The 72,089-nt window shown below is 38.7% G+C and overlaps 3 pseudogenes; 1 reads left to right on the top strand and 2 right to left on the bottom strand.

Moving 5' to 3' along the window:
* Positions 1–27,214: 27,214 nt before the first annotated feature.
* Positions 27,215–30,654, top strand: LOC136833110 (uncharacterized; annotated as a pseudogene).
* Positions 30,655–35,275: 4,621 nt separating this feature from the next.
* Positions 35,276–37,772, bottom strand: LOC136833111 (uncharacterized; annotated as a pseudogene).
* Positions 37,773–37,846: 74 nt separating this feature from the next.
* LOC136833112 (uncharacterized) lies at positions 37,847–39,770 on the bottom strand (annotated as a pseudogene).
* Between the last annotated feature and the right edge of the window lie 32,319 nt (positions 39,771–72,089).

Genomic DNA, 72,089 nt, shown 5'->3' on the forward strand with positions numbered 1-72,089 from the left:
CGAGCATTGTTCTAATAATTTAGATAAACGAGAAAATTGACTATGTTTACATCTTGAAACAAAAACATAGGTGGAACAAAATTTCACGTCCTCGCTCTCGTTAAACTTGAAACGCTTCCTCTCACACCTCCCAACCAACCGCCATTAAGATAGGAATAGTGTAAACATTTGGCTGATATAGTCTTTCTTTCTGCGCAATTAATCGCTAGTGTTGTTTTTGTCGCTGAATGCCAAGGTCGGATAACATCTTAATTCTTCTTATGTGATGAAGATGTTTAGTAGTAGAAATTATACGGCCTCCTTAATATGATGACAAAGATCACCGACAATAGGTACAGCTTGTAAGTTGTTACAACTTATATTGTTGCAACTTTTATTGTGACAGTATAAGTTGTTATATTCAGCCCTTTATTTAGGTATTATGAATGAAGGGCCTACTTTACTTATTTGTTTGATTGACTGTCATCTTCTTGGGATATATTTTATGAATTAAAAATTGATTTGTTTGGTAACTGTATGATATCAGGGTGTGACGAAAGTATGATAGAGGATACTTCCTGGTATTTCATTCGATTATCTCATAACAACCGTAACCAATGTAACTTATTTGTATCCTCGAAAGAAAAGCAGAAACGAAGCAGAAAGAGAGGGCAGTCTGGAGCGGAATCAGCACAAAGCAGAAGCAGGAGCAAGAGCCTTCTGGTGGCTGCTACAGTATATGCCGACTGGGCGGTCGGGCCAGAAACTCTGTCGCAGTTGTCGGCTATTTGTCAGGAACAGGAGGTTGTGGTAGAGGCTGTTGTGACTGTTTCATCAGTACCGCACATTCTCTCTCTCTCTCTCTCTCTCTCTCTCTCTCTCTCTCTCTCTCATTTTCTTCCTTCTCTTAAGTGGCGTGTTGTCTTTCCTTATTGCTTCTTGTACTCTGATGTTTTGGATAAATTTTGTGCCTGTTTTTCGTAGTCGAATTGTTCAACTTCAAAAGTAAACTATTAAAGCTACCTGATCAAAATTATTATATTATCATAGTCCTTCAAGAAATAATAAAAGAAAGCATTAGTACTTCATTGCTTATTGAATGACTGTAAGCCCTAATGAAAAAATTTAGGCTCTTAAATTTCTCAGTAACTGTTTTATTATTGATGATACAGGAAAATATGATCGTGCGTATGAATATACAAAAATAGATACATTCTATAGATATATATATATATATATATATATATATATATATATATATATATATATATATATATATATATATGTGTGTGTGTGTGTGTGTGTGTGTGTGTGTGTGTGTGTGTGTGTGTGTGTGTGTGTGTGTGTGTGTGTGTGTGTTTATTTACGAATGTATTTACTTGCCTGTGGCAGTGTCAAATATCTCCGGTTTGATAATCAAACGTGATTATATGTGATTGGTATTTTCAGTCAAGATGTTATTTGTGATATCTTTAAGCCTCTTCCACGATTTTCTTTTATTACTTATTCAGATCAAAATGCTTTAAGGAAGTATGACAAAAAGCATAAAATGGATACCTTTTCCCTTTGCGAACAGAAATACAATTAAACTGTTGGCGATTCCTACCTTTTCATAGCAATGAATCAGTTGTTGATTATATCTGTTACTGCAGTGTGCTTATATTTTTTTTTCTAGTTCAACGTTCATTCTAAATAAACAATGTGCTGTAAACAAAAAGGAGAGAAAATTAATATGAAGTTAGTTTTTTCCCGTTTCTCGAGCTGCTTCTCAGCACGTTGTTCATTTGCGCAGCATGACAAGCTTATCTCTACTGATGTTCTCTCGTTGCTTTAGAATTGACTCGTTGGAGGTTTTGCCCGATTATTCAAGCTTGGAAATAAGACAGTCTGAAGTGACGATTTCTCGCTTTCTTCATTGGCAGTCTAGCGATAATTAAATTTCAGTAGCATGTTTTTTACCTAAGAAATATACCAAAATCTCTCTCTCTCTCTCTCTCTCTCTCTCTCTCTCTCTCTCTCTCTCTCTCTCTCTCTCTCTCTCTGAAAATGGATCATCCCATTTTTGTTTTGCAGAGAGCAAAAAAAAAAAAAAAGTATTCATCATGGTCTTGGCAAGTGATCTTGCTTATCATTTTTATAAAATTTGTCATCTGATTTTAAGTCTGCCCTCGGCTTTTATTTATATGAATATTTATTAACATAGATATTATCTATCCGTTTTCTGAGAGAAAAAAAGTACCACTTGTTTAGTAGAGTTTTTATCCTCTCTCTCTCTCTCTCTCTCTCTCTCTCTCTCTCTCTCTCTCTCTCTCTCTCTCTCTCTCTCTCATCTGTAAACATGTGACTCTTAAGTACGTTTATCGCTGGAACATTGTGTTGTTAGCTACATATGCTGATGCTTGACTTGATGCTTCGTTACATTAATTTTTTGCTTCGTTGAAGACTGGTATAATATATCACTGTACTTGTTTGTCAGTTTAGACAGTGGTAGTTCTTGACAATCTCGTCTCATAATATCAGTATGGTCCCGTTAGTGACATACTGAAGTCGAAATCATAAGCCACTTTTTTTCTTTTCAATGGAAGGGATTGCACATGGTGAATGATGTCCTTTATGAGACAGAGCTCCTATTTCTAAATGGTTAAGTCCTACCTCCTTAGGTTCGATGACAACCCGTTTCGCCGTGACAGTCTCTTGGTGAAGCACCAGTCCGTTACTGGCGTAATGTGGAACTCGTTACCCAGCGTATTTTGTAATTGGAGCCCTGCAAAGGATCATAAAAAACGAGCGAATTAAAACGACTCCTGCTGGCGACATTTAAGGACGGGAGCGGAGGGGAGGGAAGGGGAGGGAGGTGGGCAAAACCTGTGTACGCTGGCGCTGAGGTGTGTAATGAGACGAGGCCCTTTTGATGTTTACTAATGTTTATTGTCGGTGAGTTATGACAGGAGCGATGGAGGGCGCCGCCCCGCGGACAAGAATGCAAATCTCCCTCCTGTCGTATTCATCCATCAAGTCTCTCTTCCCCAATCCCCTCCTCCTCCTCCTCCTCCTCCTCCTCCTCCTCCTCCGGTCCTCTGCCCTCCGTCTACCCTCCCCACCCACTCTCTCTTATTTTCTCTCAATGTCAAACTGGTTTTAATTATTTGCCATAGGACTTTGTGTATGTATGTATGTATGTATGTATGTATGTATGTATGTATGTATGTATGTTTGTATGTATGTATGTATGTATGTATAGTTTATTCACTATTTTTAGCCAAATGTGTTTTAAGGACTTTTTATTTACATTGAATGGCTATCAAGTTAATTACATGCCTTTTGTCACCTGTCCCTGTAATTAGACGTGCATGTTCTCCAAGTTGAGGTTGTTTGCTACTGAAATAACGAATACATTAGTATCACATGACATAATGGGGACTGTACTCTCACTTTATGCTGCAATGATTCCATGTGTGATAAGAATAGCTTCAGCTTCTTCCTGTATTTGCCTCCCAGGTATGAACTCAGTGATGATTTTGTACTAAGGAATGTCTTGAAGGCAACATGGATCTGTCACCCATTTTCTGCCTATAGGCATTTGTTTCTTTGCCCTAGTGTTGAGCCCTGGTTTACTACTTGAGAGAATGTTCGACATCATACCTTTCAAAAATCAAATGAATAGCATCATAATTTTCTGTTAGGACAGATAAAGCTTTGAAGTTTGTCTTGGTAAGCTCTGCAAAGGTGCTGAGTGACACTGTGGACAGCTCGTGAACTAAAGCCATTCCGTTAATAATCAGGGTCTTGTGCCTGCTGGCCTCTTGAGATTTGCACAGTGTGAACTCTGACATTATCTTGAACCAAGTTCTTCAGTATATTCTTAAGCATGCTTTTATCCTGACATAGCAAAATTAAACAATCAGATGAGAACAGGGACCTGAGGACAGATGTGAATCATACAAAACCTTAGATTCTTGAAGATTCACCTCACATTGAGATTTTTCAACAATGGGGGGGTGCGGGTCTGGCAAAGAGGAATTGGACTGATTATTTTTCAGTTCCATGACTTGTGAGGGGTGCATGTCTTGTTTGCAGACATCCATGTCGATAGACTGACTTCAGATATTTCTTCCCTTTTGTAGAGTAAGTTGATTCTGATTTACTTCTAGGTACGTATTACCTTGCAAGACATAAACTCAAAACCTTGTGAATATCTTTCATATGATGTCACTAGGTCTCTTAAGTAGCTGCTTTGTATAATAGTTGCCTATCTGATTTATTTGCAAACAGGATGTTCACACATATTCACAGACTTATCTATGCTTTTTTTTACTTGTCTATTTCTTTGTTCTCCTCTCAGCTTGCTATATTGAAGCTGGCCCTTCAATAATCCAGTATAACACAGCTGTCAAAGCAACTGGTATTTCATTTGGATTGTTTAGTGAATCTTTAGTTTCCAAGGATTTGATTTTTGCACCTTGAGAATAACCTTGTTAATGATCTTTGAACATTCATATATAGTTTGCATGTCCAGTCCCTCATCTTGTGCCTTGGTAACTTAATCCACTGCTCCAGGTTAAATTCTGGTGGAGCTCAAATGCTCAAACTTTGTAACTCTTGGAGACTTGCAGAATTCAGTGCCCATAATAAGAGATGCTATTTTCTTGTTTAGGGCCTTTCTTGTCACTGTCTCATTCAGATCATGTTGCTCCATTGAAGATTTATGTAACCTGAAGATTAAAAAATTTCTTTTCAGCAGCTGTCCTTTCGCCCTTCTTAGGACCAACATCAATACCGTCAGATGCAACTTTGCTTCCCCTCCTGTCTGGGCATTTTTGATCCAGCTGCTTACCTGATGCAAAATTATCTTTTTATCTTCCTGACAAAGAAACATGGTTCATAATTGAATTTTTTGCTGATGATTTATGAAATCTCGTTTGGTTATCACTAGCATCTGAACTCTCAGTGCTTTCAGTGTGAGGTCTTCGAACTGAAAATGGATTGGGAGCTTTACCTTTGGCAAGGGCATTTTCATATCGAGTCTTCAATCTATTTAAACTTTTTACATTTGTAGTGTTTCTAGGATCTGAAGTGCCAAGTTGCACTCTTTTCCTGCAGATCGTAACCTGAAATGTCACTAAGAAGCTGTTATAAAGATGCAAAGTGAATATCACTATACCTTTCTTGAGTCTTTGCACATACCAAAGATCATTCTTTTGTACAAGTATGCCACCTGATTTTTGGACACAGTGCAATGGGAGAAGTTAGCTTCTCTCAGCCTCCCTTCGTAATAGCATGTGATGCAATAGCCTATGCATTGAAATCCACTCTATCACCTGCATCTATACTAGGATCTGCCCTTTCGTGCACTACCATACTCCAAAACCAAGCTAGTAGAACTGCCACTTGAAAAAAAGTATTAGCTTATTAAACAATCAGCACTGACTGGCATCAGCAACAATGACTTCGATAAGGATCCCGAGCAATCTGCAACATGAAAAGAAATCATACAATGTGTAGGAGAAGTCTGCTTTTCAGCCATGTGTTATCTTGCACATTATCAGATAACCTGTACTGAAGGACACAACACCAGGTATGATTCACAGACATGTCCCTATAAGAGAACTGACAATTACACATTTGTGTTAAATTAATCTTTTGTGTCAAAATATAGTGTCTGTGCATTGAAAGGATTTGGAAGAAAAGCAGTAAATTTTGGGGATAGTAGTGGATATTTGCAACAAATTCACTTTCATATAACTTTTGTGCTCTTAAAGAATTTTTCTCAAACGCATGTAACTTGAAACATGAAAGTTTATCTAACTTTTTTAGAATCACCAATGTAGATGATTCTACAGTTGGCGGGCATATTGAACGTCATTTTGAATCTTGAACTTAAAATGGTGAGAAAAAATTTACACCATATTTTTTCTTAAACTACAAGTCATAAGCTTTCAAATGATGTATGGTGACAAAAATTAACAGGAAATTCCAACAGGACCTAAAATGCCACATAAGCCCATGCACTAACATCTAGAAACTAAGTCAGTGAGATCTGTAATCAAGACTCGAATAACAGCAACGACACCGTATCCCATCTCCATGCCCTTATCTTTTTTCATATAATCTTCATACTTTACTTTGCTCGTAAAAACTGTGCATGATTCCAGACGAGTTGTCTCTTGCATATTATCCACAACAACCTAACTTCAAGGATCCCAGTTGCACTGCGTAGTTGTATTGTGTAATTCTACTGTGTCCAAGTAAAATTTTCAAGAAGGCTAACCAGTCACCACCATGAAAGGAGTCAGCCAGATACTCATTGACTAAGGAGCTAAACCAGATAAACAGTCAAGACTTTCTTGATGTGGGAGTCTTAAATCACAGTAGTCAAAAGGCAGTGTTTTTTAAAACACTTGATTTACATTTACATTAAGTGAGTATTATCAACTTTAAATTTCGAGTTCTGTTGATGAATAATACACCGTAATACCATTGCTAAGTAGATATTTTTTAATACTTCTGTAAAGGAAGAGAGAATTGTTCAGTTGATTAATTAATGGTTCTGAACTTTTTCAAGCCTGCTAGATCATTCTTTTTTCAAGATATGTGAAAAGCCTGTAGGTCACAAGTATGTTATGAATTACAATACACAGTGAATGTTGAATTAACAAGTGGGGAGGAAAACTCTCCCAAAATCTTGGAGAGAATGTTTAGCTATCATCTGACGCATTTCCTCATCAGGTAAAATGATGACATCAGGATTCTTGAGTCATGAGATTAGGTGATATGACTTTGTATGGGCGTTCACTGGAAGTGTCCAGGTTCCGGCTGGGAACGTGCGTTCATGCATGTCTTTTGGGTGAGTCCCAAGGTGTGAAGGGATTAGATATGGGAAATGGGAATCATTCGACCCAAACTGTAGATTTTTTCTCCATTTGTATAATATTTATTTTGCCCAAGGATTTACGGTTGATGCCTATTTTATGAGCAACGTGGGAGGAATTCCCATATCTTTATTTTTATGCTTTGGGAATAAATGAGGAATTCATTTGCCTTCTACAGATGTTTCGCTGAGAGAGAGGACAAAGATGTACTCATTTGAAATGTACTGGACCTTGACTTATTTGACCTTTGCAAGTTACAGTATAAGACTAGTAAGTGGTCTTTGGGGAACTTTAATACTACATTTTAATCCATTTCTTATTTCTTGCACTCTAGTTATGTTAGATTTTGTCAAATAAATTATTTTGGGTAAAGCTTGTTTCGCTGTAGACCGAGAGAGAGAGAGAGAGAGAGTGGGTACTGAGATGTGGTACCAGCAGCTTTTGAACGGCCGCTACCAAGGCTACCAATGGATGGGGCGTCTTGACTTTGTAGTAACAGTTAAGCAATGAAATTACTTCATTACTGGGCTACATTTGTAAATGTGTAACCTTTGCCTAGTCATTCATGCTAACTCTTGAATCCTTGTATCATTTATGTAAACACTGATCTTTAAAAACTGGCCTCTTGAGAGAGCACATTATTCTCGCATTACTGTATAATATTTTGTGAAATAGAAAAAGCCTTTCATGTTCAGTGATTAAGGTAAACTCTCTGAGATTTTTAATGGTCAGGTATTTAAATGTGTACATTTTTCCTTAGTCATTCTGTCCACTTCATAAGTCCCTGTATAATTTTTTGTAGATGTTGATGTTCAAATACTGGCCTCTTGATAGCGTAACTAACACTCATTCAGTAAAGACATTCGAAAGTTATTTGACATTGTGATTGCCAAACATAACTTGATAGGCTATTGATACTGTTTTGTTACAATATACTCATTACTTCTGTGATTAATACAAAGTAAGTGTGAAAAAGTGTTCAATACAATGCCTGTGATCATAAACTGTTTCAACATAGTGATTGTGTTACCATACAGAAGGCCAGGGTTATAATTAAGAATGGCATGAAGTGCGGTAAGTAGAGAAAAGGTCCATGAACTTTGTGAAATCAATATTCATAACGCAGTTCCGGCTCGAAGACATCTGGGAATTCGTGCAGGAGGGTGCTGTATTTGTTCAATGAGATGGAGCATATGGCGAGCATTCCCAGTCCAGTGGAGAGCGCTCAGGAGCGGCAAGTTCCGGTATCCAGCAGGCGTTTTCAGCTGATGTCTACCAGCAGTCCGCGATGTGCAAGGAAACCGGCACCCAATAAGGGAAACTTGACATCCGCGATGACAAAGGGCCATTCATATTTATGGCCCAGGATGGATATTCTGTGGGTCCGATTTCTTTAGCAGCGGATGGGGCTTCCATTTGAGGCCACTAGTGTGGCTGCGGTGCCAGACGTGCTGTCGCGGTCCTCCCTCGACGACGGAAATACCTACTACATAGCCCCCATGTCTATCAGCATCCGTCATCTTGATATGGCACCGTGGATGAAGAATCCTACTGGCTGGGGTTCCCTAAGGTTTGCAGCCCATGCTGTTATGGGTGGCCACCTTGCTAGTCTTCTGTGAAAGAACAGAGGGCTCTGCAATTCTTGGGGGTCCTTTCCGAACCTCCAATGGAAGTAACACCAGGCTGGATTTGTCCTCGTCTTCTGCCGCTGCAGCGGCGCCTTCTTCCTGTATACCATGTTCGGCTTCTTCTGCTACCAGGCTGCATGCTGCAGGTGTTGTGGCATGCCTGGAGGCCTTGGTGGCCACGTGGAGTTTGTGTGCGACACTCAGCATTCGTCCATCGAGAGCGTGTCTGCTTTCATGATTTGTGCCCTCACCTCCTGCTGAAGGCGCCGCAGGAAAATTTCCCGTGACAAGCTGATCTCCCTCCTCCGTCCATCTGAGTCGAAGCCTGGCAGCATCAGGAGACCTCATAGTTCGTCCCAGGCGTCCCTAGGTGATGCGTCCCCCAGGGGCTGCTTCATCAGGTCAAGGGTGCTTAGGGCTCTCTCTGGGATGGGCATGGAGTATGTGTCAATGAGTTTCTATTGTAGGTCTTTGTACTTGACTTTGCCCAGCTGCGAGTCTAACCATGGGGTGATTTTGTTGAAGACCTCCTCCAGCAGTGTTGTTATGGTGATGTCCACTTTGGTTTCCTCATCTGTGATTTTAGCTACTTGAAAATGGACGTCTGCCCACAGGAACCAGGATGCGGTATTTTACCGCGAGAATGGTGGCAGTTTCGTCACCTGGCTTATTGCTGCCTTCGAAGGTGAGAGGGGGATCCAGAGGATCTGTTTGTCCTTGGAACGACTTTCTACCTCAGTGCCAGGTATTGCCTCACACCAAAATGCAAAATAAGCGCCATGTGGTTCCGTTAATGACTTTTGAATACGGTCGACATGAATCATAAATGACAGGGCCAAACTGTTTGAGAATGCCAGAACGTACCTGAAGAAGGTACGCCGTAGTTAGTCCATTAGTGGCGTGGGTGTTCTCTGAGGAAGGAGCTTTCAGAGGTCTAGACTTTGTAGCCGTATGGTTCTGTTAAAGGCTCTCTGAAGGCAAAGCGGCTGTAGTGAGTCCATTAATGGCGAAGCCAAAACCGCTGTGTTTACCGTCACTCTGGGGTCACCAGTTGTGAGGTCAAAGAAGACAGAACTGGGTACTGATTGATTTATTACCTGGGCAAAGGTATACATAGCAGCGTGCGGACGGAAATAAGGTGCCCGACTCCCAATCGCCGTGACCCGCATGCTGAGTTAGAGCAATTTGTGTTTGTTAACAGTCAATCAAATAACAATAACAAGAGACATAATGTACATGCAGTGATAAAATATTTATTGGCGAAAAGGCCAGGAAATTCTACATACAAATATACACATGAGATTCTTGCTGCGTTGATAGATGCGATACAAGATTGTAATTAATGGGTAAAGAAGACTTTTTTACAGCACTGACAACGATAGCTGGATCTCCTGAGTCCTTCCTAGGTACAGCTACACTGCACCAAAGTTGTAACGAGACTGCCTTCACGGTTGTCGCTGACCAACACCATACATTCGATTAACAACCAAGCCAACAAACTGCCAATGACAGGTGCTTAAGCACTATTACATGTATACTTATAACTAAATACACAAAACAGCCAAACACAACGCTTTTCACAACTAAATACCAACACAACAAACATAATATTCTTCTTCTACATAATACGCATTTCCACTTCACATAAATTAAGAAAGAATACATAAAACTATACCACAACTTGCGGAAAAGTACAATCTCTCTTGTTGAAGTTTCGACAATATTTGAAACCAGAAGTGAAAGTAGTGGTGGTCTTGGCAACTAGCCAGTAATGTTTGTACTTGACAGGTATCAGTATAATTAATCATGTTGATACCTAAAGGGTGGAACTACATCAAAATTCATCTCATGGATTCCAGGGGTGGGCTTATAATTAAGGTAAGGCTCAGGCATTCTTTCCAGCTGCCAGCCTCTAAAATGACTAGAATGTGGAGGGCTTTATTCTTGTAGGAGTTTTGATAGGGTTGGGATATTTTGGGGCCATTTTTTACTTTATTATGGATGTTTCAGATAAGAACCAAGTATCTCTGAACCCTGTGATTATCTTGACTGGTGATGACTGCTATTGTAAAAAAGGCTAGTATGGTACTGACTGAAACTGATGGGTCAGTATTACCAAAAAATGGCCCTATATCTTTCTCCTAACCTGACTTTGAAATGAGATGAAGGCTAGGCTGTACTGAAGATGGTAACATCTTTGAAATACTTAGGTAGTATGGTGTTTAAACAGAGAACCAAAAGGTTTCCTTTGTGTAAGGGATATGTATTTATAGAAGTACATACACCATTTGAGAGTAATAAAATGAAATGTATGGAGACAACTGTAATAATAAAGCTGCCTATACACCGTAACAGACTTTCAGTTATTGTAAAGGTGTCGTTTTTTCTATCAGGTAAAGAATAATGAGAAATGAAAATCTCTTGAAGGTACCAGAAGTAAGGCCATATATACCATTCCCTTGGTGAAGTTTTATTTTCAAGTATATGGCCACATAAATACATCATTCTGAAGAAAAATAAAGGGGAACCAAAGGTATATGTTTACTGTGACTAGTATTTACATACTGGATGCAGTATTACTCCTGAATGTGTTAACTGTGGAGGAGAACTTGGTACTTCAGGCAAAAAGTCACATATATTTAAAAGCATACTAGTTTCCAAGAAGCAAAAATGAAAGTGACTTGTAACTTAAACCCTGAGTGTTTCACTTGTGCAGATATAGTAAAGAACATCCTAATACCAATATTTCTTCAAATAAAACTACAAAGTCGAGAAGCAAGACTGAGTTAAACAAGCATTCCTAAAGAGAAGGTTCCATTCCTTCTCCGTCAAGCAAAGCTAAATGTATAAGGTCAAAGAATTATAGGAATACCGAGCCAAATTAACTTATATCTTCCCTTGAAATATCTTCCCAAGAAAAACATTCAAGTTTCTCCACTTCAGATAGATTCTCAGTAGGGTAGTCTCAAAATTTACCTCTGGGGTGTTGTTGACAGCTCCCTCAGTTTCCTTAGCAAGTCTTTTTATGTCCTTTGAGGGGCCAAAGGACAAAATAAGAACTTCCAGAATAGAGGAGTGCGAAGCTTTCCTCTCATACCAAAGAACAAATTAAACATCCAGAATAGATGAGTGTAAAGCTGCCCTTTCAGCCCATGGAGCTCCTCTGTTCACAAAAGACAGAAAATTGTATGATGAAGAAGCATCTCATATGGATGATGACTCCAGAATAGAGGAATGTAAAGCTGCCCTCTCATCTCATGGAGCTTCTATGTTCACAAAATATAAAAATTTGTATGATGAAAAAGCCATCTCATATGGAGGATGACTCTTCAACAACAAAACTTTCTCCTTTGGTTTAGTCTGCCTATACAGATGGTTTCAAGACTACTCAGAAATCTACTAAATATGAAGAAAAAACCGATATCATCTGTTAGAATAAAGAACACCAAAGTTCTTAAAAGGAACCCTGATATTAAGAGTTCCAGAGTTTCTAATCCATTACCCAAGGGAACTGTCAAGGATTGAGGGCAAAATGGGAGGCATTGAACATGATGGCCAATTATATTTCTCCCACTGATAGTCCAATTTAGGAAACTATAATCTGCAATTCAGATACTCCTTGCCCAAAGGAATATCTCTCACATCATCCAGCATTTGACCCAGGTAATAGGAGCCCTGGTGAAGCATTATTTATGGTTGCCATATCCTGCATATTCTTTATATTCTAAGCATCCAGCTTTCAAGCAATAACACAGAAAATGTTTCTTGACACAAAATACACAATTTGTTTTTTGTATTTGCCACCTGGTAAGCCCTTCCTTAAGGATTATTTAATTTCACTAGTACAACGTCTATTGAATTACTTACATGGTCGCAACACTCGGGAGATAAAAGTGAAAACCAGTGAAGAAATCAACCAGTGCAGAAATCACATTTCTTCAACCCGTGCAAGTCTGAGTGCTGGATGCCTGTTGTACCAGTAATCACTTCCCAGTTGTAATTGATATTGCTCACCTAGGTCCACCTGTCCAGAGACTAGCCAAGTGGAATTTGAAAAAATCAAAATGGCAAAGTTATACTGGAAAGAGGTCAATTGATGGTATTGCTAAGGATTTCTCAGTAATTGACAGTGTGTAAACTTAATATGTATCACATTATTTACATCAGGCTTGCAATCAAGAAAAACTGGAGTATTTGTACAGAAACTAATCCCATTGTGTAACCAGGAATGTCATATAGCTTGTAGAAGAATGAAAGCAATTAACATTTGACATAGGAACATAATTGGGACCACTACAGAGTTGAACTTCAAGAAACAAAGCAAATAGGTTAAAAATTACAAATTGCAAAGGTTCCTGGTCTATTATTCTGACATCAGTGAATGCGAAAACTTCTCTGACTTTCGGAGGGAGAAAATTAAAATCAATAATTTGAAAATAATTTGAAAGCAGTTGATCCCCAGATGGTTGCTGGTTCACTTGTAAATCATTTTGGTGACTCATTAAAGTCGGAAAGTAAGCCACGTTAAGTGTATCAATAGAGAGAAAAGTAAAAATGAGTAGTTTTTGCTTCCTTTGGGAAGAACTATACAATATGTGATTTAATGCAAAATCATTTTGATCATCAAAGAAAAATTCAAAAGTTTCTCCTCCTGGTACACATGATATTCTTGTGTACCAAAGTTTCTATCTCAAGTATAGTCAATAGAAGTTGTTTCTATAACATATTATCACCCATGTTTTGGCAAATACAAGAAGACTCATATACAAGAAGACTTCCCTGTGTAAATCCAGGAAAGAACCCATTATTGACATCTAGCTATTGATTCATACACTAACATACTGCCTCCGTAAGATCATTGAAAAAATTATAAATATTCAAATCATTTGTAATTTGGAGCATAACAGTTATCTTTCAGCGATGCGCTGTCAATATAGGGTGATATGTTCAACCACTGAAGCTTTAGCCCAAATGAACTTTTCATCTGTGTAGCCTTGCAGTCAAGCAACATCATATCAGTGTGCTTTCATTCAAACTAACCATATGACGTTCTGCATGACTTTTGTTTTATTAAAGTCATTTCAAGGTTTAGAATGTTTCAAGTACAAGTAGGGTCTGTCTTGTCAGGTATCAAATGTCAAAGTGTGCCCTAGGATAGTGTCTTGTTTGCATTAGTCAATAAAGGGATAGCAAAAATAGTCCCAAACTGTTATATATATTGTATTCTGTTATTGGTGGCTGCTGAGACGATTGCTGTTTCAAGGATGTCAAAGGTCGAGTGGCAATTATAATTTCCCATTAAAAGAACAGAAAAGTTGGCTGAAATGAGCATCTTTAACTTCCTACAGCAAAAGCAATAGTAGTTAATTTTTGTCATGTAAGGGCTGCTCACCCAAAGCCCACTTTATACATAAATGGCAAAAGAATTCCCTGTGTCACCCTAATTGATTGCTTGGAGTAATTACCAAATGTCATGATCTTATTGTCTGGCAGGTCTTACAGCCGAAAGTTATAAATCTTTTGATTTTTTGAAATCTTTATCACATACATCTTAGGATTGTAGATTTTTGAACCATTAAGTTTATATCAAGCATTGGTTATCCCAAAGCTAGTGTATGAATGTGAGATTTTATATCAGCTAGCTCTTAGTAACTTGAGACTTATTTCTGCTCATTGATAGATACTCCCTGTTTGCCTGCTTAGCATCGAAACAGGTAAGAAATTTAATTTGCATATTACACAGTTCATCCTAAAGTACCATACATCCTCTTATATCTAGTGTAAAGTTTATTCTAAATACATTAAATTCCAAAGTTTTAAGAGTACGATCATTTACTTATTCTGTGATGCTGGTGTTGGGGTTTGGGTCCTTTTTTCCTGAAATGGAAGTAGTTGTTACTTTTCCAGCTGTTCATCCAGTTTTAGTGCCTAGCATCTTGGTATTTTCATTGTATTGAAAAACTATTAAATGTGAATGGAAGCGACTGTATTTTTGGTTAGTGAGTCAAGGGGTTTAAAGCTAAGGAGCACTAGCAACAAACAAGTAGGTGCCTCAGTGGTGCTAACCAGAGAATGCTGAAAACCACCAGGCAGACTGTTCCATAGAAGTATAATCGTATGTCCCGAAGGTGGTAGGCGGCTTTTTGCTGTCTGGGGATTGGTTATACTCGTTAGAATCGTGTATTTTTAATGACAGAACCGACCCAGTCATTTTGTGAAGATTACTCGCTTTCCTTGATTGTACAACTCTTGCTGACTGTGTGTCCCAGTCTGGGGGACATGAGAAGGCATTACCCTCTGACTGTCTGGACGATGATGAGGCACTGGCGACTAGTAAGCTTTGCGAGGTGGAGAATTTTAACCAGTGGTGTTTCCCAGTTTGTAGGGGGAGCTGGACTACATCATAAAATACTAATTATGTATAATGGCCCATTTTAATTACCTATTCATTTCATCAACAGTTTTTATAATTTTATAAAGAGTTACTATATGATAGCTTGTGAAAGTGATTATGAAAATTTTACTTTGTCGATGACCTTTATGTTTCAGACTAATCAATTAATCTGTTTTTCTGTGCGAAGCACATCAATTTACTTTATATTAAATACTAATGTGCTAACTGGTTGAAGTTGAACTTATTCATTCTTTATATTATTCTCGTTACCACTGTTTAGGTATTGAATTGGTGTAGTGAACTGTAATATTCTTTTTGTCCTTTAAGTAATCGTCCGTTTTGTTCATTCTTTCGTCATTCTTGTTTTGAGTATTTGAAGGATATAATAAATCTTGAATCTGACTCCTGCAAAAAGTGTTTAAAGAAAATAGGAGCAATATTTAGAAGTAAACATGCACAGATTTGCAGTAACAATAATGTTGCTTACTCAATTGCAGAGTAATTCAGTTTATTGTATACAAGAGGCAAATTCCTGTAAATACAAAAGAAGTGTAAACATTCAGATAATATACTTTTTTTACGAGAGTATAGGTTGAAGCATATCATTTTATCTTTTAAATATTTTTTATTATAACTGAACGTTGCTTAGTCTGGGGATTGAAGACTTACCGGTAACTTGAACGTGGAGAAATAAAAAAAAAAATTACAGTTGCTGCATAGATTACCTCTACCATTCTTTTAAACTCAAGGGACACATTCTTCTCTTTTTCATTCCTACTCTGTTATAAAGTTAACGCCAGCTTAAAGCGGGCCATAGACGATTCAGTATGCTTGTCCAGCATCATGCTTAATCATGCATCATGCAATGCTACATATTCGTCAAGCACACCATATCAAGCCTCAATTGTTGTGTGTACTCGTGGCGGACGAACATGAGCAAGAAGCTCGCTTGAGCTGCGATAATTACCGCTTTAGAAGGCGACACTGTAAAAGTGAAAAGAACAAGAAAGGCATCGATGAAAGACTGGCTCGAGAAAAGGCCAAGGTTTTCCCACGAGTCACTATTAAAGGAACTTATGATGTTATCACCCTAGGATTATAAAAATTTGTTAAGGATGGATAATGAAACTTTCTCCGAGTTATTGGGATTAGTAATACCATACATTGTAAAACAGGATACCAATATGAGAGATGCCATACCGCCATGTCAGAGACTTTCAAGTACTCTGCGGTTCCTTGCCATAGGCCAAACTTTTGAAGAGTGAAATTTACTACCCGCATATCTGCACAGAGCCTTGGGAAAATTATACTGGAGACATGCAGTGCAATGATAATAAAGATGCTCAAAGACAACATTAAGGTAAGAATGCATCTGGTTTGCAAATTTTACCTTTTCTCTCTTGCATTCAGTAAAAGTACATTATTTATATTTTTGCATAATATATACATTATATAGATATAAAACATATTGTACCATGTATATTTTTGAAATATATATATATATATATATATATATATATATATATATATATATATATATATATATATATATATATATATATATATATATATATACACACATAATATATATATATATATATATATATATATATATATATATATATATATATATATATATATATATATATGCAGAATCTACTGGTCACTTTTACCAGACACATATGTAATTCTAATAGTTACAATGCCCTCTTAACTCGTTAATTCTTCGCGCTTTTTGGATATGCTTGTAACTATGAAACCGATAGATCAAGGGAAGAAATTGAAACCTGTGATGACCGGCAGTGGAAGCGAACCCGAGTTACCTTAATCACAAGGAGGTCACGTTGCCGACCTGACTACGAGAAGGATAAAAGTCTATCACCTCTCGTACATATATACCTGTCGTTTTTCAGATATATTTATTAGAGCTGAATAGACCCATCCTCACCATCGTAGCCAATAAAAACGATTGCCCACTTGGCTACGATGGTGAGGATGGGTCTATTCCAGCTCCAATAAATATATCTGAAAACGACAGGTATATATGTACGAGAGGTGATAGACTTTATCCTTCTCGTAGTCAGGTCGGCAACGTGACCTCCTTGTGAATAAGGTAACTCGGGTTCGCTTCCCGCGGCCGGCCGTCACAGGCTCTTCAATTTCTTCCTTTGATCTATCGGCTTTGTAGTTACAAGCATACCCAAAAAAGCACGAAGAATTAACGAAGTTAAGAGGGCATTTGTATTAGAATTATATATATATATATATATATATATATATATATATATATATATATATATATATATATATATATATATATATATATATATATATATATATATATATATATATATTACAACTTTAGTCTAGTATAAGGCATGAATGAAACACGTGAAATTTTTATAATGATATTTAATAGACTTGTGGTAGACGAAAAGATATTTTTTTTTTAGATAATAAAAATTGCAAAACGAATCTGAAATGTAACATAACTCTGCTCATTGTACCCCTTTTAGTCAATATTTCCTTGACAAGAAAATAACAGATAATATGTTCCTCTCATTTTTGGCCTAAATATGAAAAGAAAAATTATTTAGATGATAATAGAAGACGACATAGGCTACATGTAACAACACTGCTTGCCATGTGACAAAGTAAATATGAAATTCGTATTCAGAAACATCTACAGTAATTCATTAAGGTGTAATCTTTTCATGAAACAATAACAACAGACCTATTGTTAAGAATGCTTCATCAATTAAACAATCGATACTGGAGATCGTTGAAAAGTTCCACAAAATGAACTGGTGTACAGTAGGCATGTTCCCACCAATGACATTCCCCTTTGCATCACTACAGGAATAATGTTGAAGGAATTTCCTGAATGACCGTCAAAAGAAGGCGTTGATGATCTGCTTTGTTGGTGGGCATTTGGCTCATTTATTTTGTCTGAGTGTCTGTGAAGTGAACGTAAGCTTCCTTCAAAGAGGATGTCATTTATCGCTTTTTTGGCTTGGTAGCTGATGGATTATTTTCTTTCATTTTTTCTACTAATTTCCTATAACATTCCTGCTTTAGAGTTTATTTTCATATTCGTCACTCTTTATCTTCCAAAGAGCAGGAAACTATACAGTTCAATAAACTCCCGCCAAAATTCATGTGATTCGGGAGACCCGCTCATCATGACTGTAGCTACTCAACTGAGCGTGCGTGACTGACAAGCAACAGCACAAACGATCTAGCATGCATGACGAACTTCTTGCATGAAGAGTGAAAATCAAACTCGTTTAATCTTCGTCAGGCATGTTGGATCTGCTGCCATGCGCTCACATACACACCAAAATGGCATGATCATGCATGATGCTGGACAAGCATATTGGATCGTTTGTGGCCCGCTTTACTCCAACTGGAGGAGTCTTCACTTGGATCCCGCATTGAACGAGGCGACTGAAATTTATCTTCTGCAAAATTTTTCCTCTCTTAAGCGGTGATTTGGATAACCCGTAGTTAGTTGACTGTGATGGGTTGCAGGTGTTAAGAAAGCATTGGGTTGCCAACACATCCTCTTCCCATTCTGGTGCTCAAAAATGGGAAAGGTGATTATATATATATATATATATATATATATATATATATATATATATATATATATATATATATATATGTGTGTGTGTGTGTATGTATGTATGTATGTATGTATGTATGTATATACATATATATATATATAGGGAGTAGGAGCAGGAACAAACACGGCGACGTACTACAATTTATTTCGACGCGTTTTCGCATTCAGCTGAATGCATCATTAGGTTCTGTACAATAAATAACGACCAATCAGTATATGAATTTGCTAGTTATCTAAAAAAAAATCGTTTATATACTGATTAAATGAAAACAAAACTTCACACATACGTAAAAGTACACTCAAGACTGCTTTTAATTTTCTGTGTAACTTTGTCAGTCTTGAGTGTACTTTTACGTATGTGTGACGTTTTGGTTTTCATTTTAATTAGTGTGTAGACTTTTTTTTTTTTTAAATAACCAGCAAATTCATATACTTTTTATTGGTCGTCATTTATTGTACAGAACCCTGATGACGCATTCAGCTGAATGCGAAACGCGTCGAAATAAATTATAGTACGTCGCCATGTTTGTTCCTGCTCCTGCTCCCCGTATATTTCATCACCGTGACTGATTGATTCACCTGCCTTTCCGTTCATATATATATATATATATATATATATATATATATATATATATATATATATATATATATATATATATATATATATATATATATATATATATATATATATATATACTGGATGTGTGTGTTCTCGTGCGCCAGCAAAACTTTAGAATGGGTTTAACATTAAATTCTAATATAATTTTTATATTTTTATCAGAATTATAATCTTGATTGACTGGCTTTACTTATTAGCTTTCTTCTAGTAATGCCATCCATTCAGTCTGATACTAGCTGGCATATTGAGAGCTGCACTGGGCGAATCCTTTAATTTACAGAATGCGTCGTTTGGCTAAGTAAGACACAACTGTGAAAGTCTTCGATACATGGTTAGAACTTAGGTTATGTGACGAGCGACAACGGAATCGAATCCTCCTTGATGAATTCAAGAATGACCAGAGAAGTTTGCGCAATCCAATGAATATAAAAACGTCCTCCCAATAATGTGTTGACAGCACACGAGATCATGTGACGAGTTTATTAAGGTCCAATTCACTTTCTTTGGTATTTCGTGGACAGAAATGTACGGCAGACAAAAGAGAAGGACTAATGATTTGGAATGTTGAATTGTAAAAATCCGAGTTTGCCAGTAAACGTGAAATCTCTCTCTCTCTCTCTCTCTCTCTCTCTCTCTCTCTCTCTCTCTCTCTCTCTCTCTCTCTCTCTCTCAGAATGCAAGGGAGAAATATTGGAGTTATGCTTTACTTGTCTGTGGAGAGGTGGGAGAGAAGAAGTACTTACAACGGCATTTTTTCGGTTCGTGGGGTATTCGTAAGGCTCCTCTCCCAGAAGCTGTCAGGAAGGAGAGACCGAAACATGGTTACCTAACGTCTTTTCTCTATTATTTCCATTTTTTAAGCAACCTATAATAACAATTAAATCTATAGGAAACAAAACAAAATAGTTTAAAAGTTTATTATGTGTCTGTGAGAGTGAAGCAGAAAGAAAGAGAAAGTCTTAAGTAATATAGCGTGTTTGTTTTGAATTCCTGCACTGCTGCGCCTTCCGCTAATTCCATTGCGTCGGCCCTTAACTTTCATGTCGTTACAGAAACCTTCGAGGAACTCGAGCTATTCGCTCTGTCCGCGAGCTAGATTATTAATCTTTTCATTTCGCATGAGGAGGTTTGTCGCGGTTTTTCATCGACTACCTCCGGCTCATTACTGAATTTAGGGTTATAAGATGAAATATATATTTCTACCACCACAGTGGAGAACTGCATAGATTAAAGAAACAGACAAATATAGATAAAGGTAGGGAAGTTCGTCGTCTCCCGGCGTCACCGTCATAAAAATTATTTTAGGACGAGTCATCGTCGTTACCGTCTCTTTCATGTTCTGCAGACGAACGTCAACTCCAAGGTTTTACCAGTTTCGTTTTTATTTGTATGCCTATATGAATTTGCATACTGTATGCACTCATGACTTATGTTTACATTTTTTTTTTATATATATATATATATATATATATATATATATATATATATATATATATATATATATATATATATATATATATATATATATATATATATATATATATATATATATATATATATATATATATATATATATATATATATATATATATATATATATATATATATATATATATGCAGTAATTTATATATATATATATATATATATATATATATATATATATATATATATATATATATATATATATATATATATATAATATATATATATATATATATATATATATATATATATATATATATATATATATATATATATATATATGTAGTAATTTTTTTTATATATATATATATATATATATATATATATATATATATATATATATATATATATATATATATATATATATATATATATATATATATATAGATATATATGATTATAATATTATATATATATATATATATATATATATATATATATATATATATATATATATATATATATATATATAGTTACTGTAATGAGACCTGAATGGAGATAACTTATCTAGCCAAGGCACTAATTGTATGACCTCGTCTGTAAATTAATTAAAAAGAGAGAGCTACAGGGGAAAGAGTGGTAAATGGAGTAACCCTCATCAATTCAACAATGATATGGATTATATTACAGAGTATTTCCGAAGATTAATAACAACAGAATGGGTAGGGGTGGATGTGAGCAGCTTGGATAGTGGAACGCAGAATTGTTTAGCGCCTCCTGTAAGAGAAGTGTGCACGCATTAAGAATAGGACGAGCAAGGGTACATGCAAACTAGCCCTAGGCAAATGAATAGTGACTTTGATTCATCTGAAAATGCACATGTTTGTAAAGGGAAATGGCTCTAGTTTACAAGGGCTGAATTTACCAATAAACAGCAAATTCATCACACTTAGATTAACAAGGCGCTTACACGAAGTCGACCAGGTATGTTTGGACAGGATAAAGGAATTTAGGAGGGTGAGAGGAATGAGTTTGGTTTCGAGAGGAATGAGTTTAGTTTCGAGAGGGAAAAGACAAAGGGCAGGGGATCCGAGGCCTAATTCTGGCAGACACTAACCTGGTTTTATGTTAATATCAATGTTTTGTCAGGTTTCCCATGCTGTGCATCCAGCAGGGAAGGGGTAGCCTCTTCAGATAGCTTTCGGTCCCCCCAGAATAAGGATGGCTACTTTAGTGCCATGTGTTCAGTATGACTGCCGGAAGCTGGGTCATGATCAGCCTTGGGAAGATGTCTGGTCTCTCTGAGAGTTGAGCCCAGAAGGAAGCAGGAGCTCTTTGCTTCACCTGACCAGCAGCGACTGTCAACTTTTGGAAATAAATCAATAAAGGAAAATTTTTTTGAATCTTTTGCATTTTCAGCTGTTCCAGTCTTGATGTTTATTAGGAACTGTGATTTAATTAATAAAATATAAAGATAAGTAAATAAAAAAAGCACAAAAACCCTTAGAGCATTTGTTGAATTTTAAAAACAACAAAATTTAAAATGTTACTTAACTTATTCTGAATTTTAATATACTTGTAGTGTGTATGTATGGAAACATGAGTAAATGTATTTATTGTGTGTGTGTATGTTCCAGTGTGAGAGCACGTACCTATGTGCAGTTTTTAATACATTTTCATTCATTTATCATCGTACTGAAAGACCCATTTGGTCCCATCATTTGACTTCAGGTCTAGACTTGGTATTTTATTCTAATCCTTTGGGCCAGCCCTATGAGAGCTGAAAGTCAGCTCAGTGGTCTGATTAAACTACTCTAATGATAATGATAATAATTCACCTCCACTGGTCTCCATGGGGCTGAGTTGCCATGGTGTGCCCTGTTGAATTTAAAAACCTCGGAACAGTAAACTGGGTAGGATGGGGTCAGGAGTAGGTCAACGATGACAAACTGGTGACTCCTAAGTCAAACAAAGTGTCACCACAAAAGATGCCCTACTGGCAAACAACTCCTTGTCACTCCTATTTACTTCAGTAAATTTGCTTTAATTAATTTATCAGATTGTTTAGTTGGCAGAAGGCTGTAATCGTGACAGCTTCCCGTTTTAGCAGAGATTCTGCAAGAGAGGGCTGAAGCCATCTGAAAATTAGAGCTACCATCCTTGCTTCAACAATGAAATTTTCAAGCTTATGTTCTAACAACCTGTACATTTTAAGCTGCTGTTCGATATTTATTCAAACTCAAGATACTGTAAGCATTACAATACAAAATTCTTCCAATGCTCTGATATTTTATGATGAATACAAGTCAACCTAGTGCAGCAAAGGAAAGTGAGCATGCATGATAATTACAGATAAAGTCAAAATTAGTACAAGAACAAGAGAAAAAACCAAGATGGGAGTCCAAGACAGATCCTCAGGGTGCAGATTTGGAGAACTGCCATGGCCTATTACAAGAATACAAGACACATGAACAAACAAATGGGGGTCCAAGACAGGTCCTCAGGTTGCAAAGCTGGGGAACTGCCAAGGCCTGTTGTAAAATTTTCATACAACCTAGTCTGACTTACACTCTATGGATACGGGTTGTCTCTGACTTACACTCTATGGATATGGGTTGTATGTACATGGCAGTGTGCGCTAGGCATTAGCGCTGGGAGAGCACATATACTCTTATTGTAGGCGCTTGCAGTGCTTGACCTTTCAGCTGTAGTTCTGGAGGTGCTTAATGCTCTTGACCTTCCAGTCATAGCCCTGGGGGTCTAGGACTTGATGTGTTCAGCCTTCCAGTTACTTCGTGTAGGGGGCGCTGGAGTCACCGTTGCTGAGTTAAGATGACAACTTCTCCTCAGTGGGGCTGTGCCCAAGCTCTGTCATGGGTTCAACAGAAACCTTAGCAAGATCTTCCACTGTAGGTGCCATGAAATTAGTATCCTGGGGAATTTGAGAATTGATCTTGAAATGAGTACCTGGCAGTACACCTACACTAGTTGCAGTTGCACCTGTGTTCAACAGTGCTATGGGATGCACATAGGTCAAAACAGGGAAATTTGCCTGAAATAAGAGTGCACTACCTGGCACTGTCATTGCACTGATTGTAATAGGCAAGTGTTCTCTTGATGAAGGTCCTGTGGTGTCTGAGAGTGTTTGTGAAGCTGGTAGCACTGACTCTGTGGCGCTAGAGGTGCAACTTCACTTGGGACATGGCTGAGTTCTGTTACTGGAAGAGAGTCTTCTACTTTAAAGCAAGGTTCTGTGACTGGTGCATCAAAGCCAGTCTGACCTGTTTCTGAATCTCGGGTGATACTTCCTTCTTCAGACTCTGGGAGAGGAATGGGTCCCTCTGAGTTCGACACTGGCACAAGAAATGGAGACCAAGACAGATCCTCAGGTTGTGAATCTGGGGAGCCACCCAGGCCTATTGTAGGAAATAGATGCCAAGATGGATCCTCAGATTGCGAAGCTGGGGAACCATCAAGGCCGATTGTATGCATGCTGACAGGCTCCATAACAGATTCTGCCTTGGTCATGGACCACATCAACAAGTTCGGATTTGACTGCACTGCCTTCTGGCACTGGTGGAGGGCTGTCTGAGCTGGAGGCTAGGAGTAAGGAGGGGTTAGGAAGGGCCCCTTATTGGGAGAGTGCTACTTCTCCTGGCACAGGAATAATGTTCATTTCTGCTTGGGTGGCAGGATGCTCCAGTACCTGCTTAGCTGAGGGAACATTGGAAACAATTTGAACAGCAGGTTTCTCTGGTTCAGGGTTGGGGCAGCCATGCTCCGGAGGGGAACACACCATGGCCTCTTGGCCTAGGAGGAGGTCGCAACCTGGTCTAATGGCAGTGATGGTTTATGTGGGGCGTGGTCAGCCTCAGTAGAACTGTAGGGATGTCCCTTTTGACACTATCCACCCAATGGATAGTAACTCAGTTGTCTTGGCTGATTTAGGTACCAGCAGGCATTTGGTCCCATACTATCAAGGAGACCTTTGCCCCAGTATCCTCAAGAGCTCGAACCTACTTGGGGGGAGCACAGCCTTCAGTGGGAGCGACCTTGACTTGCTCAAGGGCTGATCATTCCCATGAATATGGAGGATGAAGACAAAGGCTTTGCAGTGGATTTGTGGAGGCACTGGGACCATTGTTTGGTGTGTCCCTTATTGTCACATGCCTCGCAGATTGCGTTACTATAGTCCCTGTGAGGAGCTGTAACCATGTGGTTAGGCTTGGAATTTGGTTTGGATGGACCATTAGTTATTGCTGCTTGGAGGGTGCCCTAACCCTTTCCCTTCATGTATTTAATTAAGATCATGGTCCTCTCAGCATTCATCGAGTTGTACTGCAGAAAGATGACCTCCACGTCATCTATCCACCTTGTAGGATCCATGTCGTCCCATTATGGGATAAGCGAGGTGATGATGGGGATGAAAGTGTGGGCTGGCCTAGGTTGAGGAGCAGAAGTGTTAGCTGGTTGCTGAGCCAGTGTTAACTCACTCCTCATGTCTCAGTTTTTTCATCAGTGCCTCATGCTCTCCCCTTCCTTTTCTTTCTTTTCTGCTCACTCTTTCTCCTCTTTTTCCTCTTCTCTCTCTCTCTCTCTCTCTCTCTCTCTCTGCTCCAGTTTCAGCTCCCTGGCTTTGCCCTTACTCTCCTTCTCAGTGGCTACTGCATATTGTAATAATTGCATGCAGGTTATTCGTAATTTGAATTTATTCATGACTTTAACATAATTTTTTTTTTTTTTGCTTTCTTTTGCTCAGTCACGAGAAGCTGAATTAGGGTCTTTTTTTTCCCCCACCTCTGGTTTGTTTTGTGTTTAAGTGGTACCTCGCCCATGAGTGCTGTTTTTTTTTTTATCTTTTCATGTTTTGGTCATTTGACGGCTCACTTATCCCATTCTTGCATGCATTGTGGGATTTCTTTTGGGCGAGTGTGAGGGAGTGTGCTCAGCTGTTTCATACTGGAAGGACAGCTTTTACCTACAGCTTTACGTTGGCAGTATCTTTGGGAGAGTTAGATCACAGCCTTGGAGGATTGTTTACAGGACACCTGGGTGCTTTGCTGTGATCCTTCACCTGCAGAGGATTACCTCTTCTTGATCCTGTGCGTTGACTACGCTCCTGTGCTTCCCGGAGTTTCTCCACTGCTTTTCCTGCGATACCTGCAGGTGTGATTTTGGGACTCCTGCCCTCGCCACTGCTGCCGTGCTTGTCCTTCAGAGTCGTGACAAGGCTTTCTATGTATGATACACTTGGTAAGGCATATGAATCATTCATTTTTCTTTGGGACGTCACTGACGCATGTCAGTTTTCACCCTGCCAGTGTGAAGTGTTTCTTCGTGTCTTTTGGAATACCTCATAGCAGGAGAGTGAAAAATGACATTTATTCATGTGAACTTCAGCAAGGTTAAAAGTAGTTTAGAATGGTGCAAAGGAGTCTCCTGACTACTGAATGGAGAATGACAGTAACTTTGGGTGGGGCATTGCCCCCGACAGCAAGCCCCATCCCTGAGGAAAAAAGACATTTATTCATGTGAAAAGTGGCAAGACTGGAAATGGTCTCAATTAGTCCTTTGCAGTATCCTACACACTAAATGGACAATGACAGCCATTTTGAGTGGGGCTTTGATCCCGACAGCAACCCTACCTCGAACCCAGGGCAAAAATTACATTTATTCATGTGACCAGCGGCAAGGCTGGAAATGGTCTCAGTTAGTAATTCAGAGTCTCCTACACACTAAATGGACAATGACAGCCATTTAGGGTGAGGCTTTGACCCCGACAGCAACCCTACCTCAAACCCGGGGCAAAAATGACATTTATTCATGTGACCAGCAGCAAGGCTGGAAATGGTCTCAATTAGTCCTTTGGAGTCTCCTACACACTAAATGGACAATGACAGCTATTTAGGGTGGGGCTTTGACCCAGACAGAACCCTACCTCAAACCCGAGGTAAAAATTTTATTTTTATTCATATGAAAACAGGCATGGCTAGAAATTGTCTCAAATGCACAATGACAATTTTGGGTTGGGATTTGCCCTTGATAGCAATGTTATTTTAACTCCATGTCAAAAAGTCATTAATATGAAGACTGGCGAGGTTGAAAATGGAATTAATTTATGCCATCATACTCCTTTGTACACCTTCTGTGCATGGAAGGTTGAAAGTCTAGAAATATTTTAATTTGTGTATTAAGAGATCCATGTATGGCTGTACTGTACATTTATGTAATTTTAGTTCTCATGTCTTTGTTGATTTATTAATATGAAGAATTCCAGCTAGACTTGACACTTGCATTTTCTTATTTACAGAGAACCACATGGTAATTCTGCTGCAGATTTAATTCTACCACCTCTTTCGCTGTATTAGCTTGAGTAACCAAATGCAGTATCAGTTCAGTAAGTTTTCCTTTCATTTGTCCAATCCTTTTTTTTTCATTATTAATGGCATACCTACCGGTGATCATTTTAGCTAACTTTACCACATTTGGTAATAAATTAAAACATCATTAATACATATCTGTATTGTGGATATTTTACTTTAATGAGAGCAAAGGTATTTGGAAATAATATTTGGAAATTTATGGGTATTATTTTAAATTTAAGCAGAAATTATATAAATACTTTTAAAAATACCATATCCACATTAAAATGATCCCTGTCACATTTCTTACAGATTATGACCAACAATAGTCCAATATGGTTCATATGCAAAACCAATGATGAGTCATCTATCCTTAAATCTTTGCAAGATGCCTACCTGAAAACTCTGAAGTGTGCAGCTGACAGCCGAATGGTTCTCAAAAATGACCAATATGCTGATGTTACTAAAGAGACAATAAATGCTGCAGGAACAGAGGGACGTTTTTACAGTATTTAAGCCAGTACTCAGCTGTCAAGAGGCAGTGTTCAGAAGTGACCAAGCAACAAGAGCCACCATGTAAAACCACTCAAGACATGTTCTCCTCTACTGTCCACAGACAATAGAGGTGCTTTGGGAGAACAATGTGTTTTCTTTGGCTTAGGAAAAGATAGGACACAAATGAACCCTTCATCTCTGTGTAACAAAGGATGGAAGTAGAACTATTTATCTTGCTCCAAAAAGAAAAATGACATAAAGATCCTTACTCTGGGAAAGGATTTGATTGCAAAAGAAGTCAAGTACCATATCTCCTACAGAAGGGATTATCTGCATGGAGAACATGCAGAATCAGAGCTTCCTTCAAGTAGAAAAATACATCATGAAGCATTCAGTAAACTTTTAATTTACATAGAGGGAGAAATTATTGCAAACAAAAACTCTATGATGGCATCAGCACTTGTGAAGTTATACCAGGAAGAGTATATAATTGCTGGAGGTACATCAGCTGGGATACAAGACTACAGTGTTGCAAGTCTACTCACTAAGATAAATGCAAGATTTCCAAACATTCTATATGATAAGCATTCAAATAAATCAGGAACTGATTTATGACAGCAGGGGAAGCTAGTGCTATAATAAAGGCTTCAGACAAAAAAAAAGGGGGGGAGAAATTCGATCAGTTGCTGTGGCGTTACGTGCTGAAATTCGTGCAAAGCCACCACATTAACACCCATCTCGTACTTCAGTACACATTTTGAAGGAAACCACACCATCAATACCTTCTCTTGCAATGGTCTTTTTTGACACTTTGATCAATGGCATACACAATAGAGCACAAGGGAATGAGCACTCAGAAATGACAGATAAATGGAGTATAGCAATGGCATTAGATGTAATGTTTAACTTTAGTAAGGGATCACTTCGTCCATGGAGACATCAAGCTCTTGGATTAGGACTGGGAACTCTGACTGGCTCCAAATCAGTACTGACTATATTGAACAGTCTGGGTCATTGTATTAGCTATGATGAGGTGAAATGCATAGAAACGGAAATAGCTTTCTCACGCTCCGATGATCAACAAGAAACCCCAGATGGCTTAAATATATGTGATGATCTGGCAACAGACAATAAAACATGTTGACACATACACTTAGCACAGTAGTGTTAAGTATTAACCTGTGCAGTATTCAAATGTTCATGAGACCTCGTTAAAATTTATGAAAGACAGATCAAAATGCACAGTTTTACTTAGAGTATTATACTTGGGAGTATTGTAATTTTAAGTTAAATAATACACTCATAATTTGTATTGGTAAATGTGCTTCACTTACTTACATTTCACAGATTACATATTAAAACCATAAAAAATACATTCACATTAGTACTCTTTCAGAAATAACAATATTTTTTTCAGTGTGTGCTTGGGACGACTATGATGTCAATACAGTCTCCGGATGGCTTTAACACATCACATTTTACTGCTGGAATTTCCTACCAAAATGAATGTCCACCTGGGTCTTCCTCACCAATGCCCAATGTCAACACAGCAGTTGACAGTGGTGGCCGACCAAGACGACGATTTGATGGGGCAATGGAGGCAATTCCACCTTTCCACACATCCCTAAAACTTACCAAATTTACATTGGTGCCATGTGCAGAGGCTGAGTACACTAAGCAACTACAGCAGAGCGGCCTTGACTTTATGTGGTTGCTATTGTCTCAAGATCGGAAATTGCCTCTGTTCAATGGATTCTTTGCTAAATGTATTACTGACAACTCTCTAAAACTATTGTTGCATACATGGACCCCATCTCACAACCACCAACAAGAAATGATGTTGTACAGGAAACCATGGTTAGAACAGTTAAAGTTGCAAAGGAGATGAACCAAGACTTTGCCATAGTTTCTTATGATTTGGCTGTTGCTTTGAAAGCATTTTCCATTCAAGCTCTACAACGTCCATTATTTAACAACCTGATAATACTACTGGGGAATTTCCATTTAGAGATGGCTTTCTATGCAGCCATTGGAACATTTATTGCAGACTCTGGAACTGAATACTTATTAATTGAAGCTGGAATCCTGGCCACTGGATCTCTTACAGGTTTCATGAAAGGCAAGTTCTACAACTGGTGTACCAGATCCATCAGATCATAGCAGCACTTATGGAACGAGCCTTGTTGGCCAATTTCAAGAAAACTTTGACAGAAGAAGAAGCACTATCCTTGCAAGAAACATTGTTCTATTCCTCTGATGATGTACAAGAAATGGAAAAAGTTGTTGAAACTGCTCTTCAAAGACCTGCTGGTGAAGTATGAGGAATTTTTGCAAAGTGTTATGGATGGTCAACATGGTAGCACAGCAGCAAACTGGGCAATCTATGTATACCTAATCAACAGAGTACACTGGGAACTGCAGAGAGCAGTGCGCACTAACAATGTAATGAAGTACATTCAAATCCTTCCCTATGTTACTGACATCTTCTTTGCTCTAAATCGGCCAAATTATGCAAGATGGGGATCTCTTTTCCTTTCAAAACTTCGACAGATGGACCCTAAAGTTTTGGACATTCTACAAGATGTGCAGTTGATCTAACTTTAGAGCAGACTGTTAACAGGGATGCTGCATCGCCTATGAGAGGAATAACTGCTTTCAGAAACTCTGAGAATGCCTTCAGAAGATGGTCTATTACCTTGACTCAGCGTGGTATGGCCTTATCAGAATTATGGCAACTTGTAGGCCTTCATTCAGGGGAACAGCCAGCCAGTCAGTTACAGCCATGGAGAGTGAGGTGTGACAATGATATTGAAACCTTTGCCAGAGTCATTAATGATACCTGTAACCCATTTGATACTCAGTCACCACATGAATTTGTCAATGTGGCAACAGGTAAAGAAGCAAAGGAAAAAAACAAAAGTTTACCTATTAAGTACACTGAAGCATGGAGTAGAACTTCGATTGAAATTTGAGACTGAGTGTGAAGTGGATAGTTCAAGATTCCTGAAAACTATAACAAACAAAGGTGTTAAATTTTGCCACAGAAAACACCAAATCTCAATGTTCTTGCAAAGATAAAGATAAAGCTAAAGTAGCAGAAGGAGTCAGAGATGTATTTGCAAAGAATTCTAGCGCTGGAAGGTAAAATAAATGTCCCATGTGACCTTCAGTACATTTTAACTTTCCCAATTGCAGATGTACCACTCTCCTTTGCTCATAGTGATAGAACTCCCAACAAGGCAGACAAGACAACTCACTAAACTGCCTGAGGGAAACCAGGACACAATTCTGACTGACATCACTCTGCCTCAAGTCAGTGCAAGTGTGGCTGACGGTGGATGCATCCTACATGAAACCCTACTTCGCCACAGCGAACTATGGCCAGGGATTTGGTTGTCAAAGTATGTTCCTTTAGAGGGGAAGAAATTCACCTTGTGCTTGAGAAGTATGTGTCCCCTTCAATTAAAGATCAAGAAAGGAAATCTCATTGTGGAGGTAATCAACCCACATTTGTTATCAGTGGACCAGATCAAGCACAGCAGCTTAGTGGAACAGATCTCCTGAAGAACAGCGCATTTAAAGAAGAGTTTGCACACTTTATATGCAAGAGTGGAGAAACCCACAATATGGACTACTTTTGGGAAGGAAAGTTTTGTATGTGTCACATGGTGGTGAATGTTCAAAGTTCATGTTCACTGAGACAAGTGGTTGGTAGCCAGATTCAAGTTGATGAGCCAAGTCATCTACAGGCTCAGCATGAGGAAGCTGACACTCATTGCTTTCCATATGAGTAGAATTCACAGGGGGTCCATTATGGCAAGGTCGTCTGACATTGATGTGTTGGTTATCCTTATTGGTCTCAGTGGCCGATCAGATTCCATGTCATTGATAATGGACTATGGTTCAGATAACCATCGCTGTTACATCAACATTTCCCTTATTGCTGCTCGACTTAAAGAAAAGCTCTCTGGCCCGACTGAGGCTCACATAGGATTTCATGTCCTTGCTGGATGTGATTTTACATCTGCTTCCAGCAGACTGGGAAAGGTAAAACCATTTCAGCAATTGGAAGCAATTACTGCAGAAAATCATTTAAAAGCCTTGCATTCTCTGACATCACAAGTAGACACGATTGCCGTGACTTCTTACATATGTGCGGTGGTAAGCAAACAGATCCACTGGCGAGGATGAAGAAGATTAATTGTGCCTTCCTTCCTCCATGCTATGAACACTTACTCATTATATCAAGAGAAAAATTTTGTGGCTAAAATGTGGAAACAAGCTGATGAAGTTAATCCTACTGGTTGGGAGAGTCCAATCAACTATTGCTGGATGAAAACTGAGGATGGTCTCCAGCCTGTTTGGTTCACTGGAAATCTTGTCCCCAGCTCTATAACTAAAGCTGACAATGGAGAGGATGGTGTCCAAATGATGGCAGAGGAGGATGAGGATTCAGACAGTGTATGGAGTGAGGATAGTAATAATACTGCGGAAGAAGACAATTACTGTGATATTTCCCTTTTTACTATACCTAAATTATTTTTAGCTGAGATCAAATTCAAAGTCATAGCAGCTAATAATCTCAATTTATAATAAAATAACATTAAAGCACTAAACCTCTGTACCATAAGAGGATCATGTTTGAATCATTAACACTACCTTTCATTTCAAAATTTTTATAATAGCGGAGTAAACAAGGAGAAAATATGCAGGTTTTTTTATCAGCTGCCAAAAATTTATGAATAATACATCTTCCTGAAATGCTTGAGACACACACAAAATTAAGATTGAATATGTGATAAGCCTTGAGTTTCTGATAATGTTACTAGTTAATTTTGTGTGGGGATAATGTAATAAATACCATTCACATCTATTCATTATTGTATTTTTTGTAAGTTTCTTTCTTTTTCAAGTTAGTAAAGAATTCTGCTTTTTGTATCAGAGTATGATCAATTGTTCATTTTGTTAATTTTCATCAATCTTATAATATATTAATGCTGCTATGAAAAGATATCCAGAGAATTAAGCCACAATTGGAGTATCTCATTTAGGAATGCAATGCTCATCTTTTTTTTTCAATAAAATTTCTCATTGATTTAAATTGTTTTCATATCTGTATAGTAGACGTTTTTTTTTTATATTATAAATGATTTTCACTTAATGAATTTAGTGTGTAGGAGACTCCTAGGGACAGACTGAGACAATTTCTAGCCTTGCCTGTTTTCATATGAATAAATATAAAATTTTTGACCCAGGTTTGAGGTAGGACGCATTTCTATCCATTGGTTCAATGGTCACTTGTTGGACTTCCCAACTGTCTGCCTAACTGTCCCTCAGGGCAACCCTCTGAAAACAAGAGAACATAGGTTTGGAGTAACTGAGGAGCTCGCTACTAGACACCCCCTGCTGTTAGGGCAAGATTTCCTAAAGTGGAGAGACTTGCAGGTCCCTCTACGATGCATGACAGTAGTGCCCACAGGATCCAAGGAGAAATCTTTCCTCTACCCATGCATAACAGGAGGCTCTCTACCAGTGCCAGATGGCCTTGCATTCATTGCAGAACTTATGGATCTGATCCATGTGCCCGATAGCAGTTCCACCCCAGAACCTGTCCCCCTTCCTGTCTCTCCTCCAACCCCAAGCCCTGGCGACCCCCTCAGCCTTGCAACCTGAGGAGCTGATTGGGCCCTCCTATCTTGTTCTGGCCTCGGTAGCCTTGCAGTCTCAGAACATGCGGATCCATCTTGGCCTCATTCACCAACACTTCGCACAACCAAAGAGGGGCACTCTCCTCTTGAAATCAGTGGCACTATAGTGCTGTCCAGTGCCACACTCTCCCAGATGCCTGCCATCACAGTAGCACCATCTACTAATTTAGGTGTCACCAACTCCATCCATGAAAAACATGTCTCTGTAACGCTGCCCATACCCACTGAGCAGCTTGAGAAGTGCCAGGCTTCATCAGTCACAATAAATAAGTCTGTATCTAGCATCATCCCAATAACTGACCCTGCCTTAGTACCAGTGATAAGACACCCTACAGATCTCCCTCCCAGAGATCACAATTGTGCCTTTAATCCACTGCCAGTGCCATCTGCATGCTCTGAGCAGTGCCCTGCTCCATCCTACTCGGATGTTGAGCCCCTCACAAAGCCACCTCCAGCATCTGGCCCTGCCCTATTGCCAGTGCCAGCAAGCAACAACAATCTCCCTCCCAGAGACCCCAAAGCTGAAGCATACCCCCTGCCAGTGTCGCTTGCATGCAATGAGCAGTGCCACACTCCATCCATCCTGGATGTTGAGACACACTCCACTTGGAACACTAAGAATGGCCCTGCTGAGATGATAGGGCCAGTCCCGAATCAAGATTGGATTCCTGTGCCTGGTCCTGCTTGTGTATCAGACACAGAGCACCCCAGAGATTTCTCTACAGGAGATCACAGTCTGGCCCCCCCTCTCCACCTGGCTTGACTCCACTACCAGTGCCAAACAGAGATCCAACCAGAAGTTCACACAAGCCCTTTCTGGATTCCCACGACTGCAGCAGGAGCTCACCCAAAGGTGTGGCATCACAATCCATGCCTGAGTTGGTCATCGTGACCTGTGATCCTCCCACGTCTACAACCCTCCCTTCCTCGCCATCTCAGCCCTTAGAGGCAGAGGCCCTGATGGGACTCTCATCCATACTTCAGCTGGTCACAGAGCTTAAGGACTTGAACTGGAAATAGTCTCAATTAGTAATTCAGAGTCTCCTACACACTAAATGGACAATGACAACCATTTAGGGTGGGGCTTTTACCCCGATAGCAACCCTACCTCAAACCTGGGTCAAAAATATTATCTTTATTCATTTGAAAAAAGGCAAGGCTAGAAATTGTCCCAATCTGTCCCTAGGAGTCTCCTACACACTAAATTCATTAAGTGAAAATCATTTATATATATAAAAAACGTCTACTATGCAGATATGAAAACAATTTAAATCAATGAGAAATTTTATTGAAAAAAAAGATGAGCATTGCATTCCTAAATGAGATACTCCAATTGTAGCTTACTTCTCTGGATATCTTTTCATATCAGCATTAATATATTATAATATTGATGAAAATTAACAAAATGAACAATTGATCATACTCTGATACAAAAAGCAGAATTCTTTACTAACTTGAAAAAGAAAAAAACTTACAAAAAATACAATAATGAATAGATGTGAATGGTATTTATTGCATTATCCCCACACAAAATTAACTAGTAACATTATCAGAAACTCGAGGCTTATCACACATTCAATCTTAATTTTGTGTGTCTCAAGCATTTCAGGAAGATGTATTATTCGTAAATTTTTTGCAGCTGATAAAAAAAACTGCATATTTTCTTCTTGTTTACTCCGCTATTATAAAAATTTTGAAATGAAAGATAGTGTTAATGATTCAAACATGATCCTCTTATGGTACAGAGGTTTAGTACTTTAATGTTATTTTATTATAAATTGAGATTATTAGCTGCTATGACTTTGAATTTGATCTCAGCTAAAAATAATTTAGGTATAGTAAAAAGGGAAATATCACAGTAATTGTCTTCTTCCGCAGTATTATTACTATCCTCACTCCATACACTGTCTAAATCCTCATCTTCCTCTGCCATCATTTGGACACCATCCTCTCCATTGTCAGCTTTAGTTATAGAGCTGGAGACAGGATTTCCAGTGAACCAAACAGGCTGGAGACCATCCTCAGTTTTCATCCAGCCATAGTTGATTGGACTCTCCCAACCAGTAGGATTAACTTCATCAGCTTGTTTCCACATTTTAGCCACAAAATTTTTCTCTTGATATAATGAGTAAGTGTTCATAGCATGAAGGAAGGAAGGCACAGTTAATCTTCTTCATCCTCGCCAGTGGATCTGTTTGCTTACCACCGCACATATGCATGAAGGCTTATGCCGTGCTTCATTGATGTCTGACATGTTAAAACCATAAAGTGCACATATGTAAGAAGTCACAGCGATCGTGTCTACTTGTGATGTCAGGGAATGCAAGGCTTTTACATGATTTTCTGCAGTAATTGCTTCCAATTGCTGAAATGGTTTTACCTTTCCCAGTCTGCTGAAAGCAGATGTAAAATCACATCCAGCAAGGGCATGAAATCCTATGTGAGTCTCAGTCAGGCCAGAGAGCTTTTCTTCAAGTCGAACAGCAATAAGAGAAATGTTGATGTAACAGCGATGGTTATCTGAACCATAGTCCATTATCAATGACATGCAATCTGATCGGCCACTGAGACCAATAAGGATAACCAACACATCAATGTCAGATGACCTTACCATAATGGACCCACTGTGAATTCTCCTCACATGGAAAGCAATGAGTGTCAGCTTCCTCATGCTGAGCCTGTAGATGACTTGGCTCATCAACTTGTCTCATTGAACATGAACTTTGAACATTCACCACCATGTGACACATACAAAACTTTCCTTCCCAAAATTAGTCCATATTGTGGGTTTCTCCACTCTTGCATATAAAGTGTGCAAACTCTTCTTTAAATGCGCTGTTCTTCAGGAGATCTGTTCCACTAAGCCGCTGTGCTTGATCTGGTCCACTGATAACAAATGTGGGTTGATTACCTCCACAATGAGATTTCCTTTCTTGATCTTTAATTGAAGGGGACACATACTTCTCAAGCACAAGGTGAATTTCTTCCCCTCTAAAGGAACATACTTTGATAACCAAATCCCTGGCCATAGTTCCATAAGTTGACTTGCTGTGGCGAAGTAGGGTTTCATGTAGGATGCATCCACCGTCAGCCACACTTGCACTGACTTGAGGCAGAGTGATGTCAGTCAGAATTGTGTCCTGGTTTCCCTCAGGCAGTTTAGTGAGAGTTGTCTTGTCTGCTCTTGTTGGGAGTTCTATCACTATGAGCAAAGGAGAGTGGTACATCTGCAACTGGGAAAGTTAAAATGTACTGAAGGTCACATGGGACATTTATTTTACTTTCCAGCACTAGAATTCTTGCAAATACATCTCTGACTCCTTCTGCTACTTTAGCTTTATCTTTATCTTTGCAAGAACATTGAGGTTTTGTGTTTTCTGTGGCAAAATTTAACACCTTTCTTCGTGTTATAGTATTCAGGAATCTTGAACTGTCCACTTCACACTCAGTCTCAAATTTCAATCGAAGTTCTACTCCATGCTTCAGTGTACTTGATAGGTAAACTTTTGTTTTTTTCCTTTGCTTCTTTACCTGTTGCCAAATTGACTAATTCATGTGGTGATTGGGTATCAAATGGGTTACAGGTATCAGTAATGACTCTGGCAAGGGTTTCAATATCATTGTTGTCACGCCTCACTCTCCATGGCTGTAACTGACTGGCTGGCTGTTCCCCTGAATGAAGACCTACAAGTTGCCGTAATTTTGATAAGGCCATACCACGCTGAGTCAAGGTAATAGACCATCTTCTGAAGGCATTCTCAGAGTTTCTGAGAGCAGTTATTCCTCTCATAGGCGATGCAGCATCCCTGTTAACAGTCTGCTCTAAAGTTAGATCAACTGCACATCTTGAGTAATATTTTACTGGTGTGTCAGATAGAGAAGGCCCCTGCTTGTAGAATGTCCACAGCTTTAGGGTCCATCTGTCGAAGTTTTGAAAGGAAAAGAGATCCCCATCTTGCATGATTTGGCCGATTTAGAGCAAAGAAGATGTCAGTAACATAGGGAAGGATTTGAATGTACTTCATTACATTGTTAGTGCGCACTGCTCTCTGCAGTTCCCGGTGTACTCTGTTGATTAGATATACATAGATTGCCCAGTTTGCTGCTGTGCTACCATGTTGACCATCCATAACACTTTGCAAAAATTCCTCATACTTCACCAGCAGGTCTTTGAAGAGAGCAGTTTCAACAACTTTTTCCATTTCTTGTACATCATCAGAGGAATAGAACAATGTTTCTTGCAAGGATAGTGCTTCTTCTTCTGTCAAAGTTTTCTTGAAATTGGCCAACAAGGCTCGTTCCATAAGTGCTGCTATGATCTGATGGATCCTGGTACACCAGTTGTAGAACTTGCCTTTCATGAAACCTGTAAGAGATCCAGTGGCCAGGATTCCAGCTTCAATTAATAAGTATTCAGTTCCAGAGTCTGCAATGAATGTTCCAATGGCTGCATAGAAAGCCATCTCTAAATGGAAATTCCCCAGTAGTATTATCAGGTTGTCAAATAATGGACGTTGTAGAGCTTGAATGGAAAATGCTTTCAAAGCAACAGCCAAATCATAAGAAACTATGGCAAAGTCTTGGTTCATCTCCTTTGCAACTTTAACTGCTCTAACCATGGTTTCCTGTACAACATCATTTCTTGTTGGTGGTTGTGAGATGGGGTCCATGTATGCAACAACAGTTTTAGAGAGTTGTCAGTAATACATTTAGCAAAGAATCCATTGAACAGAGGCAATTTCCGATCTTGAGACAATAGCAACCACATTAAAGTCAAGGCTGCTCTGCTGTAGTTGCTTGGTGTTCTCAGCCTCTGCACATGGCACCAATGTAAATTTGGTAAGTTTTAGGGATGTGTGGAAAGGTGGAATTGCCTCCATTGTCCCATCAAATTGTCATCTTGGCTGGCCACCACTGTCAACTGCTGTGTTGACATTGGGCATTGGTGAGGAAGACCCAGGTGGACATTCATTTTGGTAGGAAATTCCAACAGTAAAATGTGATGTGTTAAAGCCATCCGGAGTCTCTGTATTGACATCATAGTTGTCCCAAGCACACACTGAAAAAAATATTGTTATTACTGAAAGAGTACTAATGTGAATGTATTTTTTATGGTTTTAATATGTAATCTGTGAAATGTAGGTAAGTGAAGCACATTTAACAATACAAATTATGAGTGTATTATTTAACTTAAAATTACAATACTCCCAAGTACAATACTCTAAGTAAAACTGTGCATTTTGATCTGTCTTTCATAAATTTTAACGAGGTCTCATGAACATTTGAGTACTGCACAGGTTAATACTTAACACTACTGTGCTAAGTGTATGTGTCAACATGTTTTATTACCTGTTGCCAGATCATCACATATATTTAAGCCATCTGGGGTTTCTTGTTGATCATCGGAGCATGAGAAAGCTATTTCTGTTTCTATCCGTTTCACCTCATCATAGCTAATACAATGACCCAGACTGTTCAATATAGTCAGTACTGATTTGGAGCCAGTCAGAGTTCCCAGTCCTAATCCAAGAGCTTGATGTTTCCATGGACGAAGTGATCCCTTAGTAAAGTTAAACATTACATCTAATGCCATTGCTATACTCCTTTTATCTGTCATTTCTGAGTGCTCATTCCCTTGTGCTCTATTGTGTATGCCATTGATCAAAGTGTCAAAAAAGACCATTACAAGAGAAGATATTGATGGTGTGGTTTCCTTCAAAATGTGTACTGAAGTACGAGATGGGTGTTTATGTGGTGGTTTTGCAAGAATTTCAGCACGTAATGCCACGGCAGCTGATCGAATTTCTCCCCTTTTTTTTTTTTTGTCTGAAGCCTTTATTATAGCACTAGCTTCCCCTGCTGTTATAAATCAGTTCCTGATTTATTTGAATGCTTATTATATAGAATGTTTGGAAATCTTGCCTTTATCTTAGTGAGTAGACTTGCAACACTGTAGTCTTGTATCCCAGCTGCTGTACCACCAGCAATTATATACTCTTCCTGGTATAACTTCACAAGTGCTGATGCCATCATAGAGTTTTTGTTTGGAATAATTTCCCCCTCTATGTAAATTAAAAGTTTCCTGAATGCTTCATGATGTATTTTTCTACTTGAAGGAAGCTCTGATTCTGCATGTTCTCCATGCAGATAATCCCTTCTATAGGAGATATGGTACTTGGCTTCTTTTGTAATCAAATCCTTTCCCAGAGTAAGGAGCTTTATGTCATTTTTCTTTTTGGCAGCAAGATAAATAGTTCTACTTCCATCCTTTGTTACACAGAGATGAAGGGGTTCATTTTGTGTCCTTATCTTTTTCCTAAGCCAAAGAAAACACATTGTTCTCCCAAAGCACCTCTATTGTCTGTGGACAGTAGAGGAGAACATGTGCGAGTGGTTTTACATGGTGGCTCTTGTTGCTTGGTCACTTCTGAACACCGCCTCTTGACAGCTGAGTACTGGCTTAAACACTGTGAATGGTAAAAACGTCCCTCTGTTCCTGCAGCATTTATTGACTCTTTAGTAACATCGGCATATTGGTCATTTTTGAGAACCATTCGGCTGTCAGCTGCACACTTCAGAGTTTTCAGGTAGGCATCTTGCAAAGATTTAAGGGTAGATGACTCATCATTGGTTTTTCATATGAAGCATATTGGACTATTGTTGGTCATAATCTGTAAGAAATGTGACAGGGATCACTTTAATGTGGATATGGTATTTTTAAAAGTATTTATATAATTTCTGCTTAAATTTAAAATAATACCCATAAATTTCCAAATATCATTTCCAAATACCTTTGCTCTCATTAAAGAAAAATATCCACAATACAGATATGTATTAATGATGTTTTAATTTATTACCAAATGTAGTAAAGTTAGCTAAAATGATCACCGGTAGGTATGCCATTAATAATAAAAAAAGGACTAGACAAATGAAAGGAAAACTTACTGAACTGATACTGCATTTGGTTACTCAAGCCAATACAGCAAAAGAGGTGGTAGAATTAAATCTGCAGTAGAATTACCATGTGGTTCTCTGTAAATAAGAAAATGCAAGTGCCAAGTCTAGCTGGAATTCTTTATATTAATAAATCAACAAAGACATGAGAACTAAAATTACATAAATGTACAGTACAGCCATACATGGATCTCTTAATGCACAAATTAAAATATTTCTAGACTTTCAACCTTCCATGCACAGAAGGTGTACAAAGGAGTATGATGGCATAAATTAATTCCATTTTCAACCTCGCCAGTCTTCATATTAATGACTTTTTGACATGGAGTTAAAAGAACATTGCTATCAAGGGCAAATCCCAACCCAAAATTGTCCTTGTGCATTTGAGACAATTTCTAGCCATGCCTGTTTTCATATGAATAAAAATAAAATTTTTACCTCGGGTTCGAGGTAGGGTTGCTGTCTGGGTCAAAGCCCCACCCTAAATAGCTGTCATTGTCCATTTAGTGTGTAGGAGACTCCAAAGGACTAATTGAGACGATTGCCAGCCTTGCTGCTGGTCACATGAATAAATGTCATTTTTGCCCCCGGGTTTGAGGTAGGGTTGCTGTCGGGGTCAAAGCCTCACCCTAAATGGCTGTCATTGTCCATTTAGTGTGTAGGAGACTCTGAATTACTAACTGAGACCATTTCCAGCCTTGCCGCTGGTCACGTGAATAAACATAATTTATAATTTTTGCCCTGGGTTTGAGGTAGGGTTGCTGTTGGGGTCAAAGCCCCACCCAAAATGGCTGTCATTGTCCATTTAGTGTGTAGGATACTACAAAGGACTAATTGAGACAATTTCCCTCTTGCCACTTTTCACATGAATAAATGTCTTTTTTCCTCAGGAATGGGGCTTGCTGTCGGGGCAATGCCCCACCCAAAGTTACTGTCATTCTCCATTCAGTAGTCAGGAGACTCCTTTGCACCATTCTAAACTACTTTTAGCCTTGCTGAAGTTCACATGAATAAATATCATTTTTCACCCTCCTACTATGAGGTATTTGGGGGTCATAGCCCTGGCAGCAATACAGAAATCCATTATATGAGGGTCAGGCATGATATTAATAATGCTGAACCTTTTACTGTCTTTCGCATGAATAAATGCTCTGGGCTCCCACTCTACTTGTTGGAGAGGGACTCCATCCATCTGTTGAAGTTCTTATCCTTGTAGTAGGCCCAGCCCATCCAGGTCTGTCCAGCATTCTTTGGGTGATCTTGTAAGACTTGGTTATGGCTTGCCTCACGAGTGTTAGATCTCCTTGCTCTTCAGCAGACAAGGGTGGAAGAGCGATAAATTCCTTCCCTTCTATATGCTTATTCAAAATAAATGATATTTCAGTGGCATTAGGCTGGTAATTCTCAAAGACCCGTTCGATGTGATCTCGCCAAGTCTCTGGCTCTTCATCTGACCAAGCTTGGATAAGACTGTTCACCCCTTGCAACAGGGATGGGGATCAGCAGACATGGGATTTTCAGCACTGAACTGAGCTACGGCCATTTCATGAGTTTGTTGGGCTTCTCTCTCCTATTGGGCTCTAGCTACCTGAGCATAAACCCAGGTGGTAAGGGATTCTCTACGGAGGTTTTGTTCCAACCAAAGTTCCTGGAAAAGTCTAAAGTACTGGGCATAAGTCAACATAGTGGATATGCAAAGGAACAGAAATGCCATGGGACGGCACTGAGATTGGCATATATGGTGTTCTGAGGAACATAGAGGGGGGAGTACCAGCAAGGCTGTGCTTGCAAAAAGGGCACTATCATGCACCGGCTCATAAAGGGAGTGCCAACAAAGGTGGCATTCTTGGTGGTAAGCTTCATTTCTCAACTGTCCAACAGACAGGCAGAATGGCACCTAAGTGTGGTGCTCCCAGAGTATGAAGTTTGGATTGCAGCACTCACTGGCACTCAAAAGGTTGCAATCAGGGAAGTCAGGCAACAGACTACTTCGGGTTTTGTTGGGTTTGCTCGGTCGAGTGCAGTGGCACCAAAAGGCACAGAAGGTTGTGTCTTGCAAGATGTAGGTGTATTATCAAAAATGGTAGCACTCACAGTGCTGAGGCCAGTCCCGCAGGAAGCAAACAGTCAGTTCAACAAAGCTTCAATTGGCACCCAAAGGTGCGTGAGTAGTTCTCAAAAGAATGGAGGGGTATTCCTAAGGATGGTGGTGGCACTTCTCCAAAGTGTGTAACATGGTGGCACAGTCAAGGTGCGTACAGTTCTCAAGAGAATAGGGGAGTATCCCTAAGGACGGTTGTGGCACTTCTCCAAAGTGCATAACATAGTGGCACACTCATGGTGCATACAGTTCTTGAAAGAACAGAGGAGTATCCCTAAGGACGGTGGTGGCACTTCTCCAAAGTGCATAACATGGTGGCACACTCAAGGCGCATACAGTTCTCGAAAGAACAGAGGAGTATCCCTAAGGACAGTGGTGGCACTTCTCCAAAGTGCATAACGTGATGGGCACACTCAAGGTGCATACAGTTCTCAAAAGAACAGAAGAGTATCCCTAAGGATGGTGGTGGCACTGCTCCAAAGCGCGTAACAGTGTTCACAAACATTCAACAGTGGGTACCTCAAAAGGCACGTAAGTGGTTCCCAAAAAATGGGCTTGACACTTGCAAGTTTCGGAGGTGGGTAGGTGCCAGAGGATGTTGGCATGTTCAAAAGAACAAGTCAACAAATCAGTAAGCTGATGGTTTCTTCTAATAGACAACTCTCTGAGAAAGCACGAACTGTCACTTCAAGGGGGAGTCTCACAAGACTCAGCATAACTTTTCACGCAACTTGTGTAAATTCCAACAGAAATATCTCAGCTGTCACAAGTGAGCAAAAGCATGCAGGTTGACTAGTTATCGAATGGGTTTGTACACAAATCAACCACTTGGCTAGCGTAAAGCAATGGTTTGTTAATATTCAGTGGTATATGCAAAAAACAAAAGGCACTGATGAATTCACACTGTTCTTGTAACGTAGGGCGTATTGAGAGTTAGTCTTGTAAAGTCATTAAAGAGATTCCAAAGCACATAATTATTCCAAACAAACGAGCATCCCCTTAGTTGAATTTTTAGTGAGTGAAAATGAAAGAGAAAGTGGAAGACTTTCATTTGGGATGTGAGTGAACTGTCAGATTTAATGTCTATTGAGTCAATCTATCAGTTAAGGTTAAGTAAACAATAGGGGTCAAAACAAGACCTCAAACTCTACTGTTATTACTCTAACACTTGTTGCCATACAAACACAGAAGGATATTCGTATTTATGTTAATTTGAATGATTTTTCACTGCAGTATATTAATTTGGCAATTATAAAGGCATCACTAATATGATATGAGATATGAGATGGTTTTACATAACTTATGACGTGGCTAGAGAAATAAGTAAACTGGAAAAGATTATTTGACTACATTGGGTGAATGAAAAGGCCAGTAAAGCTCTCGTAGTATCTTGAATGACTGACACACTGGGTTGCCAGAAATGATTTTCTTAGCAAGGAGGTTCATGTAATCTTTCACTGAGAATGCGTGCTTTCCCAGGTTGTCAAATCATTAACACTGGTATCACTGAGCTTACTAAACACTTAGTAAAATAACTGAGACCTGCAGTCTCATAAATAACACAGCACTCACACTCGGTAAAGCTACAGTTAAGCGGTGGGTGGAAACTCAATCTCAAGGCTATGAAGTGAATGAAACAGGAGAACAGCCTCGCATGAGAAGCGGATTTTAAGCACTCTTGAATTGCAAATTGAAAATTTTTAAAACATGAAATACTATGAAAAGTGTACTTACTTGTGTGCTGTAGTCAATGGATACCAATCATAGGTTTTGCCATAGAAGTGTGTGGATCAGTAAGGGGAACTCAGATTAGCCAGTCGTAACGGATCTGCTAGTTGACTGAGTTGTAAGGGGTTATGAATTTTAATTGAAAATTAATACTGCTGCTTGCATCCAAGCTCTAGGGATCCTGGCAAGGTTGCCACTGCCATGTTCTCACAGCCATGGGGATAAGGGATGGCTCTAATTATGACCTAGATAATGGCAGCTGACTAACAAGGAGCTATGCTCCAGTGAACAGAAAGTTTAATAGTGACTATACTCAAAATACCATAAGAATAATGGTTTAAGGCAAACTTACATTGTCCACTTAAAAGTATAATTCGCTAAAAGATCAGAAGAGAAAATATTTACAGGAGCTATCAATGGAACTCTGTGGCACTATTCAAATTATACAAGTGCAAGCATTATAACTCTGCCTTCTTAGGCTAATGAATGTCGCAAGTGTGGGATAGGATCCTTAGAATGTACAGGGTGGGGTACAGCAAGCAAAACAAGGATCTCACTGGGATTCCATATATCTTGAGCAGGTATGGCACCTGTAATTTACAGGGAGCTGGCACCATTGACCTACAGGTAATTTCACACAACAGGTACTCGCACCATGGATCTGCAAGAGCAAGGATGATGTAATACATGAAGGAATTTGAGTGACACTTAACTAGGAGTACATAAGCAAATAGCAAGACACTGGTATCAATAATTCAATGTATGTTAACACTTATAGTTAAAGTGAGCGTAAAATTAACACTAGTATTCAAATATTGATAAATCAAATGCAACAATCAAACTCACATGATCTCTGAGGGAGAACACAAAGGGGTATGGATATGGGAATTGGAGAAAAGGTGGAAAAAATGAGGTAAAGATAAAATGGTGGGGCCAAACAAACAACTTCCAATCACATTACCTTTGTCTTTGGACAAGGCTTAAAGATCAGAGCCAGGTTCCTGTAGCAGGGCATCAGTGGAAGTTGCATCACGTGCAGCCCCCCACCATAGAGGGATGAGATGAAGCAGAAGGGTGCTGATGGGCTACAGAGACATCAGCGCTCAAAGGGCAAGGCAGTTACATAGGACCAACTTCAGAGTGACAGCATCAGGGAGGTGTCTAGTGGAGACTCGATCAGAGCCCCCATTAAGACAGAATTCTCGACAGGTAGGCGTCGTAAGATAAACTAGCAAAGGATGGTCCATCAGAGCTCATATTTATACTGCAAACAGTGCTGATGGTGGTTGTGTTTTGACAGTTCCCTCTTAATAGGGTCATCTATTGTCCTCATCCTGGGCATGCCACTAATCCTGGTAGGTATCTGGAAAGGTTGTTGAAAGTCAGCCAATAATAGGTTCCAGGGAGAGGACAATAATGAGATACTTGGAGTGGAGAGGCAAGGTTGAGTGGGACAAGACGTAGGTGTGGGTCAGGCCAAGGAGGTGACCCTTAATGGCATGGCAGGCAGTTGAACGGAGGGGGGAATATCCTCAGAGAGCTCTTGTGACAAGATTGGCTGGGACTGTTTAACAATATTGGAACTGTGTGAAATCTCAAAGGGTTTGTGTAAATGTGCAATAGGCTACTGATTTTCCCCTCAAGTGAGGATTAATATGGTCAGGTCAGGGGTTGGTAATGACTTAGGGTATGGTCATGAGTTTATCTCCTCATTTGACACATGGGTTGTCATTATTGAAAGGGCAAGGCATGGGAAAATGTCAAGTGAACTTTACAAAAACAATTAGTACTTCTTTCAATTTGCGTTATGTTATATTGAAATATAAAGACAGGAAAAGCAAAATGCAAATGATCAAAGGACGTTTGTAATAATATATATATATATATATATATATATATATATATATATATATATATATATATATATATGCATGTGTGTGTATGCTGGAATATATATATAGATATATATATATATATATATATATATATATATATATATATATATATATATATATATATATATATATATATATATATATATATATATATATATATATATATATATATATATATATATATATATATATATATATATATATATATATATATATATATATATATATATATATATATATATATATATATATATATATATATATATATATATATATATATATATATATATATATATATATATATATATATATATATATATATATATATATATATATATATATATATATATATATATATATATATATATATATATATATAGTCAGTATGCTGCCCTTTTTGCTTCATTATAATACCTTAGTATTGTGTTATCTTGTAATTTTAATATTAACCGCTTAGGCAGCAATTTGTAACTTCCCTTCTCTCCTCATCATTTGGTTGTTAGCTTGTTTAGCTTTTGTATTAACAATTGTTTTTGTTTTTACATGGTTAGGGAGTGCTTGGTCTCTCCCCTGTGAAGAGGGGTGCTCAAAAGCTCTTTTGTGGAGGGCAGACAATCTGTTTTTTGAGCCATTTTGGAGAGGTTGTCACCATACTTGTCTGCCTGTTGGAAATCCTGCTGTCATTCATTACCTGCTGAGGATTAATACCTCCTGTGAGATTTTGCTCCACCAATATTGGAGTTGCAGGCTGGACTTCATCTTTGCCTCTGGCTTTGTATCTGTCAGAGGAACCTCACTTTTAGCCTGTAAGGTGGAATTATTGGCATTGCCTGCAGTTAGTTGTGATCACAGTGTTTTGACCCTGGTGTGGGCTCTTTGGTAATTCTAAGTCGGCTGTCCTGGTGAGTTAGACTATGGCAATTGACGTTTTCCTATGTTATTTTACTTGCTTTACAAAAATTTAAAGTAATATTTTGGCGGCTTTCTGCAACTAAACTGTAATTGACCTTTGAAGACTACACAACTGACGGGATAGATCTAAGCCGGCATTCCCCGGCGAGCCCCCCACCCCCTCCATTGCTAATACGGCAAAATTAACCAGTAAATACCCCTAAAAATACCAACCTAACGCGCTGTAGGGGTGTTTACTGGTTACAATTTTGCCGTATTAGCTATGGAGGGGGGTGGCGGGCTTGCTGCGGAAATGCCAGCTTAGACCTATCAACGTTAGGTAATTCAAGTCGTGTAGTCTTCAAAGGTCAATAACAGTTTAGTTACAGCCACCTGACACAATATCACTTTAAATTCTTGTAAAGCAAGTAAAATAACACAGGAAAACGTCAAATGCCATAGTCTAGCTCACTGCGGACAGCGGGCTTAGAATTGCCGGCTCTTTTATCCCTGTAGACCCAGGTTTTTGCTCCAGACGTGGAGTTTGATATGTGTGACATTGCAAGCCTTGCTTAATGTCTTGAGGAGATCATGACTATATATGCTGAAGTTCATATTTTTATGGTTTACTTAGCCTGTATGTGTTAGATTATTCTGTGTTTTTGACCTCTTACTTTCTGGGTCCCCTTGCAAGTAAGGATGTGTTGCTTTCTTTATTTAGTAGTGTAAGTGTGTTTTTTATGTGTACAGGTATTTGTGTTTTGTGTACTTTTGTATTTCTGAGGTTCAGGTGTTACTTCTGTCTGAAATTTATGTATTAAATAAATATTAAGTAGTTTTTCTCGGTGTTTATTAGCCCACCTTGAATACTCATGCACATTAGGCGGTTATATTTAGCGCATGATTCCACCCTTATGGGCTTTATCGCATGTAAGCAAGTACTGAATCATTGAAAGTGATATTGACGGTGTAAAGTGTGTAGTGATCGAAGCAGGCCATTACATTTGGCAACTGTGACAGGATTATTCGATCCTTAGTATTAACTTGAGTGTGCAAGATTTATTCTAGGAGTACTTTGTCAGGCTGCATATTTTAACCTCCTCTAATTTTGCTTTGGGGTAATTTGTTATTGTGTGTGGTTTTTTATTTAATTTTTGTGTGTAGTTTTTGGTGTGTTGTCATTATGGCTGATTTTAAAGTAGTTGAGCTCCTTAGTGAAGATGGGTGGCAAGATAGGCTTGCAGAACTGAATAAGCTGGAGTTAGAGGTAGCAGCTGAGTTTTGTGAAATCGAACACTTGGCTTCTATAAGGAAAGGTTTGCTGTTGTTACAGATTTATGAATATGTAAAAGTGATGAAGGCAGAAGGTAAACTAGAGGTAAAGCAGGTTAAAGAGGATTTATCAGTAGAGATGTTGGATCGGCAGTTAAGGCTGAAGCAGATGGAGATTGATCTGCATAAACTGAAGGTGGAGGAGAGAGAAAAAGAGAGACAGCATGAAATTGCCATGCAAACCCTTAGAAATAGGGGTTCTTCTTCCCCTTCTCAAAATAGGTCAGTAGTACCTGGTATTAATCTGGTTGAGGCGCTACAGTTTGTCCCCAATTTTCAGGAGGGTAATGTGGCTGATTTTTTTGTCTTTCGAAAGAATTGCCGCGTGGCTGGAGTGGCCCCAAAAGTTAAGTATACCTTAGTTTTACCAGACCACTGAGCTGATTAACAGCTCTCCTAGGGCTGGCCCGAAGGATTAGACTTATTTTACGTGGCTAAGAACCATTTGGTTACTTAGCAACGGGACCTACAGCTTATTGTGGAATCCGAACCACATTATAGCGAGAAATGAATTTCTATCACCAGAAATAAATTCCTCTAACTCTTCATCAGCCGGCCGCGGGAATTGAACTCCGGCCCATCGAATGACAGTCCGAAGTTCAACCGACTCGGCCAACAAAGGGCTTGGAGTGGCCCCAGGTGTATTGGACCACTCTTATTCAAAATAAATTATTAGGTAAGGCACAAAAAGTTAGTCACTTTAGGCGAGGACTTGTCATCTGACTATGACAGTGCGAAGGCCATAGTTTTAAAGGCATGTGAACTCATTCCCGAGCTGTACAGGCAATGCTTCAGAAATTTGCAAAAGAATAGGGACCAAACTTTTTTAGAGTTTGCCAGGAACAAAGAGCACTCATTGACTTTTTCACCAGGTTTGGGATGCCTAAAATAATTCAATCAGATTGTGGTTCTAATTTTATCAGTAGGTATTTCAGAGGTAAAATGGCAGAGTTGAATATTAAACATGTGACTTCTTCCCCGTATCACCTGGAAAGTCATGGATCTCTAGAAAGATTTCATCAAACCCTGAAATCTATGGTAAAGAAGTGCTATTTGATCAGTGGGTCTGAATGGGATAAGGAATTAACCTTATTTGTTGTTCGCTTTTCGTTCTGTCCCATGTCAGTCTTTAGGTTTTTCCCCTTTTAACCTCGTGTTTGGTCATTGTGTACATGGACCTCTTGATGTGGTTAGAGAGTTCTAGGAGGGAGACGTCTCTGGAATTAATTTATTACATTATGTGTCTAATTTAGGTGATAAGTTGACCAAGGCTTGGAAATTTGCCGGCGAAAGTTTATTGTGTAGCCAAAAAGAATGAAGTTCTTTTTTGACAAAAGGGCTAAAGCACGTGACTTTGCAGTAGGCGATAAAGTATTGGTTTTATTACCCATTCCAGGGAAGCCATTAAAAGATTTGTCAGGTCCGTGGAAAATTTTGAAGAAAGTTAGCAAGGGTAATTATTTAGTAGAAACGCCTGAAAGAAGGAAACCATTTCAGCTCTGTCATATTAGTATGTTGAAGGCATATAGGAACGAAAGGTTATTCCCGTGGCAACTGTTGGGGGTGTCGTAAGTCGTAATAATAATGAGGGATTTTCTTTTCCAGCTTCTCATATAAGTAGTATAGAACAAAAGTCTTTGAAAAAATTGGTATTTTGTTATAAGGAATTATTCTCAGATGTTCCGAGACAGACATCTGTCCTTGAACATGTTGATGTTGGTAATGCATCACCTGTGAAACAGTCTCCTTACAGGTTGAATCCTTTTAAAAATGAGGTTGTAGCTTAGGAGGTTGATTTCAGTTGAAGCACGGTTTGATTGAACCCAGCAAGAGTCCTTGGTCAGCACCTGGTGTATTGGTAAAGAAACCTGACGGGGATTTTAGGTTGTGTTTTTATTACCGTGAGGTGAATGAGGTCACCAAACCTGATTGTTATCCATTACCTCGAATAGAAGATTGTATTGATAGGATAGGCAAATCAAAATTTATTAGCAAATTTAACTTGTTAAAAGGCTATTGGCAAATTCCTCTATCTACGAGGGCGAGGGCCTTGTCAACTTTTGTAACGCAGCAATGTTTAGTTCAGTTTCGAGTAATGCCTTTCGGTATGAAGAACGCCACTGCTACTTTTCAAAGATTAATGAATACTTTAGCTTATGGTGTAGAGGGTGTGTCGTCTATATTGACGATATAGTAATTTATAGTGATGACTGGGACACCCGTCTAAAACGTACCAGAGCATTGTTCGAGGTTTTGAAAAAACCTGGTTTAGTAATCATTTTAAAGAAGATTGAGAAGCAAAGGAGGTGTATTAGGGTCATGAAATCGGTGGTGGTAAGGTTGCTCCCAAGCAAGCCAACGTGGAGTCCATTAAGAATATAGAAATTCTAAAGTGTTGGAGGGATTTCAGAAAATTATCACAGGTTCGTTAGGAATTTTTCTGATACTGCTGAGCTTCTAATTTATTACCTACGAATGTGGTCTTTGTTTGGACTAATGAGACGCAAAATGCGTTCAAACAATTGAAATTGGTACTGACCCATCATCCTGTTTTGAAAGCCCCAGATTTTGACTCGTCTTTTTCGCTTGCTACTGATGCGAGCGACGTTGGTGATGGAACGGTGTAGTTTTAGAAGGACAAACAGGGAGTAACGCATCCCGTTCCGTTCTTCTCTAAGGAATTGTCCACCACCCAACGTAAGTATTCCAGAGTGGAGAAAGAAACACTAGCTTTAGTTTTAGCTGTTAACCATTTTCAGGTTTATCTTTTTTCCACAGGTTCTCCTATTAATAGTAAAAATAACTCCATATGAAAAGTTGTCCGAGTGATCTCAGCAGCAGTCGGTGGAAAGGAAACTTCGTTCTTAGCCGACCTGTCTTGGCCCTTCTTCTTGGGTGGACATCCCATATTCTTGGCCACAACAAATGAGCTCTAAAAAACGTTTTCCGACAATTGCTACAAAGTATGTCTAAAAACGGAATTCGTACCAGGATCGCCGATATATTTCATGAAATTTGTATTAATTAATTCAAATATCTGTCCTTGCAATAGTATCATCTCCAAACTCCTGTGTATCTGTTGGGAATTCAGGATTTCCAATAATTTTATTCATCCTTATTCTCACAAAAAAAAATTTGATTCTTTTCTGATAACGATATACAGAACAGTTGGCTGTTCAAGATAGAACTACTATTCCTCCGCTGTTCGATTGAATTACACAAATTTAACGGAATTTTCAGCGTAGAATAGATGATATTCAAAGGAAAATAGCTGGCTGTAATCAGCCAATCAGAAGCAACCTTACGTCTAGTCATTCAATTGACGTTCTATGTAAATATTTGAATTCTAATGTAGCTAATAGTATTCAGAAAAATTTGAACGGGACTGGTAAAGGTTATGGTATTCGATAACTGAATTTATCCTAATGCAAACCACTGTTAAGAAATTGAATAAGAAAAAGAAAACTACACTTTTGTTATAAAGTTTGACAGAATTAACACAATATTTTCAATCGTTGTAGCTACATTATTTATCGTTTCAATGGGAAATCAGAACTAGCTTCAAAAGGTTTAGGAATTAGAGGAAAAATCGTTAACGAAGCTATACATGCTTCGACAGTTGATCGTCTCTACCTTAAAAACAACTCCTCCCTCTTCCTGCAACCCCAACCCCCGTCCCTCCACCTCTATTTCCTACGTCAGTCTCAAGAGCCAAACGCAAGTGTATGATGATATTACATTATGTAATTTCCCTCTGATACAACGTCTTATATAATCATAAAAAATCACGTATAAAACCATGAATCACGTTGTAGTTTGTTCGTAAACTTTTATCTTTGTCAGGTCATTTTGTTTCTTTAGAAATAATCTATTGAATATATACTAACAGGTAAGGAAACGTCTCCGCCAATAAGGTTTGCCTTTGAGACAATTCATTCATATTTTCAACAGTTTCTACTACATAAACAAAAGCGGCGTTGCCATTTAACGTGTCTAGTGAACACAGGGGGTAAAAGGAATCATTTCCCTGACAGTACCGAGCATAGCAGATCACAAAAACAATAACTCAAATCAGGGGCTTTCAACCCAAAACCTACAAACCACCTCCACAACTCAAAGCACGCAGACTAAACCATTGAGCTTCACATTTGCTCCTTTATCATATAACCAATCGGGTTTCTGAGTTTTCAGGCAATAACACTATCACCACAAACAACACTCTCTTTATATCAGTGATTCACTGCACTCACTATTACAGAGCGTCCTATAAAAATACGCTGTCTATATACCAGTGATTTACAACACTCACCTTTATAGAGTGTCCTATAAACAATACACACACCAACACAGAACGACACAGAGAAACGGGCCTCCCCTGCTCAAGCTAAACACGCAAAAACTAGAGTAGCTTAGTTAGCCTGAAAAATAAATTACCCAATTGAAGAATATTATACAACTGCTTTAGCTCATCATTAACCTTACTCTTAAGGATAACTATGAGTTAAAATTATTACATTATTACATCGTCGCAAACAAAAGGACGGTGGAAAAGACAAATAAGATTATTACACACTAAATATACCTTCACCTCACTTACCCATACATAAACTTACTCTGTCAGCACACATACCGTAATTAGAACGATTCAGAGATTACCTGATTACCTGCATAGACCCCTATAAACACACTCGACCTATTTATCCCTATTCAGCAATGCGTGATAACGCATCAGCGACAATATTGTCTTTACCTGGAATGTGAGCAAATTCCAGATTCCACTCCCGTAGCAGGAGACTCAAAAGCATTAATCGTTGGTTTTTATTTTTGTACCTGCTGAGGAAAGCAAGGGGGTTATGGTCAGGTAATATCTTAACAATCTTATTATACCACGGTTTTAATCATGATTTATCAGCCAATTACTGTTGCTAAACGCTCTTTTACTTTCAAATTATACCTAGTTAATATTCTTTATAGCATGGATACTGGGATATAGAATGCATATCTTCTTTGTTTACCGTGTACAAAAGTTCTATAGTAGCCTATATTTCATGTCTTTAGTTCTTGGCTAAGACAAAATAAATATTTAAATACGAAAAATTCATAAAAAACAATATGTTATTCACATAAATTATATATATATTAAATATACATATATATATGTATGTATATATATAATATATATATTGATGTATATATATATTATATATATATACATATATATATGTATATATATATATATATATATATATATATATATATATATATATATATATATATATATATATATATATATATATATATATATATATATATATATATATATATATATATATATATATATATATATATATATATATATATATATATATATATATATATATATATATATATATATATATATATATATATATATATATATATATATATATATATCAGTCATTTATATGTTGGCGTATCTCTAGGGGATCAATGCCCACCACCAAGTAATTGAAGCATAATTGCTGTTAACGCTAATATTTGCGTCTCAGATCCAAGAGTCATTGATGCTGCAGCCAACCATCAGATCAAAAGTGGAATGTGACCTCCCATGATTTCATAGGTTCATATCATAAGAAATCGGATCTGGATTCTGTTAACTGAGAAAAGTGTCATTCATCTACAACCAATCTTAATAGTTTAAGTGGAATCTATCCGCCCAAGGTCCCTCTGCACGGGTGTATGAAGTAGAAGAATAGCATAGCAGAAAGCATTTAATGTATACTATTATCGTGCATATTTCACAATAAACGCGCCGCCAACATCCCCGGGTGAATCTGTAAGTAGATTATATATATATTATATATATATATATATATATATATATATATATATATATATATATATATATACATATATATATGTATATATTTAACTTTATCACATACACAATTGTTCTGTGCATTAGTAGAATTACTAAAAGGACCTCATTCAGACTGGATGGTATCTAATGGAGTTTTTATTCAAAAGTTACAAGCTTTCTTGGACAAACAGTCCACACCTTCAAGTATCCGTACTTGAAAATGTGGATTGTTTGTCCAAGAAAGCTTGTAACTTTTTTTAAATAAAAACTCCATTAGATACCATCCAGTTTGAATGAGGTCCTATTAGTAATATATATATATATATAGATATATATATATATATATATATATATATATATATATATATATATATATATATATATATATATATATATATATATATATTAATTAGACGATATTTAACAAGCTATATATTTTCGGTGTTCATCCCCTGATAGAGGCTGCCTGACAGTGGTTCTGGAAGCTTCCAAGAGAGTAATGAGGAAAGAGCTTGTTTTCCACGTAAATGCTGGAGCAATGGTATGGCTTGGCTGTTCACTCGTTGGCATCATAAAAGAATGCTGACCACATTTAAGAACGTAGATGAGCAAAATAAATTAATGTGATTCATTAACAAGCAATTACATTCGCTAGATATTTATGTGATCACATGATATCAACTCTCTCTCTCTCTCTCTCTCTCTCTCTCTCGCCTTGAAAAAATGGCTTGTTGACAATGAACGTGATTTTGTAGCAATTGCATCGATATTTATTTTCAGTCACTGTAGCAACAGTATCAATTGATGATACGAAAATTCCGCAGTAGCTTCTAAAGTTTTGGACTTATAAGTAAAATCGTTAACGAAGCTACGCATGGTTTGATTAGACAGTTCACCGTCCCTACCCTCGGAACGACTTCTACCTTCTTCCAACCTTTCGCCTTCCACCTCCGTCTCCTGTGTCAGGCTCAGGAGCCAAACGACACTGCATGGTGATATTACTCTACGTAATTTCCCTTCTCTAAAGCGTTTTATATAATCCTGAGAAAAAACACTTATAAACCCATTTTTCACGTTGCAGATTGTTCACACATTTTTTTTAACCAACGTATTTTAGTTTTTATGAAATAACGTAAGTAAATATATGTTAGCTGGTAAGGAGACGTCTGCACCAATCAGCTAATAGTATTACTACTTAACTACATAAACAAAAGCGGGCGTTGCCATTTACAGTGTCTCGTGAACTCATGGGGTAAAAGAAATCATTTCCCCCGACTGTACTTGCAACCCGACTTCCAGGAATCTTTTTGCCACGTATGTTTTATTTTGAAAGGTTTTTGTAATCAAATACCTTTGGTAAACGTTTGTCAATAGGCTCACTGTAAGGTTTTGTATCTTATGTGGTGTTTAATGTTTGGTGCCGTTGTTGGTAGGTTTAAGGTCTTACATTATTATTATTTTTGCATAGTAGTAGTATGCTATTTTATATTATCATTGTGTGCACATTTGTCTTAGTGCCTGCATGTGTTATTTTGTATAACCATTTATTGTTCTTTGTCACTTTGTAAAGTTACATTAATTTTGACTGAATTAGTTTTGTTTTAAACTTACTGTAAACAAAAAAAAAATTGTAATTTTTTTTTTTTGGCTGGGTGAGGAAGTGTCAGTATGTTGCCCTTTTTACTTTATTATAATGCCTTAGCATTGTTATTTTGTAATTTTGATATTAACCCGCTTAGGCAGTAATTTGTAACTTCCCTTGTCTCCTCCTCATTCGGCTGTTAGCTCGTTTAACTTTTGTATAAACAATTGTTTTTGTTTTTACGTGGTTAGTCCCCCTCGATGTGGGACCACCTTGACGTGGTGAGGGGCCTCTTGAACCTCAGGAATTTGTTCCCAGGTTTTAGTCCAAGAGTCCCATACATATCATTATATATTTCGTTGGATTAATTTTGTGGAATTTTCCACTTTTGCTAAAATGTATTGGACCTGATAAATAGGAAAAGATATCATAGCTGGGACTGGGTTTATATCCAAAGCTAAATAGTGGGAGCTCTGGTAGGACCATCAAATGTCGATAATGTTCGGACCTAAGAGTTGTCAAATTGATAACTCAAAGGCGGAACTATTCTTTAGGGCTGGACCTCGGATTCCAGGGGGGCCTGGTTCTGGGGATTGGACTCTCAGCATTCTATCCGGTTTGTCCATAACATGATTAGGGTGGGGATGATTGTATTCTTGGGATCCTCTTAGTCCCAGGAAGTGGGTTTGGCTTACAATTGGGCCACTCTAATCATCATCCCCTGTGGGGTAAGGTAGAGATGTGCACATTTGGGAGTCAGCTCTCACTTGTGCCATTGGTGGAAGAATAAACTTCATGAAAAGCTGATGATATCTTTTTAAGGTTGTCAGGTTAAATTTTCTTTCTCCCTCTCAAATCTTTATAAGTGAAAATGAAGAAATATACATGATAATACATTTGCATGTAGTGATTGTTTCACTGAATTATTCAGTAAAAGCAAAAACATAACAAAAGATGGTTTAACAAACATTATAAGAAATTTTATGAAATATAGAAAAAAAAGAAACAACTGATTTGGGCGGCCATGAAAAATGTTGTATGTGCATTGAGTACTTAATATATTATAAAGAAAAACAAATGAATATCGTGAGTAAATTATTGGAAAAGAAATCCAAGTTGATAATACAAAAAAAGAAAGCAAAACTCGACCGGTATAACATAATATTATCAATAGCTATATTATACAATAGAATGTAAATGGTCTACAGACCAGATTACACCTAGGAGAAATACAACGACTGCTAAAAGAATATGAACCAGTGAATCTACGTTTACAACATGTCAACAAAACAGTATCAACAATGGGTAAATACACCTTATCATCATCATCACGAGAGAAAGAAGGAAATTTAGGTACAGCCATATGTGTACATAACAAAGTAGTTTACGACAAAGTAACTGTAAATTTCACTGACTTGCAAATATCAGGTATTAAAATCCGAATAAAAAACGATAATTATGTCATTTATAATTTATACAACCAGCCTAATCAAAATTACGACATTTACAAACTTAAAGAATTGCTTAACAATACCAAGGAACCTACATTAATAGTAGGTGATTTTAATGCTCACAGCTCAAAATGGGACTGTAAATGTTCTAACTAAAATAGAACAGGAAGTAAAGTAGAACAATTTATGGATTCAAATGACATGCGCTGTATAAGTGATGACAAAGTCAGCACATATTCAAATACACACAGAACATTTTCCTCAGTAGACTTATCTCTATGTACCTCATGTATAGTAGACAGATTAGATTAGAATACAGTTGATGACTTGCACACCAGTGATCGTTTCCCAATATTAATTCCCTTATTACAAAATGATCCTGCAAAATATGTCACTCACTGTAATATTTATAAAGGAGATTGGGAGCGATATGGAATGCACACTATGAATATCCCAACATTTGAATATTTAAATGATCATAATGAAACTAATAAATTTCTTGTTGATTTCGTTAAAAAGGCTGCTGATAAAGTAATACCAAAATCAAAACCTCATCCAACAAAACACTAAGTTCCATGGTGGTCTGATAAGCCATCAGAATTAATAAAAATAAAACACTCAATACGAAGACGACTAGATAATTTAAATAAAAAATCACCAAAATGAATAAAACATTACCGATATTAGAAGGAACTTTACAAAAAATGACTATATTATTACTAGAAGTTGATACCTTAAAACCTCTTTACAACAGATTATCTGCAAAATTTAAAAAAGAAGTAATTCAAGGAAGGACCATTTCATGGAGTAAATATGTCAGATCTCTCTAATAATACTCCCATACAAAAAAAAAAAAATATGGGAAAAATTCAGGAAAATAAATGGTTCCCGCGTTAAACCACCTAGACATGCCATAATAAAAGATGGGAAAAGAATACTCGATCTTAAAGAAATAAGTAATGTAATAGGAGAAAACTTAGCAAAAGTAAAAGAGATAAAAATTTAGCTGAACACTTCCGCACAAAGAAAAATAGTATAGAGCCAATAACAATAAATTTTGAAACAATAGAAGATATATAATAGAAAATTTAATATGTAAGAGTTGGAATTTATTCTGCTGAACAGCAATAAATCTGCCCCTGGAGTTGACAATTTTTGTTTTGAAATGATCTGCCATTTAGCACCTTTGGCAAAGTCATACTTATTACAATTTTATAATCACTTATGGCTTCAAAATTTATTTCCTGATGAGTGGTGTAAAGCTATAATTATTCATATCCCCAAGCCTGGAAAGGATCCCAATAGTGTAAACAATTACAGACCAGTTTCTTTAACAAGTTTTTTTTTTAAACATATTTTTAACTTAAATTTCGATTTATTCACCTCCACTAAACAATGTTTCACAAATTCACTACCTAAATTATGCAATAAAATAAAATTAAACTAGAGAAAATGGTAAATGCTCGGCTAACATGGCGAATTCGAAAAAATAAAATTTTGACTCCCACTCAATTCGGGTCACAATGTAACAGATCTACATTTAGAGCAGGAGCCCAGAGTGTTTATTCCGAGTTTTGAACACAAAATGTTTGACCCCCTAGATAAGTAGTGCCTACCCCCAACATCTCAAAAATGTATTGCTGCCGGATCAGAACTCTGGCTTTTGCATAAAAAATGAACTCTAAAAACTGAAAAAAAAAAATTTGTCAGAGTGAAAAACACATGCTTGAAACTTTTCCTAAACCTTCCTTGGAGTCCCCTGAACACAGAATGAGCAATGCCAGCAATGTCAAGGCTGGCTTTATGTCCGCCAGCAGCTTCCAAAGGGAGGTTCATATTCACGTTTATTCCGAGTAAGGAACATATGCCTAGAACTTTCATAAAAACCCACCCTTGGGACCCCATGAACTCAGAATGACCATTGCCAGCAAATATCTCTCTGGCTTTCCACCCACCAGCAACTCCTAAATCGATCAAAGGTTCAAATTCACTTTTATTCAGAGTTAAGAACACAAGGCTGAAATATTGCTAAAAACCTTCCTCCAGGTCTTATGAACTCAGAATGACCAATGCCAGCAAATTTATCTCTGGCTTTCTACCCGCCAGTAACTCCTAAATCCATCAGAGGTTCAATAACAATTTTTTCAGAGTTAGGAACACAAAGCTGAAATTGTGGAAAAAGTATTCCTCATGAACTCAGTTTAATTTCTCATAATCATTTCATAATATAAATGCATTACAAAATGTAACATATATCACAGTAGCTAACTGTAATCTTAGAAAAATACGCACACTTTTTCTACTGGAAAAAAGAAAATGTCCATTTAATTATATGGGTAAACATTACTTGCTGTGCAATGCTGTCAAATATAACTGCTCTGAATATGAGACATACCATGCTGCGATGCTGTCAAAAAGTAACTGCACTGAAAACCACATATACAGGAAAAAAAAAAATGTAGCTTCTGTTTATGTTACTCATCATCAGTATCGCTGTCGTCTCTCCAGGCGTCTTCCGACAGCTCCTCATCTTCAGTACCAAAACTATTTGAGTGAGCTGATATATCTGACGCACTGTTCAGTGTGGAGAGGCACTCTGCAGGAACGGAACTGCCAGAAAACCATTTGGGTTGAAATCCACTGGTGGTAGCCAACCAGCCAAAATCACAAGGATTCCAGCCACAAGTTGGAATGGGCATGTCCGCCCTTCTCCACATCCTGGCAAAATAGTTTGCATGCTTGATATGCAGTGAAGCTGTCTTTTCACAAGGAGGGAGGGAGGGAAGCACAGTTAAGTTTTTTCACATTTTTGAGAGATGTGGCTTTCCTTGTACAGTACAGTCGGTTGTTACCTTCAGGAAAGCTTTATATAAACCGGCATTCATTGATGTTATTACCTGAGTATCCATACATACATACATACATACATACATATGGCAGATGAACTCTGTGACTCCCTCAGTGTCCACCTCATCTGATGCTAGGGTCCGAAGATGTCTGATGGCATTCAAGTCTTCCTCTAACATCCTGAAGGGCTTAATCTTCTCTTTCCAGAAGAAAGCGGAGGTAAAATCACAGCCAGTTAAGGCATGAAAACCAAGAAGGGCATCTGTTAGACAATCATGTTTTTTTCCAGCTCTTCAGCCATCTGAGACACATCAAGGAACCTACGATGGTTAGCAGATCCAGAATCTAAAATCACCTTTTCTCCAAACTCATATCGTCCCAGTAAACCAAGAAGGATCACAAGCACATCAGTGTCGGATGATCTGACAATTATATTCCCTTCTAGGACATTTGATACATGGAAGGCAATAAGGGTGTCTGCCTCTTCATGTTCAGCTTGCAGATGATCTGGTTTTGTCACTTGGAGTATATTGCTTTCATCATTCTTGAGCTTAATGCATTTTCCTCCATGTGATATGTATACTGTTTTCTGTCCAATTACAGACCCATAACAAGGTTTGACACATTCTGTCATAACAAAGCAGGAAAATTCTTCCTTGAAGTAAATGTTTTTCAGGAGTGTGGCTCCACTCTGACGCTGGGCTTGGTCAGAGCCTGTGATGACAAACTTTTGGTGAATGCCTCCTCGAAGCTCTCTCTCGTAATCTTTGATGGAAGGAGACTTGTACTGGTCAAAGATGATACGGACTTCCTCCCCATGGAAAGAGCAGGCCTTTACCAGTAAATCTTGCATCATTGTCCCATACGAGGCTCTGGTGTGCTGAAGCATGGTCTCGTGTAGGATGGTGCCACCATCAAGTACTGTCACTCTGATGTTTGGGAGAGTAGTGGAGTCCAGGACTATATTTTGATAATTCTCCAACACCTTTGTAAATGCAGCTTTATCAGTTTTCAAAATGGTGCCACCAGTGTGTGCCAGTGCCAGTGGGACAGTGGTAGTTGGGAAGTTAGCAAATGATGAAGATTGACAATCTTGTTTGTTCTTGCTGAAATGGTGAGAATCCTGAAAAAGACATCCTGTACTCCCTCTGCTGTATTTACATCCTTAATGGTTTGTGAAGGCTTGACATTTTCTGCTGTAAAGTTCATCACCCTTATTCTCGGTACACGTTTTAAGAAACGTGTCTCATCCGAACATTCAGCCTCAAATAACTGTCTCATTTGCTTTCCTCTGTTTAGGGTCCCTAAAAGATACTCCCTCGTAGCATCTTGTGCTGCCTTTCCTGAGGATAGGTTATAGAGTTCTGAACTAGAGGCAATGGTAAAAGGATTGCATGTGTTTTTCATTCCTTCTATGAGAGTGTTGATATTATTGTTGTCCTGTTTCACTCTCAAGAGCTGAGTTTGCTTTGCTGGATGCTCTCTTGAATGGCGGGAAACAACTCGTGCTGGTGCCACAATTCCGCAAACTCAACTTTCACATAATTATAATACATCAAGAACTTGTTGTCTTTCATATATATAGTCATAGCAGTATAAATGTTTTGCATAAGAATCTGCTTGAGTTATTTTTACATGAAAATATTACTTTTCATGCTACCTTTGGCATATCACTGCAATGCACGCAGCCACCTAACTGAAGTCTCCCGCTCACAAAGTACCCAAATATCCTCTAATGACTAATTTGCCTTACCACTGCTTACACTTTACACTATTTACAAATCACTCTGTACAATTGAATGGCTAGACTGTGCAAAGCATACCCAGAAGCATGCATAAACCAAATCAATTTCTTTATACACACAAAACTGTAGAGCTACATCACAGTGGCACATATAATTATTTTCCTGTTCGATAAATGCTCGGTGCGATCATTTACAGGTTATGTTCACATAAATATGTATGCTGAATACATTCCTACTGTATATTATGAAGTAATAATGGCAAAAGCTTACATATCTTACAGTGAAAACAACATCCATAGCTTAGGCGCCCAGTACACAACATCAAGCTTCATGGCATTAGCTGATAGTTTACTTCCTGACCCTGCTGCTAGACGAATACTCAGCACTCATAGACAACGTTTTTGGTTACATCTGGATTTGTATCAATATCCATTATTTTGTCTTTCTCTTAGTCATGATAAATTCCAAATACAGTGTTAAAAGGGAATAATTTCTACTTCATTCATTCATAATTGTACTGCATGCCTCCTTTGAAGCTTGCTGGCGGGTGGATAGCCAGAGAGAAATTTGCTGGCAACGGTCATTCTGAGTTCATGGGGTCCCAAGGAAGGTTTTTATGAAAGTTTTAGGCATATGTTCCTTACTCGGAATAAACGTGAATTTGAACCCCCCTTTGGAAGCTGCTGGCGGACATAAAGCCAGCCTTGACATTGCTGGCATTGCTCATTCTGTGTTCAGGGACTCCAAGGAAGGTTTAGGAAAAGTTTCAAGCATATGTTTTTCACTCTGACAAAAAAATGTTTTTTTCAGTTTTTAGGGTTCATTTTTTATGCAAAAGCCAGAGTTCTGATCTGGCAGCAATACATTTTTGAGATGTTGGGGGTAAGCACTACTTATTTAGGGGGTCAAACCTTTTGTGTTCAAAACTCGGAATAAACACTCTGGACTGCCGGTCTAATTGGATTTTCTATCTAAATTAGAAGACCATATACGAAGAGGATTTGACAAAAACAAATTACTATAGCCATCTTTTTTGACACTAAAAAGGCATACGATACTATATGGAGATATGCAATATTAAAAACGTTACATAAAAACAGCATCCTTGGAAATTTACCCAGGTTTATCGAAAATTTTTTGACAAATTGCACTTTTCAATTAAGAATTGATGATTTATTGTCAAGTACTTTTCCACTTGAAAATGGTGTTCCACAAGGAGGTGGTGTCCTTAGAGGTACACTGTTTACTTTAGCAATAAATGACATCAGTAATAATCTACCTATTGGAATTAAAAGTAAGTTGTATATGGATGATTTTGCCATATATTATTCAGCATCTCGCATAAAACATGCCGAGGGAATCTTTAATAAAACTAAAATAAAAATAGATGAATGGGCCTATATTCATGGCACTATGCCAAGGCAGCAGGGTTGGGAGAGCACCTATGCCCTGTCATTATTCGTGTTTTAGACGCTTGACCTTTCAGCTGTACCACTGGAGGCTTAGCCCCTTGATGTGGGTTGCCTTTCAGTCACTTCTCCTGGGAAGTGCTGGATTTGTAGCTGCGATTGGAGCCTACTACAGTTCCTCAAGGGAACTGTGTTTCATCTCCATTAATTTTTCCTCAGGATCAACTGTGGGGATGGGTACTGGCTTTATTGATGGCCCTGACTCTTCTAATTTGCCCTTAGGCTGGGATATCTTGGAACCGGTGGGGCCGATTCCTGGGAAGGCTCAGGAGTGCCTTTGGAGTCTAAGCAGGGAGTGGCACTTGCGGCTACCTAGCCACTACGACAACCTCGACAGCAGTAGTGCCAACAATGGGGTCTGAAGTAGTGCCATCCACTTTGACTGCTGTGTCAACCAGAGCAAGGGTGGTGCCATCTATCTCTGCCAACTGTCATTGCAGTTCTTGGATTTGGGCAACCAACTTGGCTCTTGAGGAACCGTCTACCAGAGTCTTGTCTACTGAGGACTTAGAAGAGGATGATCACATTCCTGGTGCGAAAGGTTCACAGGTTGCAAGATCTGAAGGGAGATCGAGGGAGTGCTCTGAAAGTGGCACTAAGGCAGGCTCAGGCACAGGAGTTGAATTAGGGAATGGCTCAACATCTGTGACGGATGGAGTACTGCCCTGATCAGTGCATTCATTTGGCACTAGCAATGTCTTGACGGCAGGCCAGGAAGAATCATCTGCTCCTGACGGAGGCTGAGAGGGAATTGGATCTCCTGAACTGAGATTTGAAGAGGGTTCAGGCTCTGGCTCTGTGGTAGGCCCGGGTCTTGGCACTGGCTCTTCGTCCAGCCAGAGCATACCGATCCTGCTGAAGTCTAGTTTATCTGGCTTGTCGTGAAGCCAGAGTTTACTGACACTGAAATCTATTCTAGCTGGCTCTGGGGCAGGTGCAAACTCTGGCACTTCCTTGGGCTCCGGCATATCAAACAAGCTGCCTATGCCTAGGTTATCTGGCAGTGGGTCTGGCTCAGGAAAGAGGCAAGACTTGAGGGCCTGTCCTATGAGTAGATTGTAATCTTTGGGAAGGAAAGCCAGTACCCCCAAGGTACTAATTCTAATTTGTTGGGATGTGGTTACCCTCATTCAGACAGCCGGGAGTTTTGTCCTACACCTGTCTACGTTGTCACAATTTATTGTTTTACTAGGGTGGATGCGCACCTGAGGTGGTACCTGGTCTTTCGATATGAAGGATATTGTGTTGTGGGGTCATGGCAGGCAAGGACCCATCAACCTCTATTATAACCTCTGGGAGATGCCACAATTACAGGCCCCCTCAACTGGGGTTCCTAGCGGAAGGGCTCCCCCCTTTGGATGGGTGCCAGGCATTCCTGTTAAGCCAATCTTCCATCCACCAGTTAACACGGGCTCTTAACTGCACTCCAGTATATCCTACCTCTGTTCTACCTGTGTTTAGGCAGCGAGAGCCTCCTCATAAGTGGCCATTTTAGCTGAGTTGCTAGAGGTTGAATATTGCAACTACTTTAGATGATTTAGATGATTTGTTGTGGCGGAGTTAGCAGTGCAAAAGTGGCACTGCATGGAAAGTCATTGCCTCTAGGCTGTGCATTATAGGCACAGGGGAATGAGTAATGAGTGGCCATGCAAAAAGTTGCATGGAGTGGAAATGGCACTCTGAACTAGGCAGAGTGTAATGCAAACAAAATAATATAGTGGGCCAGCATAAGGCTCATAGCTAACAATGCAGAAGTGTGAGTATTTGGAACACAATGCACGGGTCAAAGCCTACAAATGTCAAGGTATAATTATTGTAACAGGCTGCATGAGTCAAAGCCTACGAATGCAAGGGTGTGATTATAACACAATGCAAAGGTCAAAGCCTACGAATGCGAAGGTATAATTATTTTAATTTGCTTAACTTTCCCATGGACATAGCGGTAACAGGAGCTGAGGTGTGGTTCAGTTAGAACAGATTAATTAAATAAACATGCAGTGCAACACACAAACAATATCAAATTAACACAAGAAGTGCATTGATAAGTACAGGCTATGAATGGGTTTGTAAAGTTCCCAATTGGGTATATGTAAGACTGGGAAATTCCAGTAAAATGCTGCCTAGTACATTGAATGGGTTTGCTTTACTTTAAGCAATAATTAGATTTGCTTGTCCAAGGAATAGTGGAAAATCAATGTTTACGGGACATTAGCTTTAATAAAAATGTGATTCTAGACATTAATATATGACACATAAAATTGATGTTTGTTAATTCAAATGACTCAGTTATTGTAAAGGCAATGGCAGTATTTTTAATCAACTCATATACCAAGTTTAACGATATATGTTCCCAACAATGATGGGAAACAAGGAATAACTTTAATGGGTAATAAAAGATAAGCAGAGCTAATGAAGAATGCTAAAATTTCCCTCACACATTACAGTTAAAAAATGTGACTGTGATCAAAGGCTCTTTAAAAGAAGAGGTACGTAATGTTTGCGTTTTTCAAATGAAGAATGACCACGCACTTAAATCAACAACAATAAAGAAGAATGTCTGCTTGTCACTAAATTGTAAGAATTATAAAATGATTTCTCTAACAGTGATATCAAAACCTTGTGTAAATAATAAAAAGTATGTATGTGTAATATGACAGCGCAGTGAGACGTTTGACAAGTCAGTGATTCAAAATGGCTGTCTTGTTATGACATTGACAGCTGGTTCAAGATGGCCGTCTCTGTTGTGACGGGAGACTCGTCACGTGTATGACAGTGGTGAGTTGTTTACAAACAGCTAATTCATGAGCAAGTCGTAATAGACACACGAACACACACGTGCTCTCTTTGTTTTACGAGAATCAAAAGGAAATACACGAATCTTCTCTGATGGAATGATGCACGAATGTATGTAGAAGTTAATTAACGCTTGCAACGCAAATGATTACTCTATGAGACTAGAAGTTTTTTTTTAAACAAAGCTGAGGTGGAGGTTGACTGTGTAGGTTGGTTGGAGAGGAGTTTAAGCTGAGCGTGGAGTTCTGTCTGACACCCGTCTGGATAGGATGCCAACACTGGTATTCCTAACAACGGGAATTTTAGTTTCATTTCATTAACAGAGAGAATTGTGCACTTTCTCCCGACGTATACTGTTCATGGATCACACATTAGCTAACTTCTAACTGAGCTAACACGTGCAAGATTGCTAACATGCAGAGCAAAACCCTAACTCAAATAACTGACTCACAACCTTCTACCAATGGATGGCAAGGTGACACACAGCTGCGCCGACACTCGGGAAATGTTTACAGATCTGAAATTTATGCGGTCACTAAGTTAATCAAGTTGCAAATTATGTTTTGTCCGATCGAGATTCACATTAGAATGATTTCTGAACGAAATTTACGAGTTCTTAATCATAGTTTCAAATGTGGCATGCATTATTCACTGATTTACTGCCTATCAGAAGAGTGATAAAGCGCTTTAAACACTGGTTCTGACCACGTTACCTTCCGTCTCTGGTCCCAAATTTGCCTTTTGAAAAAGTATAAAATTTGGGGATTAATTTGTAGGTTCATATCAATTCAACGAGTCTAGCTAGCAGGCATGCTAATTGCTACTTAACTCGAAGAGATGCTGGGTAAAGGCCATCACTCTTACAGATTACGAAGTGGGGGAATGCGTGTTTATTTTGAGGTAATAATCTTGGCCTAACAAAAACCCCTTGTAAACCTGTAAACTAATAAAAAAGCAAGAATAAGTACAGTAATAAGTGGTAGGTCGCCAAGTGATAGGGGTTTTCTTAGCAGTAATTTATTATTTACATTCAGAACATGTAAGAAATTACGAAGGAAACTGGACATTCACTAAATTAATCAACTTGGAGTTAATACAACAGCTATGATTTAGTGAAATGGATAACACGTTACAATTACGAATACTGGCCATGTGTAGGTGGTCCTTAAGCCAATTAGGCAACAATTCATATCAGCCCCGGTAGGCCGGATTCTTCAGACAATCAGGAACACAGAAGCATGGCTAGGCTGGTAACGGCACTGATAACACTCCTGGAAATGAGACAATTCCAGGTAAGACTAAGACTGAGTTTAGAATCTCTGTATAATGGAATAAATGCAAGAGTTGGAGGGAAATCCTTACTCCACTCAGTTGCAATCAAGGGTATTTATTTACACATCAGGATGGTAGATTCACTGATTTAGATTGAAAAGTCTTGGAGTTACTGAGACGATGAAATGTGCAAGAGAGAGAATAAATGAGTCAAAGAAAAAGACACTGGCCAACCAGTTTCCCTTCCGGGACATGTACCTTTGTTGCTTCCTAGTTTGCTTGCACACACAACCTTAAGTTGATGTGACCAGGCTAAGTGTGAACTGCACTGGTGGCCTGAGTGAGCTGAACTGAACTGATGAGGGTGGTGACCCTGGTTTTAAAGTATTGGTTTATGCTGGGGGCATCCATTCGGGCTTCAACGGCTGCTTGTACCTGCCAGAATAGGAACAAAGAGGCGTCCAGGAGAATGGTCGAAAACTCAGTTGGTGGTAGATTGAATCTTAAGATTAAAGGAGGAAAACAGCTATCTACCCGACACCTGCGTTCCTTGGGGACACATTAAACCTAGCCCTTCAAGAGGGCGAGACTGTTAATGACTAAAACTCTCCCTTGACTTTTTGGCCTGTGGGTATACCTCTCACTCCTACTGCTTAGTATTTCTTCATAAGAGTTTAAGAGTTAGAGATCCAGTGGTGATATTCATAATATGTATATATATATATATATATATATATATATATATATATATATATATATATATATATATATATATATATATATATATATATATATATATATATATATATATATATATATATATTAAATTTATCACATACACAATTGTTCTGTGCATTAGTAGAATTACTAACAGGACCTCATTCAAACTGGATGGTATCTAGTGGAGATATTTATTCAGAAAAAGTTACAAGCTTTCTAGGACAAACAGTCCTCATTATCAAGTAGATACCATCCAGTTTGAATGAGGTCCTGTTAGTAATATATATATATATATATGTATATATATATATATATATATATATATATATATATATATATATATATATATATATATATATATATATATATATATATATATATATATATATATATATATATATATATATATATATATATATATATATGTACTGTATATATATATATATATTTATATATTATTATAATTTACAAGAAGTCGCTGCACAGCGCACCTCCGCCCCCTAATTTTCCTTTTCTTTATTGAGAGTAGAATCATCGCTGCATGGCCAGTCCTAGTTGACCTAGATATTAGAGCAAAGTTATCAACATTTGATCTGTCCTCTCTTTACCTGAAACAGATATTGAGATGGCATGGGTAAAAAGGCAAAGATATGAGACTGGATGCTGCTCCCTTAAGCGGCTAAATCAACCTTTCTATGGGCAGATTAAGCTGCTGAATTGTCTTTTTCTGCAGGATACCGGAGAAGCTGAGAAGATGCCAACAGATGGCTGGGACACATTATTTGCCCATGGCCCCAATTATCGGCAGAAGTTTGCACGCAGCCACGACATACGGCAGAGTCCTTAAAAGGAAAGGACAGGAGATCTGAAAGGCAGTAGAAGTAGAAGTACAGTGGCAGTAGAAGGCCAGTAGCCACACACGCTGGCGAGTGACACATTTGCTGAGAGACCTTCATTCCCCTCTGTCCGACTCCAGACCACAGTCATCCTCGAGTACATCGCCATACGTGTGATCGTCCCTCGTTATCCTTTGCCAGAGACCCGCTTCCCCTAAGGTAAAGTGCAAGTAAAGACTTTTCAGTCAAGACAGTTTGCCCTTTAGAAAGTTATTAGGGTGCCAGTATTTCACTTCTGTCCTTGTGCCGGTTTATCTAGTGCCATTTCCAGTGTCCTGTGTTCAAGTGTAAAGTAGTCATTCATTTCCCGAGTCCTTGGCACCCTCGGTGCAGACTCGAGTCATATTCTGTGCTATATTGTTCCTTTACTGGCATGTAATGTGTAAATCTCTCTTGCAGAGGGACCTGTTCACAGTGGACTCATCTTGGACTGTGCCTTGCCCTTAGTCAAGACTCCAGTAGAAGGATCTTCAGGCGTTGCAAGCCTTTCAACAATTTACTTACCCATTTTTCCTTCTAATGCTTTCTTTTGTAAATATAATTCCTTAATTTATCCCAAGTGTTTATGTAACATTTCCTTATGAAGTAGAGCCTTCAGCTCCTAAAATCATCCCTTGTTCTTTGTTTTTTTACGATTTCCCTTTACGCAAGTCAGAACTCCAAGGCTAATTAAATAAAGTTTCCGTTGCCGACCTGTAAAAATACCATAAACCAAAGAAAAAACGTAAAAATGACGACCTTCCCATAGATCTCGTGTAGCAGTTGCATTTTCCCCTCTATTGTTGCTTCATTGCATTTGCAACTCGCCAGATCAGCTATTAGCAAAGCTAAGCTAGGTGCAAGAAAAATTCTGAACCTGTTACCAAGAGCACAGACCAAGAGAGTTCCACATAAGTAATGTGTTTATGTTAGCAAATTTTTTTCTACAATCGTGACTGTTCCTAGGAATTAGGAATAGGGACGCATGTATTCACTGAGAGAAGAGAACCGCCATATTAGATTCGTTAATGCATGCCTTTCAGGATAGGTAGTTAGGAAATAACCAGTGCTAACCATTCTTTGCTTCGAGGAAGAGTGCGAAATTCCTCTGTGTTAAAATCTTTGCCATATTTTTTGCTTCGAGGAATAGGGCGAAAGAAATTCCTCTGTGTAAAATTTTACTTCTCATTTCAGAATAGCGAGATTATTTAGGCGTGGACGAACTCCCCCGTGGGATAAGATCAGCTTGCATTGCTGGAATACTCTTTCAGTTTAGCTAAAACTCGAATTAGGTGTTAGGAAAGCGAAATTTGAACTCCGCTTCTAGGGAAAATTATGAGGTCATCTTTACTGTTATCCTCTCATCCCGGGAAATTCCCTGGAGTCCCAGACAGTCTACAAATAAATGGGTCCATTCACACAGAATCTAAAAATAACAACTCCTGTGAGAGTCAGACGGCCTTCACTCCCCCCGCCCCACCCCCTGCCTGCGTGTGTACCCTCTTTTTCGTTGATTCCCGAGTAGTTTGTTGTTTTAGAACTGTCCCTAATCGAGCCACTCTCAGCAAAATTTTTGGGGGGGTTTTATCCCATTAGTAATTTCTAAGTCCTAAGGGACAAATCGTATTTTCAAGTCTTAGGAGACCAACACAATTTCAGTCCTAAGGGACAGATCACAATTCAAGTCTTAAGAGACTCCACTAAAAATTCCACGTCACACGAGGCGAGAATTTCCAAGTCCTACGGGCAAACCAAATTCCAAGTCATAAGAGACTCCACCAAAAATTCTACGTCGCACGGGGCGAGAATTTCTAATTCCTGTGGGAAAACCAAATTCCAAGTCTTAAGAGACTCCACTACAAATTCTATGTTGCACGAGGCGAGAATTTCTAATTCCTACGGAAAACCAAAATCAAGTCCTTTTGAGACCTTATGTTAGTGTATTTCACACACATCTAAGCCATTACGGGACTGATCTTTCCAGTTCGTTAGAACAATGCCTTAATTTCGCGCTACAGCCAGCCAAGTCTGAGCGCGACATAAAATCCAATTACGTCTTCCAAGACACATATTAAAATTCGTTCGCCACGAACAACCACATCTTGCTCAGATATATTAAATTTTAACAAAGTCTCCTCGGACTTACTGACCAATTGTCTTATTCAGACAGATCCATTCTCCTTCATTCTGAACAATTGAGTGTTTCAGATTCCTGCAATTGAGTCTCCAGACAACCTGAGTCTTCTCAGACATATTTGACTTGCTAGAGGGTCCAGTCCATATAACCATTATTTCAAGATGGCTACTGCCAGAGCACAACAAAATGAAGACTTCAAATTCTACATGTCCTCTGGAAAGGACATGGGACTATCAGGGCAAACTCTGAGAGACTAGGTTCAAGAGAGAGTGGACGATGCCGAGGCGGAAAGAGAGCAAGAACGGCACGAGAGGGAGCTAGAACGGCACGAGCAAGAGAAAGAAAGAATCGCCCAAGAGAAAAGAGAGGAGAAAGAACAGGAAGAGAGGGAGAAAGAGAGAATCGCCCAAGAGAAAAGAGACGAGAGAGAACGGGAAAAGGGGGAGAAAGAACAGCAGGAGCAAGAGCAGCAGCACGCCCATGACCTCTAGATGTTAGAGCAACAGAACGCCCCACCCTCCTGCAGCGGGAATGAGTGCCCTCAGCCAAGCTCATTCGTTCATGCCAAACTGGACAGAGGCTAAACCTGAAGTATGGCTTGAGAGGGCCGAAAGAGTCCTGGAGTGCTGCACCCTCTCTCCTGCAGAACTCTCCCTTGTTCTCACTAAATTCCCGGGAGGGAAGGCACTCATTGCCTACCATGCCCTTTCGGCAGAGGATAGGGGAAACTGGGAAGTGGTACACCAAGCAGTTACCAAGGCATACGAGATTACCCCCCGAGCGGTGGAGGAGGCGTTGGAGAGAGCAGCCAAGAGAAGCAGGCCAGACTTGGTCTGATTGGGCGTATCATTCTGAGCGGGCGTTAGCAAAATGGCTCGAGTCCGAAGGAGCCACTAGCGCCGCCGAGGTACTCGAGAAATTTAAATTTGAGCATTTTCTGTGCTACGCCCCTCCTGCCCTGGCCACTCATGTAGTAGAAAGAGCCCCTGCAACACTCACCGAGTGTTGCCGGATAGCAGACATGTTGGAGACTCACCACCCTCAGGAAGGATCCATGGGGCGGAAGATAAATCCCCCGTCCCTCCTCGGTGGATCAAATTCCCATAAGAATGGGAACTCGGGCAAGCCCATAACTTGCCATTATTCCAAGAAGATGGGGCATTTCTCTGATCAGGGCAGAAACAAGAAAACAGCGTCTCTTTCTCCCGGAAAACCACCCAATAACTCGTCTGCACCCTCTACAGGGGCAGCGCGGAAAGATTTTAGGCAAACCTTTTGCATGGTGTGCAAGGTTTATGGCCACTCTCCCTCATGGGCGAAATGCCTTAACAATAATAAATCAAATACTCCCGCCGT

Source organism: Macrobrachium rosenbergii, chromosome 51 (genome assembly GCF_040412425.1).
Source record: "Macrobrachium rosenbergii isolate ZJJX-2024 chromosome 51, ASM4041242v1, whole genome shotgun sequence".
NCBI classification, from domain to species: Eukaryota; Metazoa; Arthropoda; class Malacostraca; order Decapoda; family Palaemonidae; genus Macrobrachium; species Macrobrachium rosenbergii.